We start from the raw sequence: 60,948 nt of genomic DNA, 5'->3' as shown, positions 1-60,948 counted from the left end.
TTAAACACAGTAAAGAACGAAGACGATTGGCAGAATGCCTGCAAATCTACAAATGTGAACTTAACCTTCAGACTATCCTTAACCCAAACCACACCTGAGAGCACAAATATTCTCCTTACTAAAAGAATACATCAAATCGACGGGTTACGAAAGCCAAATCTGATAAAACATAATTGACCAACAACGGCGATACCTTGATTCTGAGGGCCGTTTCTGCTCTAGTCAACAACACGTCACCTTCTCTGGTTAAAAACGGTGCATTTTCCGTAATTACCAAACACATATACTAACAACGGCGATACCTTGATTTTGAGGGCCGTTTATTCCACAGATACATAATTCCTCCCTACAACTTTATCCCCAACTATGTCGGAGATACCTTGATCTTGAGGGCCGATAAAACGTCCATGAAACCAATCTGCAAAAATATAGCACACGAAAACAATGTAACCACAAAAGTTGATAACTGTAGTAATTAATAATATTTCTCCATTAACTAATCTGCCCTCTTATTTGTTGTTATTTATCTATTCTTATTAGTTGATATTTATTTTCTATTTATTTACAAATGTGTATATATCATACGAGGGCAGACCCTCTATCAATTTCTGATTGGTAGTTATACCACTAATTTGCTCCTAAGTATCTGTTTTATCAAATATCTTCTTGCTTAAGATATACATTATCTCATAAACAAAACCCCTTCGCAAATCAAAAATACAACTATCTTGTATATTTGTTTTCTCTATTTGTTTTCACAGGGAAAAAAAAAGAGATGAAAATCTTTATTATCGGCAGCAGTTACGTTCATAGGCTGGAGAATGGTATCCTTCGAAATTCGATCCCAAACTCTAGAATCGACTTTGGAACAGGCCAGGACATTCGGTTTTTTTGGCATTGGGAGAGCTAGAGTTGGGACACTTAGATGCTCTGGAAGATTGGAAAGTCTCCTTCAGGAGACAAAACCTGACCTAGTTATCCTCCACATTGGGGGAAACGATGCGGACTCTCACAAATCAGCAGCAGCAATTTGCGCTGATATTTTAGACTATGTTGGTGCACTTAAATCGAAATTCCAAATTCCAAGGATCTACATCAGCCAACTTCTTTACCGTCAGGTAACTCGGCGAATTTCGGTCCACATTTATAATACAAAAATCCATGAAATTAACAAGAAGCTGACAAACAACCAATTGGCCACCTTCTGGAGACACCGGGGACTGATCCGACCACAAAAGCAAATTCTAACCAACGACGGAGTGCACCTAAACACTCTAGGCCAGGAACTGTTCTACCGGTCTATGAAACGTGCTGTCTGCGCCGCCATGCGAGGCCACAAATAAAAATTGGAAATAGAGAAGGAAATCAATTAAAGAAGAAGACAGGGAAAACAATAAGAAGACCCATGGGACCAAAGAAACTTAACAACCAGGAAACGAAGACCAGAAACATGAAAGACATCATGACAATAGGACTATCTCTTGCTTCAACTAAGTGGATGAGGCCTGACATCCTTGCTCCTCATTTATACTTGTCGTACCTGTTACAGGCACAGGTTTCCAGTACGCTGGTTTTTCCTGGACGGCGTCCGGTATAAGTGGCGGGAGCTCCTTAACTCCACGCCACAGAGGAGGAAGCAAGAGAACAAACTGTTAACCAATAAATAAAGGCACTACTGTTGTTTTCTCTCTGTGTAAATTTCTGTATAGGCAACTCATTGTAATTCTTTAATGCAGATCTATGTATTTCTAATGTAAAGATAACGTTAATCTCTGTAAATAGCTTACTATTTATCCCCTTTCTGTTAAATGACCATGGCAGCATTTGAACCTATACAATAAGCTGTAACATGCTACCACAAAGAGGTTAATCCCACTAATTGACTCATGTACATATGTAAATAGTATACCAACGCACACCTGTTGTGTAACCAAAATATTCATGTGTTTAAAAAAAAAATAAAACACTGATTTGATGGGCCACGATATCCGCCAGGAAAGTGGCCCTAAAACCAGTAAATAAAAAAAAAAAGACCAGCAGCCTCAGATTTACCTGACGCCCTACCTGCCTGCCAGCCTGCTGACGACCCGACCTACCGACCTACCGAGAGAGAAGAGAGAGAGAGAAGAGAGAGGCTGCTACACTACCTACCTGCCTGCCGAGATGAAACGCTCTACGACCGTGAACCCCCTGCATGCTGCCATCAGGATGAAACGCTCAGCTTCTGTATCACCTACAGACCCGAACGCTCCACCCAAACGCGTCAGGCTTGACGGGGAGGGGTGGACTCGGCTCAAGACCCTGGATCTACCTGAGGCGGGTTTACCAGTGCGGGAGCCGTTATCCAACGGGTACTTTCTGTCCACGCTGACGACCTCGGAGGGTGTCCTGTATGTTCATGTGAAGAAATGGCGAGCCTACCGTCCACTCTACCCGACGAGTGAGGGTATCACGCTCAAGTACCGGACTTACTGGCAAAAACTGGTCCAGGCCATCCCCGACATCGACGCCTTGTTGCTGGTGGTGGTAGAGGCTGGAGATAACGACGACATCCAAGAGCCGGGGATGGAGATGGAGGAGGAGGAGGGGAAGAATGGAGAGGTGAGTGTTGCTGTGAGTGCCGCTTTGACTGCTGCTGTGACTGCTGCTGTGACTGCTGATGATGAGACTGCTGCTGCTACTACTGCCCCCATCATCCCCGACGTCCCAGTGGAAAAGGTGGAAAAGGCGGAGCCGTTAAAGCCAGAGCTTGAGACGGCGCTAACAGCCTTGCTATGGCAAGCTTACGATGCGGCTCTCCAACCCCACCTCCTCAAGTTACAGCGCGATGTGTACGGTCAACAACCCACCAACACCACGAATGATCCATCTCCTCCCCGACCTCCCTTGCTGGAGAACCGAGAGCTGGCCCTGAGTATCGTGGACGAGGCTCGTATGCGTTACCTGAAAGAGGGAGCTGTGTTGGTCAAGTTCATGCGCCAGGCCCGTAAGGCAGCCTCCCTCCCGTGTGCTGAGGAGAAGTGTGTGAAAGACTAACTGCGGCAGTTTTTAAATGAGACGCCGATCAACAAATCGAACCCGGCATTCGCCCAGATGTACGTGGAATATTTGATGACAGCCAACAACCTCCCTGTACCTTACGATCGGCCTACAATCCTACCTAACAACCAAGCCACGCAGGCCGCCCAGGCCGCCCAGGCCACCCTGGCCACCCAGGCCACAGAGACGATGACTGAGTGAGTGTTTTTTTTAACCGCACCACCCTTACCCACTTTTACCCACTTTTTGTTTTGTTTCTTTTTTTCCCCTCTCCCTTCATTCATACTCGTTTTTTTTGCCTATGTGTTTTTACAGGGAGGTGACTAGGGTGGTGTGCGTTATAAACATTGACCAGTGTCGGGACTATCATTTTGGTGATTCAACCGTCATGACGAGACATATCTCACCGTGAAAAAAATAATGGACACATACAGCATGCATTTATTCATTCGTTGATTCGTTCATGCCTTCACTGTTCGAGTTCGAAAAAAAGTTTTCAGGTTGAAATTTCACCCTGGTCTTTTGTGTTGGTTATGTCTTACCTGTTGTTAAGTGATATCTATTTATCTATCTATCTATCTATCTATAGTTTGATTGATGTGGATAGGGTTCGGTCGGTGACGGCATTAGAATGACGACGGTGTCTTCTTTATGTCTTTTCTAGCCTGGCGAAGCTCCGTACAACGCCTCAATGGAAAGACTGGGTAGCTGTCGTCACCGACCTACAAAGCTACACGGGTGTACTTCGTAGTATGTTTGCGGATGGTAGGGTCAATGAGGGGCAACTGCAGGTGCTGCGAGCGTACACTGAAGACGTCTGTCAACATGTCAAGGATTCCCGACCCATTCGAGCGTATTACGTAGAGATTGTTCGTCCCACGTTACTGTACGAAGTCCGACTCCCTCCCAACCACACAGAGGTATATCAACGCTCCGTGTTACATACCTGTACATTGCTGTAAATAATAATACCGTTTTTTTTTACTATGGAGTCAACCCCGGCTTTTGTGTTTCTTTTTTTTATGGACTGGGTCAGTGTGTCAGTGTGTCATGCTAGGGCTGATATCTATCCAGATAGCTCCTATGTATTATGTATTAAAAAAAATTTAGGTTCGCCCATCGGCTCCTCATTGAGGGGATAGGGTCTACTCCATGTAGGTGGTATGTAGATGTGTTTTCTATCACATGTAGATGGTGTGTAGATATGGTTTCCACTCCATGTAGGTGACATGTATAAGGGTCTACTTCCCAGCTGGCTGGCTGGCTGGTGCACCGGCTGGCTGGCTGGCTGGCTGGCAACAATGTATACAAGGCGCAGCCGATCAAAACAAAAACCACTTGTCAAAACAAAGTACAGCTGACAACATTCTTGGCCTGACTGCGGGCCAACTGGTGGGTAGGATCGCTCAGCGTGTCTTTGCAACACTGTTCGCCCAGGAAGGCTCACTGCTGCAGGCAGAGGGTCGGTGTTATGAACCGTAGAGCCTGTCGGTGGGAGCGTTATGATGGAATTTTTAGGGAGGGTAAAGACTAAGCGGCCCGTGGCTTCATTCAATCCCAAAGAAAACCCCTTGCGGGCGGAATATGTCCTTGTCCAGCGTACAGACATTGTAGTAGTCCATCGGCACTTCCACACGTTTGCCCTCAAGCAAGAAGCCCACTCCGGTGGGGATATTCACCCAGGCCTGGTAGAAGGTTATCTCGCGAAGGGCGGTTTTAAGACGGCCGTCGAGGTTGTTAAGGGCATGAGGCAGCGTGTGCTGTGCCCCGTTTAGAATGTCAGACAATGTGATGAACATTTTAGCCACGATGAACAGCGACGCTTATAGGTTCAATAGAGAGGCCACTTACAAGGCCGAGGCTTCATAGTATCCAAACCCACGCAGAGCAGCTCAAGCGATTTGACATCTACATCGATGAAAAGAAGGCCTTTCCAGTCCAGTTCACAGATATGTTGGCCAAGTACCGGCTGCCACAGATAACCAGCAATGACATTGTTCGGACCTGGAACACCAATCCTATGCAATTCTAGCAGAACCAAGTGAACTTCGCGGTCTGGTGCGCAACCACGGGCTGCGGCGTCTGTGTAAAAGACCATCTTCTCGCCCCCGACAAACAAATAAGGGCTCTGTACACGTTCCATGTGTATTACCAAGTTAGGCGGATCTTGGAAGAGATCCAGGCCCCACTGCCGCAAGACAGAGCGTGGGCGGCATTCAAAAACCCCCACGACGAGAGGGCCTATGAGAGGATTTGTAGGGAATTCCGCGTAGATAAGCACACAGACTGGAGGCGCAGGGGGGTGAATCACGGCCTCGGAGTGGCATATTACTATATCACGAGAACGGGTTACAGCCCCGTTGGCGATGGGACCTTCGATCCGAGCAGGATGTCGTTCTCTAGAAAGCCTACAGCGCTCCACGTCGATAACATCCAGCAGGACGCCGAGGAGGCTTGGGCGTCGCTCATTGCCGACAAATCCCAAGGATTCACGCAGCCGGCGTAGAGCGCCTAAACGATTCCATCTGGACATACGTGCGGGCTTTTCTAGGCGCCAAAGCTCAAACAAGGGCGCGTATTCTAGGCACGGGCACAGCCTTCGACGCGCAAAAAACAGTTTGCCGCGAACGTTGAAGACGCTATTTCCTCTTCGATCGACCTTCCGTCTGCTATCAAACGCTACCAGAACGTGCCACAGTATGCCGGGAGCGCTGTAGACTTTGTGTATGGCATAGGCCTATATATGGCCCCAAGCGACATGCTTCTGCAAGATCGGCCATGTGGCGAACTACAACAACAAAATCGTCGTGGCCACAGAGGACCAGAAGCTAGGCGCCAATGAGGGTGTGAACGCTAAAGTACCGCCCACTTTGCACAAAGCGCGCACCTTTCCACGGGATCGTTAAGCCACAAGAAAAGCATCCCACAAACCTTCCCACGTTAAGCTGCAAAGAAAGCGTCCCACCACCTTCCCCTCGTTGAGCCACAAGAAAGCGTCCCACCACCCACCGCCGCCGAACCCCTAAAGAATCACGATGCGGAGAAGACAGCCATCGTCGTCGCTAGGGTTGGTATCGGCTTACTGCTCTGCGGACTATGCGTTAAATAATTGCGAACAGCCACGAGCATTAGGCCACCTACTGCGATGACTAGAGCCCAGACAATATCGGCCAGCCACCCAGCTGCTTTCCGAGAAGGTTCAGTAGCCAGGACACGATACTTGCCAATTAATACCCGGAATCGCAGCGGCAGCCTTCCCAGCCAGCTTGCCAAGGGCGCGCACCAGGGACCGGAGATGCTTTTTCACCCATTCTTTAAGACCACGCCGTCGGGTGGAGGTGGTGTTCGCTGGATGCCCCCGCCGGACCCGCCAGTCAGCGCCAACTTTATCGCTAGCCCCAGTGTCGAGATCGCCATCCCAAATGCCGTGAGAATGGAGACCACTGTTATTCCCTGCTCCCGGAAGGAGGGTGCGGACGCGCTCGGCCAGAGTGGTGTCCTTGTGTAGGATGCGATCGATCGTCTGCTTGATGCGTGTATTTGCGTGCGCAGGGCTTCAGCCGTTTAAAGAGGTTGCTTCGAGCCGGTTCACCCTATCGTCCTCGAGATTTTTTATCCGGGCTTCGATCCGTCTCCGCAAGTCTTTATTATTATCATCATTAGGGGCCTCTCCCAACTTCTGTTTTTCTTCTGCGATTTCCATATCTAATTTTGACAGCCTGGCGTTGTTATACGCGTGTTCGCCTTCCAAGGTCTGCAGTGCCTTGTTAAGCACCAGAAGTTCTCCCATGGGAAGAGGAGGGTCGTTCATCTCTTGTATGGGAAGAGGAGTGTTGTTCATCGTTTCAATAACCCGCCCGACCTCACTATCCGTCAAGCTTGTTTCCAGTGTGTGGACTGCATCAGCGACCTTTTTCGCTGTTTGGTTTAAATCCTTTAGCCGCGGCACCGAGTTCTGAACTCGCTGTCTCCAGAGCTGCAACTGCTGCTGGATGCAACGATAGCTGTTTTCTGTTTTTTACTCTGCTTTCTCCATTCCAGTCTACAAAGCCCAGCCCATCCACACTCGTAACAGTCCTTCTCCCTCCTCCTCTCGGGGCGATTGTTGTGAGGGCTAGCGGTTCGCCATTCTTTTCGTTGGTGAGTTCCAGTTCTGGGTAATTCACGAGTCGCAGACGCCCATTGACAAGTATAAACTTATTTTCTTCGCTAAAACGGAGTGGGGGGAAGTCGGGATACCAAGAATCCTTCGCCATGATTTTGTAATAAGACATCAAGGCGTTCTGGACCAACCTTGGTTTTTGGGCTTCGTAGATCGTACCCAATATTGGTGCCTTGGGAACAACATCACCTGTAAAGAGAGAGGTCTGTTCGACGACGTCGTCTTTGGCGTAGTCCTCTTGGGCTTCGAACGGATCATCAACGTCAAAGTCTGCCATAATCCTCGTATTGAACATTGCAAGGTATACCTTCAGTACACACAATGGATGCATACGGACGCAAGCTAAACCCCTTCAGAACACTCCGTAAGCCTAGGGGGGTACAAGGTGTACGGCAGTCCTTAGTCGTCACCAACAACCCGAGTACGATCGACAAGAATCAACAACTCTTGGTCCGCTTCCCCAACCTCGGCCCAAATGACGTCATTGTGCCCGGCACCGTGCGCTTGGCCTTCTCGATCACGATCAATTCATCCGACCCGAACGCCACAGTGGTCGGGAATCTCGGACGCGCAGTAGTCAAGAAAACCACGATCAGAATAAGCGGGAATGAGGTAATGTCCATCGAAGACTCTGATGTGTTTCATTGCTACGGCGACTTATGGCTGACCAAAAACGAACGGAGGAATGCGGCCTACAAAGGCATCGGCAGCGAAAACATTCTTAAACTTAGAGTCGGAGCGGAGGACGCAAGTGACGACAATGCTGGAGAAAAAGCCATCGCTCGCGCCTTTGGCAGCCGGTTCCACATCCCGCTAGACTTTGAGCTTCTAGATGGCCACATGCCATTCTACCACGACTTACACCATCGACAACATCAGCCTGGAGTTCGATATGGTCACCGATGAGGAGCTCGCTAGACAGATCCGCACCCAGTTTGCAGAGGGCGTCTCCATTCTGTATGATCGCTTCCTCCGCCACCGAAAGTTTGTTAAGGACAAGTCTGATACTCTCTGGAACATAAACCTGAACACTCCAGCGAGAGCAATGAAGGGTATCCTCATGCTGTTCGAGGCTAAAAGAACCCCGTGGGGGAGGAGGTCGGAATCCTTCTACAACCCGAAGATCACCAAAGTAGAAGTCACAATAGAAGGGATCCCCAATCAGCTGTACAGCCAGGGCATGCGGGCGTACCAGCAATGGGGCGAGGTCCAGAGGTTCTTCGCCAGCTCACCCCTTAAGAAGCGGGACCCTGACGTGGCCAGGGTCGTAAAAGACTTAGACCTGGCAGATGTCTCCCATGAAGAGTTCTTGACCCACAAGCACGCTTTCTGGCTTGACCTTCGGCCAAGCGACGATGACGAGCTGCATGGCAGTGGGAGGCGCGTTCAGAACGCCAGCGATACAAGTGACAAAAGAGAGAGAAGATCCCGGCGTGTTGAACGTATATCTCTATGTGATTATGGACGCAATGCTGCACATCCAGAATGGTAGATTCGTTAACGCGTTTTATTGATGACGCCCACTGCGCGATTATCTGTGGGCAGACTATATCTCAATGTGATTATGGACGCAATGCTACACATCCAGAATGGAGCACATCTTGGGGCGCAGACCAATGTATTCGGTGATCTGCCGCCCCGCGCACTCGTCCTTCATTTTCCCCAAGACCTTCATATTTGCTACGCTGTGCAGGGGGTGGTCTTGTGGGTAATCTGAGGTGTCGTACAGGTTTGCATTCTCAGCCATATCCCTATAAACATCCTCAGTCTGAATCTCGAGTAGCAGACTATCCGTGTAAGTGTAGAGGAGCTGGAATCGCTCTCCGTACTGGGCCTTCATGTGGTTGTAGTAGAAGTCGTACATCAGGTGCTTGGAGAGATCTAGAATGCTCATGCCCACCTAGATAGGTCGGTTTAGGACTAGACGGGTCTTGAGCATCTGAATCGCTGCGAGGTCATCATCAAATATGTTCGCCCGTGCGAAGCTCGGGCTGGCTATCAAGCGCCGGATCTTATAGTCTTCTCCAGAGCGTACCAGCTTGACGTCCACCCGCTTTCGAAGGTTCTCCATGGTTTTTCCGAAGACCGAGTTGTTCATTAGCTTGTACAGGTTCTCGAATTTACTCGCGGCCGTTTTTCGGAGCTCGGTGTTCATCCTGATATAGGGTTCCATCCAAGGGCTCTGGGCGAATCTCAGGGCCCGGTGAACCTTGGTCAGGCGTATTCCCAGAGATAGATACAGCTGTAGGTTCCGGTAGTGCAGGACGTACCGTTCCTTGTTGCGGAGGTTGGGGACCAGCTTTTCGACCTCGGTAGACCTACCGAGAAGGCCGTGCTGATAGTCTGACATCCACTCCTTCTGGACCACCAGACGCTCCGGGGCTAATGGGTAGCTGTTATGTGCGTTATGTAGGCCGGCCGGATACTCTAGGTCGACCTCGAGGATGTAACCGGAAGGACTGTCGTGAGGGTGGGTAGCAATCGTTTCGCCGAGACGCCGCGCGTCATCTACCCACTGGAAGCCGCCCGTTGGAAGGAACTGACTCATAGCCCAGCCATATACATTATTGGCGTCTAGGTATTGGATGTAGCTGTTTGGACTTTCTGGGTTGTATCCCTCCACCTGCGGATTATTGGCTTTGGCGTATCGCTTACTTACCATGGAGATACCTCCGCGCAACCCCTTCTCAATGAAGAGATGTTGGTCGTAGTCTGTCAACAGCTCCAGCTCTACCCCGGTCTTCTTGAACAGCGCATCCCACGAGAGACCTGGGCTCGTAAAGTAGTGTGCAGGGTCCAATCCATACTGCCGTAAACAAGTCTTCCGGAAGGCCTCAAACACATAGGCCAACAGGAGCACGTCTGTGCGGCAGTAAAGGTCTGTGTAGTCTCCCAGATTGGTGCAGTCAAATACCTTCCATACCTGTTGAGTGTGGATGTAGTCCTCATCGCTAATGCCTCCGACTTTGAGCTTACTGTAGAAAGCCTCTTTGGGTGGGAGGCTTGACTCGTCGAAGCGCTCCCAGGAGTCCATATACTCACAGGGGTAGACACCCTTGCGCATGAGTAGCTTTCGTTTTTCTTCGGCGGGCTCATACCGGAAAGCCTCAGGTTTGTTGGCCTCTACCAGATTGTCAAGGGAAGTCGGTAAGAATTGAACGCTGTCGATGAAGCGGAGCTGCCCCAGCGAGAAGGAGATGTACTTTTCCGTGTTGTTGGGGATGCAGGAGATGCGGCCCTCCGCCTTACTTATGGCTTGCATCAGGAGGTGCCCGTCGTAGCCCCGTAGGTTGTGGAAGACTACTGGCATGGCTGTCTTGGGACCGAGCCGCAACTTTAGGTTGCATGCGTTATGGGCCGCGCCTCTGTACTTGCCGGTGATATGGCAGTGATCGCGCACAGAATCGGCGCCTAGAGGCTTCTCACACACGTGGCAGGTTGCGGCGTTGTTGTGGGCCTGCCAGTCCTGGGGAGTCATATTCATGGCTATAGGGTTGGCTAGAACATTTTTGATTTCCCGCTCCTCCTGTTGGAGAGCTCTGAGGAAGTGTTCCGTCGCGTTAGGGCCTCTGTATTCCACGGGGCGTTTTGTGCGGCCGTCGCAACGCACCACAACATAGCAGTAACTGCAGGGCTCGTGGTGCTGAGTCTTTTGAGTGCTGCTCTCTGTAGGTGACGACGGCGGGCCTTCAACCTTTCTGTTCACAGCCTCGAAGTCGGCATATATGATGAACGGAGCCGGTAGCTGTTTGTGGTGGTTCTGAAAGGTGAACTTATTTTCCCCCTCCTGGGGGATTTCCACCCTCACCGCCGTCTGGCCAATCCCTCAGCATTCCGGCTTATGCGCCTTGAGAAGATCCTCCCTTGTGTAACCGTGTAGGCAGCGCTCGCAGAAGTGTTTGCAATGGTGTGCCTTACTTTCTTGGAACAGGAGACGGTTGAGGTCTTTTATCCACGTATAATAGAAATTGCCTGCTTTCCCAATCAGCAGCAGATTGATTCGCGGCATGTCGCCGGGCTTCTTGCTGAGGCGGTGCACGATCACGCCCTTGTCCCACCCGAACACGTTGATGGCGAGGTCGTTCTTTTCCTCCACTTTAGGGATCTGAGAGATGGGCGTGGGGGTGTCGATCCCCCCAAAGTCAAGACCATCATTGGTGGGGTACTTTGTTGGTCTCTGAGGGTGCCCGGCGGCTGGAAATAAGGCAGGCCGGAGTGCCCATCGGAGGCAGTTGTCGTCTTTGTTCTTCACATTGATGACTGCTTTCTTATCACTCACAGCTGCGGGTAGGGGGATGTAGGACCCGCCTCTCAGTGGCTGATACCTTGCAATGTCAAGCCAGAGTGTTTGCACGCTATTGACAACCCACCCTGACTCTCGCTGTGTCCATTTTTCTAGCACCTCCTGGATGGTGGGGAAGGCCTTTTCTAGAGCCCCGTCAATGTCACCGGCCTCTAAGAGGACCTCCTGTTTGTTGTGAAGTACTGGGCTGGTAAACTCTTCATTGCCATCGGCGTTGTCCTTTCGCAACTGAACCCTGAGAGCCTAGTTGGAATTGAACCCCGTTGAGTGCTAGGATCTCTTCTTCTAGCTTCTGGCGAATAATAGCTCGAATTTCTTCTAAGAAGGCTACTGGGTCCGTCCAAATGCCTTCGGGTACGCCCATCTGCCAGGCCCGGAGGAGATTCCTTATAGCCCGGCCGGTGTTAATGAATTCTAATTTCTTTTCACCTACCAATTCATCCAACTCCTCGTTACTGAGGAGGTTCTTGACGTCTTGCTTGAACTCCTCGTTACTGAGGGGGTTCTTGACGTCTTGCTTCAACTCCTCGTTACTTCGGGAGTTCTTGCTGTCTTGCAGCCGCTTCAACTCAGCCACAGCCGTTTTATACCTGTAGAAGATTCCCTGCAGTTCTTCCAAGGCAATGCGGGACCGTGGGTACTTGGGCCGCACACCTAGGAGCGTCTCAAACTCCTCCCGTAGTGCTTGCGCTTTTTGATGTTTCATTGTATGCCTAGTGGCGGTGCCTATCCAATATGAAATTTCGATAGCCGTTTGTATTCGTCGTTGTGCAATATCATCACATGCCTTGTGGTGGTGTCTCTCTAATATGAAATTTCGATAGCCACCAGCTGTTTGAACTCGTCCAAGAAAGCCTTGTGCCTCTGCTGCCTTTCACGCGTCTGGACATTATTATATCCGCAGGTCCCGCAAAGCTGAAATCGGTTTTTAACGCCCCGACCACAGCCAATACATGGCTGGGTGCCAGGACCCTTCCGCAGACGGTATAGGTGGAAGCCGTAGTACTCCCCCAGACAACTCTTACCACAGAGCTCTGTAGAGCCGATGAGAAGCCACCGGCAATTATTGAGACTCTTTGACATGTTGTCTTCCTTCCCTGTCGTTCTATACCTGTCGAGGAACCCCTGCAATTCTTCCAAGGCAATGCGTGACCGTGGGTACCTAGGCCGCACGCCTAAGAGCGCCTCATACTCCTCCCGTAGTGCTCGTGCTTTTTTTGGTGATTGGTCATTGTACGCGCCGTTGTGCAATATTACCGTATGCCTAGTGGCGGTGTCTCTCTAATAAGAAATTTCGATAGCCATCAGACCCTCCGCTAGGGGCTGGGGCCTCTATTTTGTTCTGGGGAGGGCCCCAGGGGGAGGGTGGTCCAGAACTCCTATTCTGTATACTACTACACCCAAACATGGATACTATACTATACTCTACTATACTATACTATATGTAGGCGGTCTGGGGCGGGTTCACTCATTACTCACAGACACCAAGCAGCAAGGACGACGTGTCGGACTATGCCTCGCGTCACTCGCACCACTTGCGTCAATCGCATCAACCGACGGCGAAAAAAAAACTCAGTCACGCCGGGCCGTGGTTCAAACCCGATCGATACTGCTCTCCATGCTTTGTATTATAACCCGGACAGTCCAGCGGCTTACAGCGGGGTTCAACCCTTGCTCAAGGCAGCTCAACAACGGGGACTCAAAGTGAGTCGAACCCGTGTGTCGGCTTGGCTGGCTCAGCAGGACACGTACACTCCACCGACCTGCACGCCGCCATTACCCGCGTACCGAGTGGTGGTTGGGGATATTGACAGTCAGTGGCAGGCGGACCCGGTCGACATGACAGCGTTCGCCAAAGAGAATGACAACAACCGTTACCTACTGACCTGCATCGATGTCCTCTCCAAGTACGCCTGGGTGATGCCACTCCGTGCCAAAACCGGGGCTCGTTTGATCGAGGCGTTTCAACAGATTTTCAAGACGTGTCGCCGACCGTTGTACCTGCAAACGGACGAGGGGAAAGAGTTTCTGAACAGACCGTTTCAAGCCTTTTTAAAGGACAACGGGGTGTTCTTCTTTCACACGTGTAACGAAACCAAAGCCTCCGTGGTAGAACGGTTCAACCGCACTTTGAAAGGTCGCATGTACAAATATTTCACCGCTCACAACACTCGGCGATGCCTGGACGCCTCACCGGCGCTGGTCCGCGGTTACAATCAAGCCTACCACCGAAGCATACGACGAGCCCCTATCGACGTCACCTCCCAGAACCAGAAGGAAGTCCGGCAAGTCTTGTACGGTTCACCCACAACCAAACGCTCGGTCCACTGTTATCGGGCCGGTGATCTCGTGCGTATCAGTAAAGTGAAAGGGAAATTCGAAAAATCATACCTCCCGAATTGGAGCACGGAAATGTTCCGCATTGTTCGTTCCCACCCTCGACAGCCTGCTGTGTACACAGTGGAGGATTTGAACGGGGAACAATTGCTAGACCGAAATTTGTTTATTTTACTTTGTCAGAAAATCGAAAATCTTACTATGGCCGGAAGCTGATTCCCCGAATTGTTAAGCAGATAAAGCACCTGGTACAGTAAGGCGAAGAATCGGTCCCAGAAAGGTACGATAAGAAAGTGCAAATTTCAGCCCAGCACAATTCTGTGAATTTCCAGATCAGAAGTATAAATCTCGGTTGAAGCACAAATAGAACTTATATGGCCATAAAAGAAATGGTTTTTAGTAACAGCCCGCCAAAAGTGCACTCTCGATCAAAAACCCCAGTAATATAGAGCGTTGCGAACTTGTCGTTTTGAGGAGCCGAGTCTGGGGTGTCGTTGAGTCCGCGCTGTCTCCGTTCGCGTCAACACTGAGTAGAACAGAGCAGAGTAGGGCATTGCCTTGTGTACTGTAGTATGTGGTTTGTCAGGCTGGCTGACCGGCTACGTCAAAAGGTTGGATAATAGGCTGGAATGAACTCAAGGGTCCACTGACGACCCAGTTTACTCTTGGATCAGAAAATCTCGAAGCTTATAAGAAACTTGGAGGAGATCAATGTGATGGTATTTCGCACATATTTTCAGCATCTGTATTTTCACCAATATCCACATATTTAAGCAAGATATGTAACAGCCATTTCTTAAACGGTTAAATCCAATTATTCTTTATCAACTAATCTTAACACATATATACAAGACAACCAAATGACCATGAAGGAGAAAACAACTACCAGGTTACATTAAAGATTTCTTTTTTTTTTTTTTCAATGTTTTATTCTTTTCTATCAAAAATCTGAAATACGAAAGGATATACCGAAACATACTAATATCTTCAACAGAAACTTGCAGTACTTGCTATGGGGAGCAAGTCTATCTTTTCTATCAAAAATCTGAAATACGAAAGGATATACCGAAACATACTAATATCTTCAACAGAAACTTGCAGTACTTGCTATGGGGAGCAAGTCTATCTTTTCTATCAAAAATCTGAAATACGAAAGGATATACCGAAACATACTAATATCTTCAACAGAAACTTGCAGTACTTGCTATGGGGAGCAAGTCTATCTTTTCTATCAAAAATCTGAAATACGAAAGGATATACCGAAACATACTAATATCTTCAACAGAAACTTGCAGTACTTGCTATGGGGAGCAAGTCTATCTTTTCTATCAAAAATCTGAAATACGAAAGGATATACCGAAACATACTAATATCTTCAACAGAAACTTGCAGTACTTGCTATGGGGAGCAAGTCTATCTTTTCTATCAAAAATCTGAAATACGAAAGGATATACCGAAACATACTACTATCTTCAACAGAAACTTGCAGTACTTGCTATGGGGAGCAAGTCTATCTTTTCTATCAAAAATCTGAAATACGAAAGGATATACCGAAACATACTAATATCTTCAACAGAAACTTGCAGTACTTGCTATGAGGAACCTAACAGAACCCATACGTGTAAATGATAAATACATGATATTGAAAATAAATGATAAATAGTTGCACTGAACAGCTAATTAGACTTTGAAAAGACAGGTCAAAGCAGGTGTCAAAATGTCTGGCTCTATTAGTACAGATGTGGTTTCCTACACATCTGTAATCAGAGGCCAGTAATGGTGATAAATGCACAGATAAGCAGGCAGCGAAATTTGGCCTGCCGGCGAAACCCAGAAATCGGTTACGTCTTTTCCGCCTCGCCTAACCGATCATTCGGTTACGCCACGTATGTTTATCAACCCGATCAGTTACGCTAATTGTTTACGTGGTTTATGTTTCAGGCATCATTCTGGATCATTAATAAAAGTATTCAGCTCAATGTTATGTTTGTTTTTCTTTTCTATATCTAGCAGCTCATACCATAAGGTTGGTGAACAAAAGAAAGAGAAATTTTACATTCACACGGTGTTTCAACGTTGTGTGTTGCCTGGTTGGTACTTGACTCCTGTGGCACATTTTTACGTGAAATTCCGTTATACAGGCTTATATGTTTGCAATATGCCCAGTCCAACATTAAGTACTTCCAGTAAGTGTCATTACGGTATTGGGGAGCGAGTTTGGTATCCCTGATTACTGATAATTAACGCAGTTTCCAACGCACGTGGTGTGAGTCTTACCACAGTAATATATATATATATATATATATATATATATATATATATATACTCGCTACAGGGCCAGGAGAGACCTTGACGTCACAGGCCTATGCGTCACAGGCCTGTGCTCTAAATCAGAACGCAGCCGGTGAGGTCCCGTAAGGGTTCCATCAATCTGTACGGTAGACTCGACTAATTTGGGCTGGAGTAGCAGTTAAACTACATGTACATGAAAAGGTAACCTTGTTTTATTTACTTGCGTGATCGTGAAAAGATAAGTCAAAATAAATAATTTGAGTATTATCTCAAAGCCTGTAAAGCATATATGAATGATTACATCTCCATGTGACCAGCACAGGCAGCTGGCTGTGGCTGAAATCGATGTTTCTATTTTTAGACGCGTTGCCATACTGGCCGCGTTGTGATTATGAAAGCTGTTCAGTCCAGTTTATCTGTAGTTACCTAATGCACACTGACTCTAAGGACGTTCTCGTTGGACAGTTGGCCTAACCGATTTTCCGGTTAGCCAAATTGAACCGCACGTAACCGTTGCGCGACCGACGGTTTCGTTCGCGCCAAATTTCGCTGCCTGGATATGTACACTCACAGGGACAGACCCTCAACATGAGACAAAAATGGAATGAAATGCTCACAGCAAGCCATTTAAAATACAACAATGGTTTTCCAACACAAACGTCAACTGTACACAGTACATGGGTCTCGCACTCAAAAAAAGTCACAGCCACTGTTTGTCGTAAGAAAAAAAATAAAATGCTACACAAAAACTAGTCTTCTTGCAAAATGAAAACGTCAAGCAAGCTGTTTTCTTAAATGGATTAAATATAGTAAAAAAAAAGACGAATCTTTTAACAGCAAGAAAATGGAAACAAACAAAAACAACAACTTTCAAATGCTTGATGATAAAGAGTTCCAGTTAAATCAATGCGAGCAGCGAAGTCCCATACAGTTAATGTTAGCACTAATACCCAAGTAGGGCATGTATGAAATTGCACCATAAAGAACAACTTCTCTTCAATAATGGAAATATATACCTCTGCAAAATGAAAATCAAAACGAGTTCACAACATAATGAAACAATCAGTCAGTCCTGTTAGTGGTAAAACCCCTACCACTTGTGGTAAGCTGGGTAGCAAGGCATGGTAATAATGGTAACCAAGTATCACACTGTGATCGCTTCACGCCTCTCCGTCTTGCAATGACAATCACATGAACACAAGGGCACGACGACAGGTAATGTACAAGCTTTCAACACTGTAGTAACCGCAGCTTTCCAATAAGCTGCTAATTCGCTCTCTCTGTATTTGCAGTTCTGTCAACATAACATTTTGCTTCGTAGTTAATTCATGAATGTGGTCTGTGGCTTTTTTCAATATAACCACTCTTGGTACCCTTTCCTGTTGTATGAGCGCTGGAACTGCGTCTTTTAATTCCCAGAAGCTTTGTTTCAAGTAATTCCTTAGTTGCCTTTCTCGGTTCACGTTGTTGGGACAGTATTTGACGGTGTGTGCGTTATCCCTGACTGCCCCACATATAGGACAGGTGTAACGCCAAAGGATTGGACATGTCACACGACCGGAGTCATCCTGCAAAACGTGCATACCATACACCGACAGCATCTCGCCATTATTCTTGCATAACACACAAAAGGTGTGTTTTGTAGGATTGACCTTTCTCTTGATTCTTTTATTTTTCATTGTCCTCACAGGTTCCGCCTCCTGCTCCAAGGAACACGGCTAGGAAGTCAATTTCTTCTGGCGGATCGAACAAGTGATATCTTGAAGTTGCCATGTTTAAACTGAAATAAGAAAGAACATAAATTGAAGCTGGTTAAGTAACCAAAGCAATGTCCAGATGTTCAACATTTTACATTGATATAGTAACGCCTGATTGAATTAAAGCTCTGACATTCCTATTCCTATGTATAGTATCCTACCATGATACTACACCCCCAGATTTATTCCCCTTGTTAAAACTGTCCTAAGTGTTTCACTCCATACTAAACATGTTTGAGCCTTATCATCAGTGCTTTAAGATTCAAACCACATAGCAAAACAACTGCGGACCAAGAGAATGGCTAGAACATTATATCCAAACCATTCTGAGATTTATTTATTTATTTATTTGATTGGTGTTTTACGCTGTACTCAAGAATATTTCACTTATACGACGGTGGCCATTTTGAGACTTCAGGAGATAGAAGCAATCTGGTGAAACATGACTCTCCGTGCCGGGTGAATTAAACCCTTGTGAAAAGTCATGTTTGCCTGTCAAGCCCATGTACACGGCTGTCAGTTACACACAGTAGTTCAGATGATCAGGGATCACAAGATGTAATCGACCAAACAAAACTATTCGGTACATACTTGGACAAAATGATAACTTTTCTGTGTGTGAAGAAACAACAGCTTCGCTCCGAATTAGCTTCTTAAACCCCAAGTTTGGCGACTCACTGATATCGCTCCGGCGCTTTGACTTTCCTGCAAGGCCGCTTTTACGCACCTTGGTTTTGAAAACTTTTGGCGATCAATAACAATATTATAAGACGCAAATACTTCAGCCATTCAATTAATAGCACAAAACATGACCGGTCAATATGCGGTCTTTATTATGGCACATTATAATACAAACCTTTCTCACGCGAGCCGTGTTTAGGCAGGTGTTTAGTGTCCAGGCCCTAATCAAGTACAAGTTATACATGTATATCCATTGTCTTAGAGATTGAAGTGCCGGATCAATATACATGTACCTTAGGTCCATCCATGGCTTTTCACATGATCTGTTGGAAGGTGGGTCGGGGTGGGTGACATAGCTGGGCTGGGTGTAAGGATATGGTGGGCCAATGTACTCTAGGGCTGCAGCACAAAACAATAAACTCTGACAATTCTAGTTATGCAAATAGTTACTTTCCTGGCTAATATTCATTCAAAATATACTTGGGTAACCACATGCATGTATGTATGTGAGTATTTAACCATTCATTCTTCAAACGAGTTGCTAAGACACAGAATACCTGATGCATGTCACAAGTGCTTACATAACGGCAAACAGCTCAGCTATGAATAGTAATTTTCAGCAATTAAGTTTTTGCAGCATGTCTTATTACATATTATCCAGTAAAGAAGTTTTTTTATACTTTTCATATACTGTTACAAACATGTAAAATGAGATAGCTCTTACTTTCTTAAATTAACTTTCAAGAAGCAAAGCTGGTTCAGGAAAGAAAGAAGAAATCAAAGCATACAATGGCCACTTATAAAATGATGTATCATAAGTGAAAAAGGGTAGAGCTTGGGCTGTGAAGCATTTGTTTGTCTTTCCTTTTTTCTCTGGACACTAACTTTACCTTCAAGAGGCACACCTAACTGCATCAAAGTGTACTCTGCTGCAAAAACCTTTGCCTCCTCAACAGTAGAACACAGTTTAATTGGGGTAAATGGGTTAGGATTTGGAAACCGAGTACCGAGAGCTGGTATGGTGATCTGAAAGACAAATGTACTTTACCATAGATTACCAATGTAAATGTCTAACATCAACTTCTACATGACACTTATACATGACACTTATACATGTATAAATCACAACCACGAAATTCTTTTTTTTCGATTTACGTCAGATCAATTATTTTTATTTATTTTTATAAGATAATTTACTTCTTATTCTTTCTGGTACACATGGACATGATTAATTGTATAAAAAAAGTTACATTCCAGCAAAAAAACTTGATTCTTATCTCTTCAAACAAGTTTCTTATCAACATTTTGTTGAAACCTATGGTAGTACCTTGTACAAAAAGAGCTGTTGGGCACCACTTCCATCCCTTACCATGGGAGGCTGAAGCTCGTATACAGGACTTCCCCATCCATTCTTCTGGCAAAGGTCATCGAGCACCTATAGTGAACATCGTTACATGCATACAGTTTTTGACACTCTTGATTTACTGAAGCCTCACTCGGGCAATCAGGCTATAAATTAAAGGTAATTAGTAAAACAAAAATTCTTCCACAAAACAAAATCATGGTCAAAGGTTAAACACAGAGCCTTGCATTATGACAACTTTCAATGATAACAAGACAGCCAATTTTTTTTTGGCTATTAACACACCTGATTAACGAAATTTAATTCAAAACTCATTACATGTATAGGAAATATTAGATAAGAATTAGTTTCTAAGTATGTTACCTGTTACTTCAAAGTTTAAACAAACACCCATCTTCAACGAAACTGAACTAACTCACCTTCTGGTTAATTGCACAATCGGTTCATGTCTTTTAGTACGGCGTAGGCAGATTGTAGATTTTATGACTGCATAGTCCTTTTAAGCATGCTTCAGAATATGTTGCAATGCGCAACTTTTTAATGGGATATGGGACCAGAAACCTTCTGCATTGACAACGATACACACCTCTGCTGGATGTTTCCTAAAGCCCCACCCACTCATCATCCCTTGGCCTCCCACAGGGCTTCTGATGCCCATGGGACCTTGCTCTGCCAACCCCCTGCTAACAGTACAAAAAGCACAAATATTCAAGCTATTTCATGGTAAAAATTATGTGACTGAGCCTTCTTAAAGTTTCTTCTTCCTGCTTTTCCTACTGAGATGTTCACATAAAATCAAATATATTGAGCTATTAAGGTTCGGTTGATGAAACCTAATGCTTCTTTGTATACTTACATGTAAGAAGTTCATAGAACGTTTTTTTTTTTGAGGACATCGCATGGATAACACATAAATGCAACTTCTTTCACGTCAAATGACTCTATCAGCCACAATGGCAAAACCACTAAATATGGTAGTGTACCTTTCCTACATGTATGCTGATGAATGGAAAGCTACAGAGTGACAATTAAAGAATATAGGTCACAGGTGGTACGAAGTTCATATTAATTCTTGGCAAAAAGCAAGCCCCTACCATTCAATAAAATCGCCTGTTTTCAATAAAGCTATGCCTTGCACAGTCTTGCAAATATTTCTGCTCCCTGTGAAGCACCTTCCAACTGAAATCCGTCATTACCTCATTTTGGATTTCAGTTTCCAAAGTAGACTTGCCCATGTCATTTTTCTAGTTCTCACTCTGTACTCTGTATCCATTAACATATCAGCAGGAGAGCTACAATACTGTACTTTGTAAAACCCACTTACCTATGCTTATTTACAGTTACAGTTATTACAGACAAATCATAAGGTAAAATATAATCTTAGGTTATCTAAGATTTCATCTTAGATGATCATAACTGAAATGATTTAAAACCAAAGACAAATATCCTGTCCCTGGTCTGAAGCACACAAATGACGGAGCATCTGACAGTTCTGAGAACCCTGATATTAAAAAGACAAACTGGACACACACGGTGGAATATGACAACCTATGCTCCTAATTCTTCAAAAATTGTTCTAAGCTAACCGATTTTTTATAAAAATTCCAAGAATACAACTCTTTTCTGACTGCAAGATCATCTGCTGTGCTGGATTCTCATCTGTATTCTTATATTGGGTGAACAGAGTTGTGGATTTCAGGCCAAAATAGTTCTTACCTTGCGGGTGGTGGAGACATCGGGTTGTAAAACGATGGTGGAGAGTAACTAGGATCAAAATCATAGCCATAGCCCTGAAAAATTTGTCACAGTATCAAGTACACTTGTCATACAACCAAAGCATGCATAAAAGCAGATTCGCTCAAACGGTTGAACAGCTGACTTGCTTCCACTTGACCTATAAATTCATGTACAAATCCAGGTCTTACTCCAATTTCCTCCATCCATAAACCTGATTGTGGTGGAATAATGTGACAATTCTTGAATATAGTATTATACACCGATTAAAAAAGTTATTATAAAAGATTTTTAGCATGTAGTTCTAATAATTTTTTTAATCCACTGCCCGAAAGGCTAAGGCACTATACTACACATATGAGCCTTCAATATTACTACACACTGGAAAATTTCAACATCATAAGCCATCAGTGGCATTCCCTACCCTTGCATACCGGATCTGAAACCCCTATGCTTACATACCAGAAACTCTTATGCTGACATATGAGAACCCCTTACCCTAACATATGAGGAACTCTTACCCTGACATATGGGAACCCCCTACCCAGGTATACGAGAACCCCCTACCTTAACATACGAGGAACTCTTACCCTGACATAACAGAGCCCACTACCCTGACATACGAGGAACTCTTACCCTGATATAACAGAGCCCACTACCCTGACATATGAGGAACTCTTACCCTGACATATGAGAACCTCCTACCCAGATATATGAGAACCCCCTACCTTAACATATGAGGAACTCTTACCCTGACATAACAGAGCCCACTACCCTGACATATGAGGAACTCTTACCCTGACATATGAGAACCTCCTACCCAGATATATGAGAACCCCCTACCTTAACATATGAGGAACTCTTACCCTGACATAACAGAGCCAACTACCCTGACATACGAGGAACTCTTACCCTGATATAACAGAGCCCACTACCCTGACATATGAGGAACTCTTACCCTGACATATGAGAACCTCCTACCCACATATGTGAGAACCCGCTACAGATATATGAGAACCCCCTACCTTAACATAGGAGGAACTCTTACCCTGACATAACAGAACCCCCTGTCCTACCATATGAGGAACTCTTACCCTGACATATGATACTCTCTGCTTCCAAGATTCCAATGCTTCCTGGCCTCTGTTGTATGCTCTATCAACCTCATCCAAGTGACAGTCCTGATTAGCCTGCAATAAAGAATTTTCATCAGTAGTAAAATTCAATTATTTACCAGATATAAATATATATAAATAATTTGGTGTTTATATGCAAAGCTTACTTCACACATACACGACAGATGAGTTTACAATGGTGAAAGAAAGCTGATGGGGGAAAAATGTGGACAGGTCCCGGTTCCCGACCAAATACCTTCCACAAACTCTCAATATGAAAACATTTGAACCCTTCCAACTTAACACAGTTTACTTCACATACTATGTTACAGACAAACTTAACCTATGGGAGAGGATGATCGCTGGGCTGTCCTGAATTACACATTTGAGATGACTTTCACGATGTGGCAGTAACATTGACCAAATCATTTCTTACCTGATTTCTTCCTTTTGCCCATACAACCTCAATGCAAGTGCCTTCAACATTCATTCCTAGAGAGAAATATATATGACTTATTATATAATGCCTTCTCACCTTGATCTTCCTTTAGTTTTATTTCTTGAAAGAATGAGGACGTAGTACAAATGCTACACATCAGTTAAAAAGTGTTCCAGATACAGTCTACCTAGAGTTTTTCCCAAGAAAACTTCTTATTTTCTCAAAAAATTCCTGGCAAAATGGTCCTGGGAGCTTGGGTTCAATATTCAGCCTATTACATGTAACTGTTGAAACAACTCCCCTCTTTTAAACATTTGATCATTTAATGTTCAACAGCTTTTTTTCATGCTGAATGATTTATTGATTGGCGTTTTTACGCTGTACTCAAGAATATTTCACTTATACGACGGTGACCAGCATTATAGCATGAGGAAACCAGGCAGAGCCTGGTGGAAACCCACAACCATTCACAGGTTGCTGTCAGACCTTCCCATCCATGTTGAATGAGGGATGATATTAAGTTAATAATAAGCTAACATAAAATCCAATTTATACAGAAATTTATCCAAACAAATATTCTAGAGAATGCCCACACCTTATGCTTTGAAGTGTGAATTTATACTGTATGTGCTCTTCTGTAAATATATATAAGTCTGTCCCATAATTGTGAGCCACTTCCTGTACGTAGTTGGAGTATTAAACATCCTATAGGCAAGCGATGTGTCAGTTATTCACTGTTTCATCTTAATTACTCGAGTTAGCATGTTTTCCAAATACTCTCCCTTAGATGTTGGTGGATATTCTATCATGTAATTTTCTGTAAACATCAATCAAGTGAAAAACTAGTTAAAAAATAATAATGTGCCACATGCGACTGACAAACGAAAATGAACTTTTACTTATCAGAAACAGAACTATCAGAATGGAAATATATCACACTCTATAAATGCACACAAAAACTACATTTGCCTACCGATAGAAGAAATATACTTCCATTAATGCATTTTGTATTTATCCAAAACCAATCAACACAACTCCAAAATAAATAATTTTTCTCACCATTAAGTTTAGTCATGGCCATAATAGCATCATCTCTGTCTCTAAAATGAATGAATGCAAAACCTCTTATCTTCTTTACTCTTTCCACAACATTGTCTCTTCCCACAACTTGACTGCACAGCTCTCTAATTTTGTCTTCTGTAATTCTCGACGTAAGGTTCCCCACGTGCAAAACTCTCCTCTGTAATACAAATATGCACAACATAAATATTATTCCAGTCATACAAATATGCACAATATTAATGGACAAGATGACGATGCATCAGTGCTTTTAAGCCATAAGTGACCATATTAATTATTACCGCAGCCTCCCGTACAAAAGAAATCACTTGTTGTAAGAAATGTTGCGCGCGCGCGCGCACACACCACCTTCTCGTGACAGAAAATGAAAGAGCAGACGATAAGAAATTTCAAGAAGTTACGCAACATTTTACACATATCCACCCTCACAAAATACCCCTTTCATACAAAAAACTTTAGTTCAATTATAACTTTTCAAATAACGGCTTACATAAATTCAAATTTGGTCAAATTTGTTTGGACTGTGATACCTACTCGTGAATTTTACAACTAACCAACCAATATTTCCGACGTCTGGTGCTGTCTACATTGGCAATTAAATGTGTTTTAATTTGCAACGAAGAGACAACCAATAAAGCTTCTATAGTGGAAATTACATGACTTACGGCAGATTTGCAAACACCCAAGAGCTGGCCTTTACGAATTTCGTAGTTGTTAAGCTCCTTTACCGCTTGATTCGCGTGTTCTTCGTTAGTGTATATAACAAATCCATATCCTCTATGGGATCCAGAGAGGTAGCTCATTATGAGTTTCAGTTCATAAATCTTCCCTATCTTCTCAAATACTGGAACAAGCTCGTCTTCATAACAGTCTCTTGGAATACCTCCGATGTAAAGTTCGCAACCCTTTAAAGGAGGCGGGCTTTCCCAGTCGGGAGGTGGACCGCCGTACTTTCTTTGCCCTTTTTTATGCCGTATGGTGTATCCTGTTCTTTCCATAAGTTTCAGCAAGGCTTCGTTTGGCGCCCAGGTCACACGATACGGCAAAGCCTTCTCCGCGGATGCCATACTTACACCTTGTTGCTGGTCTCACTGCTGCAAAATAAAAGTAGGAAAACTGGACTTTACCACACACGTGAGTGGGCTTAGAAGAGCAATACAGTGCCATCTATGATGTCCAATAATTATTGTTTTATTCCAATTTACATAGAAAAGGCACCAAATCCAGAGAATATGACCGCAGAATCGTGTAAGGCAACATATAGGTAAAAAAATAAGCTAATAACTTGGAGGCATACGGTTATGTAGCACTCGCTGTGCCACTGCGAAAGCGGTTCACCTAGGGGTCTCATGTATCGAAAATTGAACCATTCATAGTAAGAAATATGGCATGTGTTTATACTTCAGTGAGTGTTCGGTTATACAAACTTAAACAGGTGGGCTTCGATTAGCCATTCAGTGCCAAAGGCTGTTCCCCGTCTATAGTCGTGTCAACAAGCGGCCCAGAGTTATTCCCCCTGAAATTCGCTGAACGAGTAGTATACAGAATAGGAGTTCTGGCACACCCTCCCCCTGGGCCCTCCCCAGAACAAAATAGAGGCCCCCAGCCCCCCCAGCGGAGGGTCTGGCCGCTATCGAAATTTCTTATTAGGTATACAGCGAATACAATGAATAATCATGGGATCTCCCGCGATGGAAACGACCAGCCAGCCTATTTGGGCGAAGTTAGTCGGCACAGTGCAAGACTTGCGAGGCTCCAAAGAAGTCACCCACAGCATGTTTGAAGACAGACGCGTCAATGCGGGCCGGCTGCTCATGCTGAAGCTCTTCACCAACGACGTGTGCGCTTCGGTGGATCACCCCGAGCCAATCCGGCAGTATTATGAAAACCGGCTGTTCCCCGAGCTAATGAGGCAACAACCCTAACGCCCAGAACATCATTCGGAAAGAGCGTTTTTCAGCTCTTGCCGAGCTAGTTTTCGGCCGAGATCTATAAGCTGTTTTTCGTGCTTTCATCGATCTCTACGGCGGTGAATGTCTTACGAGACTTAGCACTGTCTCCTGCTTTGGATCAGAGTAGTTCTGGTGTTCCTGAACGACTTGCGTGTACTCTACGTCCGAAATAACACCATCAGATAATGCCGTAGATACCTGCGCACAGATGCTGTTAAGTTTAGCCTCAGCCGTATATCGTTATGTTTCTTGGCCTTTGCGTGAAGTCGGCGGCTAACGAATTTTACGGCGGTATTTAAGACACCGCAAGCTATGGCCGCAGCTTCCATATCCAAGACAGCAGGGGCTGCAATTATTGTTGTGAGTAGTCCCACACCTGCAACCCCTAGTCCCAAACCGGCCGTAAGCATGGCCGAATCAAGGGCCTTGGCGGCTAAGACACCGCGCTGGTACTTAATGAGCGGAAGATCCCTGAGGGTGTTGGCGCTCGTTATCTCTATCAGCCTGGAGAGTTGGAGGGCGACCGCCGTCGCGCGACTGACCCTGTCTGGTCTCTAGAGATATATCGGCTTGGGCGCTCTGTCACAAAGCCTAATGAACCCGTGCTGTACTATGTAGACGATACGTCGGATGGTTCGCGATGGGGATTCGTTCATGAGGAGTTGCTTATAGTGCCTCCTGATACTCAACTTCCCCCGGATGGGCTTCTACGGTAGTTCCTCAAAGTCCCATCCTGCCGTCAAGGAGGCGCATGGCCATGAGCCAAAGTGTGGACACAATCTTCGGCTATCCAGCGCTTACTATCGAAGGGGGACAGTGAGACCTTATTCAGGTGCTGCCCATAGATATGGTGGCGCTCTGATCGCAGCACGTCCATACTGCGTCGGAAGATCTTTTTCTCGAAGAGGGCCTCTTTGTACTGCTTATGGCGGGTGCGCTTTTCCACAACTCCGTTTTTCACGCCCTTGGCCTTCTTAATGTTGGCTCCACCTGCCTCCAGAATGGAGTACATCTTGGGGCGCAGACGATTCATGCATTCGGCGATCTGCCGCCCCGCGCACTTGTCCTTCATATTTGCTACGCTGTGCAGGGGGTGGTCTTGTGGGTAATCTGAGGTGTCGTACAGGTTTGCATTCTCAGCTATATCCTCATAAACATCCTCAGTCTTAATCTCGAGTAGCAGACTATTCGTGTCAGCGTAGAGGAACTGGCAGCGCTCTCCGTACTGGGCCTTCATGTGGTTGTAGTAGAAGTCGTACATCAGGTGCTTGGAGAGATCTAGAATGCTCATGCCCACGCAGATAGGTCGGTTTAGGACTAGACGGGTCTTGTGCATCTGAAACGCTGCGAGGTCATCATCAAATATGTTCGCCCGTGCGAAGCTCAGGCTGGCTATCAAGCGCCGGATCTTATCGTCTTCTCCAGAGCATACCAGCTTGGCGTCCACACGCTTCCGAAGGTTCTCCATGATTTTTCCGAAGACCGAGTTGTACAGGTCCTTCTCGAATTTACTCGTGGCCGTTTTTCGGAGCTTGGTGTTCATCCTGATATAGGGTTCCATCCAAGGGCTCTGGGCGAATCTCAGGGCCCGGTGAACCTTGGTCAGGCGCATTCCTAGAGATAGATACAGCTGTAGGTTCCGGTAGTGCAGGACGTACCGTTCCTTGTTGCGGAGGTTGGGGACCAGCTTTTCGACCTCGGTAGACCTACCGAGAAGGCCGTGCTGATAGCCTGACATCCACTCCTTCTGGACCACCAGTTATGTGCGTTATGTAGGCCGGCCGGATACTCTAGGTCAACCTCGAGGATGTAACCTGAAGGACTGTCGTGGGGGTGGGTAGCAATCGTTTCGCCGAGACGCCGTGCGTCATCTACCCACTGGAAGCCGCCCATTGGAAGGTATTGGCGTCTAGGTATTGGATGTAGCTGTTTGGACTTTCTGGGTTGTATCCCTCCACCTGCGGATTATTGGCTTTGGCGTATCGCTTACTTACCATGAAGATACCTCCGCGCAACCCCTTCTCAATGAAGAGATGTTGGTTGTAGTCTGTCAACAGCTCCAGCTCTACCCCGGTCTTCTTGAACAGTGCATCCCACGAGAGACCTGGGCTCGTAAAGTAGTGTGCAGGGTCCAATCCATACTGCCGTAAACAAGTCTTCCGGAAGGCCTCAAACACATCGGCCAACAGGAGCACGTCTGTGCGGCAGTAAAGGTCTGTGTAGTCTCCCAGATTGGTGCAGTCAAATACCTTCCATACCTGTTGAGCGTGGATGTAGTCTTCATCGCTAATGCCTCTGACTTTGAGATTACTGTAGAAAGCCTCTTTGGGTGGGAGGCTTGACTCGTCGAAGCGCTCCCAGGAGTCCATATACTCACAGGGGTAGACACCCTTACGCATGAGCAGCTTTCATTTTTCTTCGGCGGGCTCATACCGGGCTGTGATGTGGAAAGCCTCCGGTTTGTTGGCCTCTACCAGGTTGTCAAGGGAAGTCGGTAAGAATTGAATGCTGTCGATGAAGCGGAGCTGCCCCAGTGAGAAGGAGATGTACTTTTCCGTGCTGTTGGGGATGCAGGAGATGCGGCCCTCCGCCTTACTTATGGCCTGCATCAGGAGGTGCCCGTCGTAGCCCCGTAGGTTGTGGAAGACTACTGGTATGGCTGTCTTGGGACCCAGCCGCAACTTTAGGTTGCATGCGTTATGGGCCGCGCCTCTGTACTTGCCGGTGATATGGCAGTGATCGCGCACAGAATCGGCGCCTAGAGGCTTCTCACACACGTTGTTGTGGGCCTGCCAGTCCTGGGGAGTCATATTCATGGGTATAAGGTTGGCTAGAACATTTTTGATTTCCCGCTCCTCCTGTTGGAGAGCTCTGAGGAAGTGTTCTGTCGCGTTAGGGCCTCTGTATTCCACGGGGCGTTCCAGGGTCAGAATTTCGTGCGGAGACGCGAGAGTCCAGGTGGACTCCCACTACTGCCATTTGCGAGAGCCCAAAGAGTCAAAACGAAAATTCTCAAAATAAATGTATATACATGTAAGAAACAACTAAAATTCAGTTTAACTCTTTTAATATTTAGATTTATCAAAACTTTAAACACAAACGGTTTGGTGACAAATTAACCTAAATCGACTTTTATTGATGGCGAGCCCTTGTCACAAGTGCCAACTAACAATCAGGCAACAGGACACAATAAATGAATACCATAATTCAGCATATGATAAACATATGAGAAAACCTTATTAACTGATGATACAAAGTTGCGTTTTTAGTTTGATGTTAAAACCAGTGTTGAAAATTTCAACAGATTTATTCATCAGGAACAGAAGCACTCAAATAACATCATAAATGTAAGCAGACTGCATGTTACAGCCACTACTTTCTCTCCTCCATCATCCAACGTAAATTCAAAATTTGATTTTAAATCGTCCTCCCAAAAAGCAATGGACCTTTTTGATATGCATTTCCCACGGGACGCCATTTTTGTAAACAGTCATTCGGCCCTCGTGTGAGTGTCCCGACAGAAAACAAACTATTCCTCTGCCATACAAAGATACATTTTTTCTGCACAAACAGGGCGAAGTTTTGTTAACCAGTAGTTTCTTCACAGTTATATCTTTAAAGACACTAAATTCAGTATAACTGCCTTCAATGTTAAGACTGAACAAAATACTTATAGTCAATATTCTCCTGCAGATGCTTAGCCGATATCATGCTGTCAAAAAACGAGGTGAGGAGTTTGGCAGCGGCCGTCAACCTCAACAGAGTTAAAACGGCATTGACTGGTTGATCAACATTTCTGCATGATCAATCAGCAGCAGATTGATTCGCGGCATGTCGCCGGGCTTCTTGCTGAGGCGGTGCACGATCACGCCCTTGTCCCACCCGAACACGTTGATGGCGAGGTCGTTCTTTTACTCCACTTTAGGGATCTGAGAGATGGGCGTGGGGGTGTCGATCCCCCCAAAGTCAAGACCATCATTGGTGGGGTACTTTGTTGGTCTCTGAGGGTGCCCGGCGGCTGGAAATAAGGTAGACCGGAGTGCCCATCGGAGGCAGTCGTCGTCTTTGTTCTTCACACCGATGACTGCTTTCTTGTTACTCACAGCTGCGGGTAGGGGGATGTAGGACCCGCCTCTCAGTGGCTGATACCTTGCAATGTCAAGCCAGAGTGTTTGCACGCTATTGACAACCCACCCTGACCCTCGCTGTGTCCATTTTTCTAGCACCTCCTGGATGGTGGGGAAGGCCTTTTCTAGAGCCCCGTCAATGTCACCGGCTTCTAAGAGGGCCTCCTGTTTGTTGTGTAGTACTGGGCTGGTATACTCTTCACTGCCATCGGCGTTGCTCTTTCGCAACTGAACCCTGAGGCCTAGTTGGAATTGAACCCCGTTGAGTGCCAGGATCTCTTCTTCTAGCTTCTGGCGAATAACAGCTCGAACTTCTTCTAAGACGGCTACTGAGTCCGTCCAAACGCCTTCGGGTACATTCATCTGCCAGACCCGGAGGAGATTCCTTATAACCCTGCCGGTGTTAATGAATTCTAGTTTCTTTTCGCCTAGCAATTCATCCAATTCCTCGTTACTGAGGAGGTTCTTAACGTCTTGCTTTAACTCCTCGTTACTGACGTCTTGCTTCAACTCCTCGTTACTTCGGGAGTTCTTGCTGTCTTGCAGCCGCTTCAACTCAGCCACAGCCGTTTTATACCTGTCGAGGATCCCCTGCAGTTCTTCCAAGGCAATGTGGGACCGTGGGTACTTGGGCCGCACACCTAGGAGCGTCTCAAACTCCTCCCGTAGTGCTTGTGCTTTTTGATGATGTTTCATTGTACGCACTGTTATACCAACATCATCGTTATACCTATTGACAGTGATTCTCTAATACAGGGTTCATACACCTTAGGTATTATGAAAATTAAAGACTTTTTAAAGACTTTTAAGGCTGTCATTCTCCAAAATTAAAGACCAATTTCATCAAGTTGTTTGTAAAGATCTATTCATTTAATCTTTGTCTTACACCACACAAAGAATTTTTCACTTCTATGATGGCGACTAGTGCATTGCGGCTGGAGGAAGGCAGAGTACCCGTGGTAAACCAGCGACCTTTGGTGAGTTATACCAGCTGAACTTGTATGACTGACTCGACATATTGATGAACTGCATGCGATCTGTAATGAACTTAATGCGAACGGAAGTCACAACATCCATGTAAAGCCATATAAATAGCAACACCGACTGCATATTGCGATCAAGGCCTCACACAGTGAAAGCATGAGGATCATGAAAATCCCTTGACACAGGTATTGAAACCACGCTCGTGCAGCCTCAGGTTGATGGACAAGCACCTATATTCGAGATAGCTACACCATCAGCGACCATACTGAATACGAAGCAAGCCAGAGAGTTAAATTGTAACACTTTTAATTGGGACAAATTCCAGCAGACACAGATTTTAATGTTGAATGAGTCAGTTAAGATAACTGAACACATTTCAAATCTCAAATGCCAATTCAGGCAAACACACATTAAGGTAACAGGCAATAAAACAAGAAGTTCAATCACACAGTACGTGTTCAGATAATGGTTTAGAGCACAGTTTTAATGAGGTCCATTAGGTCTCACTCAGTTTAGATAACTCACTAAAGTCTCTAAAATTTCAGATGCCTGTAGCCTAATTCTTAAGATTTTTCAGGATTTCCTCTATTTCTCTGTCAATATCTGTAATACTGTTGGATTTCTCCTTAGCATTTCTCCTGAGGCTGTTGGCTCTTGCCACATAGGTAATGTCCCCTGTTGCCTCTGCCCTCTCTGAAAACTCTTCTGATGACTTGTATAAACCTGCTATGTTCTGTTCGATTCTCCTTTTCTTCATTTTCAATTCCTCTAACTGGTCCATTGTTGACTTTCTTTTCTGTGCTTGTTTATGTGATTCTTTCTGTCTTTTCACATCATCTAGGTGGGCCATATACTTCTGCCTTGCACTACCTACAGCAAGCACTAGAGGCTTTGTAAGGTTTACACCTGAAATACCACCAACTGCTGAGAGGTGATCAAGGACTATTCTCTGAGCCACGAAAGATCTTTCTTGCAAGTTGTCTGTTGCAACTTCTTTATTCACAGAGAATCCCTGCTCCACACTTGCCTGGCCATGTGACAAAATAAGAAGGCTTTTGACAACTCGCCATAACTTTTTGGCTTTGTGGGCAAGATGGTCATGCAAAAAAACATCACCTCTCTGGGTATCAAGCTTTGGATTAAATTCACTAAAGCTTGCCTCTGCCATTGGAACTTCTTGATCCAAGAACTCTTGGTACTCTCTAATCACATCATCACAATTTGACTCAATGATTTTCTTACTGTCCACCAGACACTTTAACAGTCTCTTCATCTTTGCTACACAGCCAGATTTGTCCAGAACCATCTGTCTCGGATCTAAACACTTCATGTTACGAACAAGAGTGTAACTCAATAGTGATTTGTTTTGAAGTTTCTCGACAACGCGAAGTAATGCTTCACGGTGACCCTGTCGCAGCTCAATGAGTTGACGATCTGAAATTTTCTTCTTTGAATGCAACCGCTTTACTTCATTTTCTGCTGAAAACCCAAGATCTACTGCTGATACTTCTTTCCACAGCTTTTTGTCTCTTACATCAAGCTTAATTAGTTTAAGTGGGGTATCAATTTCTTTTAGAACATCTGCTTTGATCACTGACTGAAGCAGGCTTTTTAGCAAGTAGGAGAGGTCATCTGACATGAAGGGCAGCAGTGGTCTTTCTGCTTGATACATGGTCTGGAATGGTGTCAGCAGTTTGCTTACTGTCAGGAACATATGGATATTTGCATAAAGCAAAACATTCTGACATCCTTCCTGCACAGTTTGAAATGACTTTGTCCCAGGGTCTTTCACTTTTTTGTCTTGATCTGCCTTAACAAACATTTTCACATTGTCGAACATCTCCAATGCTCTTTCAGCAACAGGGACATTTTCCACCCACCTGTGCTTACAAAACATCAACGGAAATGTGTTGGAACCTGTCAGTTTTGAGAAGTCTTCTCGTCGTGCAGGGGAATCTTTAAACAGCCAGTACAAAGATGAAAGGAAATTGTGAACACCATTGTCAGATTTAAAGAACCCATCTTTCAGGGCACCGTGGATAACATGAAGTCCACAACTGCCAATGTTCAGAAATTTGTTTCCAGTGTCTTTTTCAACCTTGTCTTGGAGCATATCAAAAAGTTTCCAATTTACGGATGGCCCATCCATTGATACCTGTTGTAAATTTGAAAGATTCATCCTCTCAAGATCTTCACACACACTCTCAAGTAGGGCTTCAGCATTTGTATGGCCCAAGAACTGTGATCCCAGATATCTAGTGGAAACACAATTTGTGTCCCAAAATCTTACATGTAGGTCAAGCTGCTCATTCTTTGTTACCTTATTGAGGCTTTCATCGAAGCAGAGCACAAATTGTTCTTGTTTTACACGACTTTCCAACAAGGATTTGAAATGTGGAGCAAGTCCAAAACAACACAAATATGCTGTTTTCTTCTCACCACATGTAAATCGTTTCGCAATTTCACTATCTGGAAACACGGTTTTGAAAACAGCTTGAATCCCTTCGTTGGATTTGTAGGAATGGTGATGTTGTACAGTGTGAAGCGTCCATATCAGGGATTTACCGGACGCAAAAAACACGCGTCTCTGACGCGTGTTTTTTGACTTGGACGCAAAAAATGCATCGGCAGGGGTCCCATGGGACGCAACAAAAAAACCCCCCAAAATTTACAACCACATCCAAGTGCCCATGGAAGCTGATTTAGTCACTAAAATAATTCATGTATCCAGTTATTTTCATAAACCAGCATCCACGTGTTCTACGGTAGCAACATGGCACATCCAGCGCTAAAAATAGCATGCGTGGCCTACAATTGTGACGTATGCTGCTAGAGGGGGATCAATGAATTGACGCACTGCTTCAATGCACACGGCACGCGCTGCAAAGTGTAAGCGGTCCGCTGAGCAAATGGGCTATCATTCAAAGCAAATCATGAGCAAACAGTCCAAGTTGTCAAAGTTTTTCGGCGGTGGATCCGAGTCTAGCCACACTGTTGTCATGCGTGATTCTGAATCACCTGAGCCGGCTGAAGCTGAAAAAACTTCACACACTGAAACAGACGCGGTATCGGCACCTAAACGGGCTCGCACTCGATCGTTTCAAACCGAATGGCAAATGAAATTTCCATGGTTGAGTAGGGCCAACTCCGAATCCCAGGCCTCGGGTATGATATGTAACACTTGTAAAAGTGCAAATTTTGACTATTCCTTCGCAACAAACCAGGGCTGTTGTAACTATCAACTCAGCGCATTGTCCCGCCATCAAGATTCTAAACAACACATCGAGGCTGTAAAGATTTTACATATGCGCTCTCACACAGATGCGGCCATGAAAAAAGTTCGCGAAGTCAGCCAAAATACGTACGACGAAAAAATGAACAGCGAAATGATTCAGCTAAGAACTGTTTTTGTGATGGCCAAAAATAACATTGCCGCTGATAATTTTCGAGACCTAATGGACTTGCAAGTTTTGAATGGTGTAAAAGTGAAGCAGTACTACAAACGGCCGCAAATTGTCTCCGATATGGAGGAGTGTATAGAACAAGTCGTGGAGGAAAGCATTCTTGACAAATTACAGGCAAGTGACTTCACTGGCATAATGTTGGACGAGACCTGTGATGTATCAGTGGAAAAAAAAATGCCATTTATGTTAGATACATTGACAATGGAGAAGTGCATGTGTCGTTTATAGGCAATGAACGTATAACAGACGGTACCGCTGCTGGTATTGAAACTGCCATTATCTTAGTTTTGGAAAGGAAAAACATTTGCCAGGATGACATGCAGAAAGTCCTTGGTCTGGGAACTGACGGAGCGGCTGTAATGACTGGTCGTCACAATGGACTCGGCGCAAAACTGGGCCGTCGAAATAAGAATATTGTCCATATCCACTGCGTGGCTCACCGTTTGAATTTAGCTGTATCCCAGGCAGGAAAGTCGATTGAGTATTGCAAGAACTATCACGCCATGATCCACTCACTCTATCAGTTTTACAGGGATTCTTCTGTCAGATACGATAAGCTAAGACAGCTACAAACTGTTCTTAACGGCAAGGCAAAACAAATCGTGCAACCCACATCTGTTCGTTGGCTTTCTATTGAGTCTGCTGTGAAAATGATTCTAGACAGTTATTGTGCCATTATGCTCTCCCTTGATGCGGAAAAATCACCGAAAGCAGTAGGACTATCGAAATTTATTGGCAATTCATTGTTCCTGTTGTTCACAGCCCTCCTCATTGACATTTTAACAGCCATTGGAATTCTAAGTCTTACGTTCCAGAAAGATGCCGTCAACCTTTCTCATATCAAACACAGTGTTACTTCTGCCAAGAACACATTGACTGACATGAGAAAAGGGTCCAGCAAGGTTACGGAAGTCCTCAATGCTTTGGGTGAGATGCCAACAACAGGAGAGGCCGCCAAGTACCATGATGTGAATGTTACAGATAATAACATTCTCAGGCAAAGGTTTAATGATATCAGAAATACCTACCTGGATAAGCTCAGCAGTAACCTTGATGACAGGTTTCCCAGTGACATGTTAGACAAGCTTGAATGTTTTGATGTCCTGTTCAACCCAGGGCGATACCCTAGTGACCTTAACCTCTTAGATTATGGCGGTTTGGTGTGTTAGTAGAGTTTTACCAAGAGCTTGTTAACAAAGAGAGAATGGAAGCTAGCTTTCTACAGTTCAAACACTTAGTTAAGTCATACCAAGTGCTTTCATTTGAAGCTTTTGTGAAAGTGTTGATCAGAGAGTTCAATGAAGAGTTTCCTGACTTTGTGTTACATGGCAAAATTGCATTGGTGCTTCCAGTTTCCTCTGCCCCATGTGAGAGGGGATTTTCCATCCAAAATGCAATCAAGAACAAATCCAGGAACCGGATAACCCCAGAACGTCTAAACAGGCTGATGTTTATCAAACTGAATGGTGGCAGTGTGGAGCACTTTGACTTTGCCAGAGCAGCCAAAATTTTCACTGACATGAAAAAAAGACTTCCTCATTAATAAGTTCTCTCAGTGTACAGTTAGTCAGACTGTCACTCAAGGCCACTCAGTGACTATATAAGTGATAATCATAACATAAATTGAGAGTTTGACTTTCATGATAGAGAAAAAGTCTTTGTAACATTGAAAAAAATAAACAGAGCACAAAGGTCATTAATATATATATATATGTGTTTTTATAGGTCATTTATATATTAAAAATTCATTGGACCCCCATTATGGTATGTGGGACCCCACTTTTTTTCTGAATGGGGTCCATTGGACCCCACAAAAATTACAGCCAGGTAAAACCCTGCATATGATCTCTGCTTTGACAGTCTCCTCTCTCTCCACAAATGATGTTAATGTTGAGCTGATTGGTCGATTTGAAAAACATGAATTTAAAAATAATTACAACCTGTTAATGATTTTCTTTCTCTTCCATTAAAATCTGAAATATTAGATAGATACTGAAAAACAAAAAAGAGGAAGGGAACAACTATTGACAAACTTAATTCGATGGTGCCTTCCCTGAATAATACAAATTTGCTACTGTGCACAAATACAGGGCATGCAGAACCCAGAACTGTTTATAATATTAACGTATAGTTGTTATGTGAAACTGTATTATTAAGGGGGGACTACTCATGTATTTACATCAAGTTTGTCATAAGTTGTCCCCCCTGATTCGAAATATAACCAGCATGGACCACACATTACCTTGTTGTTGTTGTTGTTGTGGCATCGGCCGTGACGGACCAGCAGCTGCAGAAGGTTGACTGCTACCTGCCTCATCTGTTGGCCTCTGGGAACTAATAAAATCCGTTATGGATGGGGTCCGCAAGGACATTTTACTGCGCATCAGAGCAATGTGCTTTTTGCCAGACATGTGGACTCGTAATGCTGCTTCCCCCATTGTGCCCAGGCCAAATGATTTGACACAAACTTTACATCTCGCCTTGTGTTTATCTGGATCTTTTTCCAACCACCCGACATATTCACTGTTTTCCAGCCATATTTCGTGGAACAAACAATAGCCAGGCATGTTTAACATTGTTAGCAAGTTCACATACTACGGCTTCCTCGATTCAAACCAATCCCGTCAGAAAACTTTCCTGAGAACCCGCGCAATTTCCGGTTTCGGAAACCAGCTTTTTCAATGACTACTTATGATGTGGTTCTGTTTCCGATATTACAATCTGCAACACTCGGCAATTTTCGTGTGAAGGGGCTCAAATGGGGTTTCTGAAATATGGTGTCTAACCGTATGATTTTCGTGGATGATTCTTAATTGTTAGCTTGTAATATTAATTACTCAGCAATAATTTTTTTCACTGGTTGCAGTTTATAATTTTTAAAGACTTTTAAAGACCCTGATCTCACTTTTATCAAATTTTAAGGTTTTTAAGGTCCTTAATTAAACACAACGAATATTAAAGACTTTTAAGGAAATTAAGGCAGCGTACGAACCCTGCTAATAGGGAATTTTGATAGCCGCCAGCCGTTTGAACTCGTCCAAGAAAGCCTTGCGCCTCCGCTGCCTTTCACACGTCTGGACATTATTGTATCCGCAGTCCCCGCAAAGCCGAAATCGGTTTTTAACACCCCGGCTACAGCTAATACATGGCTGGGTGCCAGGACTCTTCCGCAGACGGGCTAGGTGAACCCCGCAGTACTCCCACAGACAACTTTTACCACGGAGCCCCGTGGAACCGATGAGAAGCCACTGGCAATTATTGCTACCCTTTGGCATGTTGTTGTTGAATTTATCGACGTATACCTGGTGCAATTGGTATGTCTAATAGAACATGAGAAGGGGCTGGGGGCCTCTATTTTGTTCTGGGGAGGGCCCAGGGGGAGGGTGTGCCAGAACTCCTATTCTGTATACTACTGAACGAAATACGGCATGTCTTTATACTGCATGCTCGTATGATAAATGTCAGTTTTAGTCGACGGCCTGCATGTCTAGCGTTATGTTGTACAAAAAAAAACATCACATGAGTTCTGCAAAAAACACTAAGGCTATCTGGGTGGTTGAAAATGACCCAAATCCAATCTACTATCGCTGACATCGATTTGACAACAGGCATTGTCCTGTGTAATATTCAAAAATAGAAAAAACAAATTTTGTTTTCGCGTGGTTCTAGCTTCTGCATTGTCTTCTAGAACAGCTTATCATGTTCCAGGCAAACCTTCGCACTGCGACGTCCAATGAGCGAGGGACATGACAGACCAATGAGCGCGACAAGGAGCAAAACGTCGGCTTGTAAAGTCGAGTGGAGCAGCTCCAACAGCTCCATGCTATGCCAACCACTCCGACCCACCTGTGGAACTCTTCCAACAGATCATGTGATCAGCCATGGATGACCTACGGTACAAGTATATTGATCCGGCACTTCAATCTTTCAGACATGGATGTACATGTATAACTTAGATTAGGGCCTGTAAACTAAACACCTGCCTAAACATGCCTCGTATGAGAAAGGTTTGTATTATAATGTGTTATAATAAAGACGGCATATTTTAACAAATAGAGTGAATTTTTTTTTTCTTTTTTCATTTTGAAATTTCGTTTAATTTTCTTTCACCTGTATCTGCTGGTTTAATATACAGAACCTGTTAAGTATACATGACACGCCTAAGAAAAAGTCAGACTTACCTGGTGACCACACCCGCCTTGATTACTACAGGCTTGATTCTGGGATCGACCATGGCTGTAAGGAATCAGTGACCTGAAGACGCCGCGTTTGGGCTTACTCTTCAGTAGATGCACTTACAATTTCTGCTTTTCTGGCTGCTATGTATATGTATTTGCTCACGTGTGGATGCAGTGGGCCTCTGCGATCAGTATAATATGGAATACGGGACGTAACTGCTCCGTCTGTTGTTGATGTACATCCGGCCTTATGAATGTCTGCTGTTCGGTACTGTTTACTGACTTCTCTGAGACACGCGTCCATTTTTTCTTCCATACCCTCTTCTCGCGCGGTGATTGGTCCGTTTTGGGGGCCATCCATTGGTCCGTTTTGGGGCAAATCCCGCTCACCCATTGGTCCGTTTTTGGCGACAAAGAGCTGTCCCACTCAACTTTACAAGCCGACGTTTTGCCTCTTTTTTCCACTCCCACTACCACCACTACTATACTGTACTCTATTATACTACACTCAACTCTAGTATACACACCCCGTCGTGGAAAAAACCCACCATCACCACTATCTGACACACACCTGACACACACAAAAAACACCCTCCTCAAAACCACAAAAACTCACTCCTCAATGCGACACCAAACGCGCATACTCTACTACTGAGGTAGAGCTCTTGCTCTAGAGCAGGTCGGTTTTGAAGCATAATTGTTGTCAGCTTGGGGGAATCTGGCTGATTTGATGAACTTCTGTTTCTCCTACCCACTGCTACAAACAAAGAGGGAGAAAGCGTATGCATCGAAGATGTAGAGTGTATATGAGGTAAAAGTCAATCTTTTAATTTTGGACGGCCCTACCTTATGAACTTATTATTAGAGCTCCACAATGTTTGCAGAGAACAACATAAAATTCTTTCCTGTTTAATTCTTTCAGCTTCATACAGGCAATGGGTTCCAACTCACGTTCTTTCAGTCACGTGACCTCCAAAAACGCGAAAAAAGAAGAACCGCACAGTTTCCCCTTTGGGGTTTCTGTGCCCATTAGGGAGCGGCACATCATTATAACTGTTGATGTATGCATCTGGTGCAAAATGATTTCCTGTGTCGACTGCATATCTAGTGAAATAAAAAAATGAAATGAAAATTTAAAATTAACAAGAAAACTAAATCGCGGTCACAAAAATAAAAACCAGATTCGTATTCAATATGCCAAACCACGCCCCGCTGCATAGTTTTATTTAAAGATTCAAATGTATAGGTCGTTTTTGAGCCGAAGCTTCAACAGTTTTCAGACCATTTGATTAGGTTTGCACTTGCGCATTATATTTAAGACGACCAGATAAGCGGTTTTTGAGAAGAATTTCTCCAAGGATTTCTATGTAGGCCTATATGTCTTTAATATGGCGGTCAACGGTACTTAAAACTTCCATATACCATGGCCTATAGCGCAAGATATTTGGTAATGAACAGTGTAAATGAATACCAGGTCTGGTCTACAGTTTTCCACAAAGAAGACAAAAATCAAATTTTGAAAAGAATAATAATCCGACCAAAAACAAAAGGCTCCAGCTTTCAGTTTGGCTGCCTGAAATTCAGTTGTACGATGGCGTTCAAATTTAATGGTGCAGGAAAACGGAGTGCTCGTGCTAAACCACCTACCTTTTGTAAGTTACTGACGAACTTTCCGACCTTTGACGAGCTGACTTGTTTCAGTATTTATGGAAGATAAGTGGTATCAGCGATGGTTAGATTGTCTAAAGGGGGGAGAGAGGGGGAGTGTGTAAATTGCCTGTCTGAGGGTATCATTGAACACGCGTTTAGTACTTGATTAATTTTACAAACAATACATTGCAGCCAAATCAGCCAGGGATAGATTTGATCTCACGCCTCACTGATCACGAGTTTACAGTCACGACAGCAGATAGCACTTTAAACCTCTCTACCTTTCAGCAAAAGTTTATTTCAATAGATGACAAAACTAACAAAAGCACCTTGTACAAAAGTAAACATTATGTAATCAAATAAAAGTTATGCTACCTAAATTTATCGTACAGAAGTTGCACTCATGTAAAGACGTTTAAGGCTATATATGCACAAATAGTTTTGTAATATTTTCAGAAGGTCACAAAACCAACAAAAATACATTATAAACAAAGACAACACTAAAATGATGTATAGATATAGAAAATGTTGGATTTATTTTGTTTGAATTTGTTCAAGATGGTAAAATGCTTATTAAACATTAGATTCTATGGTGACCTTCATCATTTAAAATGCATATATAACATATAGATCTATGAATACATGTCCGGAACATTCCTTGAAACGAGTTTTTTCACACTACCATACAATCTAATCTTATTACATAATTTTAATCTGTAATCTTTAAAGAAAGAAAAATAACTATTTTCCTGGAAAGTTTTAAATGGTTTTTCATCTGATATACACTTTATTTTAGTGTTTTTTGTTTCTCTTGCCTTAAAAATATGAGTGATGATTAAAAAAAACACATTCTACATCAATACATAACACAGTCGCTGCATCAGTCTACCGCTAATGTTATTCTCAAGTAGATAGTATTCATGACATGATGTAAAAACATATAGCATTTAGAGCTAATGGAAGTCGACTCGGATTTTTTAAAAGAGCATCAGATGGAAAATTATTGAAATATGAACGCTACATAACACTTCAGTGAAAAGTAGACTGTATATTCTTTTGGAAGCAATCTTTCCGTCTTAGTAGATTAGATTTGCCTTCCAAACGTTTGTTTTAAGCCATTCATATTGTGTCACTTAATCTTCGTTGTCCGCAAGTCGGTTGTTTCCTGGTCACGATGTTTACCTCACGGTGTATATATATATATATATATATATATATATATATATATATATATATATATATATATATATATATATATATATATATATATATATATATACGTAGGTCTTAATTAAGTAATTATGACCTGAGCTGGGCAAGAAATTTACTAGATTTCAGACAACACACAACGAATGAGATATGCTCACATTTTCCCGTACATTGCTGTAAACACCTTCAGTTTCTTGAAGTCAACCCTATGTCTCATTGGAATTCGGAGCCCCTGATTAATTCTGACTTTTGACAGCTCATATTATTTCCGTGCATCAACATTTGAACCCAAAACGCAGGATACTTTGAAGACTTTCCACTTGTATGAAACAATTTACCTAGGATGGAACGATATTTTTTTTATAGTGCGATTTTTGACGTAATGCAAGTAGCAACAGCAACCAATGCGACCCGAAGAATGGAAGAACCAGGAGTAGCCCCCTTGTTTGGGTCATCCGTGACGTAGCGTGACGTCAGATCGTATAACTGGCGGCAATAGGGTGTCAGCAGAGCCACCTGGTAGTCTTTGAAGTAAAAATAATAGTCCCGACAGTTGGCGTATATGACGTTTTCTGTACATACTTGGAAGGAGCGCTGAACACTGGAGACGAAAAAAGACAAAAATTTATGCATTACTGAGATCGATACATCGATTAACATTGTAGGGTTTACATTGTAGTACATGCAAATACAATATCATTTTCACTGAATATTTCATATTAGGAAAGAACAATTCAAAAGTACTTAGAAAACGGAGAAACATTTATTGTCACCGTTTATGTAAATCGTCGGTGATTTATGTCGAATATTTCACTTATACGACGACGGCCAGCATTGTAAGGGAAAAAAAAACTGCAGATGAAAATAGGAGAATGGTTCCTTTCTAGTATATCTCAAATCGTCTCCCTCGGACGTCAGTTGACCCATTTTAAGAAGTCCTTGCTATAACACTGTTAGGGAATGAGCCCAAGACGACCGACGTAATGATAGCTAACTAGTCTGACCTATGTGTCATCCTCACCTAGTACATAGGTCTTAAATAAAGATACAACTCGTAAGTCTAATTAAGGAAAGTTCCCTCACTATGGTGACTCGGTTCCAAGCTGCAAAGCATGAGTACTGCATGTATAAACGTTATCAGTTTGCCGACAAATCATCGCCAAGGCATGAATAAATAACATGACTACACAACTTGGACCCGAATGCACTTTAAGTGGGAAAGCTTTAATCATTCCAGTTAGTCTGAAACTCGTGTAACATGCAACGGGCCTTCCTCCGGGGATACCTAATTACCCACAGGGCACGTTACTCCAGGAATAACTAATTACCCGCAAAGAGCGTTTTTCTGGGGAAACCTAAGTAACTGCAGGGGTAGTTCCTGGGATACTTAATTACCCGCAGGGAGCGTTCCTCCAGGGATACGTAATTACCCACAGGGAACATTCCTCTGGAGAAACCTAAGTACCCTCAGGGGACCTCCTTCCTGGGATACTTAATTGCCCCAGGGAGCATTCCTCCAGGGATACGTAATTACCCACAGGGAACGTTCCTCTGGAGAAACCTAAGTACCTGCACAGGACCTCCTTCCTGGGACACTTAATTACCTGCAGGAAGCGTCCCGCCCAGGATACTTAATTATATGTACCACTGGGAAGTTTTTCTAAGAGAATACTTAATTACCCGCATCGCGCATTCCTCCTGTCAAATTCCGATTTGTACATTCCGGAAAACTCCGTTCCAGTGAAATTCTGTTTGTTGAGATAATGCTCCCGTTGGCAAACAGCGATGGCGTCCAGCAGCTGAGCCTGCAAACAGCCTTTGTATTTCTGCCACACTGAAGGTGCCAATAATAATACAATGTAATATAATTATAATGATAATAAACATGATGGTCATGATAATTATAACAGTGATGAAAAATAATACAAATGGGAAAGGTAACTACAATAATGACGCAAATATCCACCACCCAATAATAAATGTAAAAAAGGTAAACAAAAAGGTAAACAGAGAAGCCAGCTAATGCATTGGTGAGACGCTCCTGGTTATTGCGGCGTGCTGAGGTGCTAACCACCTAGGCCACAGTGGTCATGGTAACCACAAATGTTGTAAGTAACACAAAAGGCATTAATTTCCAACGTACCTAAAAATCTGCATAATGCATGTCAAAATGTGCTCTGTTTAAGCTGAGTATTTACAGTGAAAAAATAACGATGAAATGTGAAAAATGTGGCAAAACTACAATAAAAAGTTACTATAAAACTACATGCATACCGTCTATTTCACGACAGAACCCCCTGAGGGCGTTCACACGTGCATGGTGCATCTCTTCTTTAACATCGACTCCCTCACATTGGTGATCCGTTCCGCTCTGGACGGCTTTTACGCACTGCTCAAACCTATTCCTAAGGACAAAAATGGATTCGTGATTCTACATGACATATAACTTATCCTACAGTTCAAACTTTTTCACGAATGGAGAAATGCGATAATGTATTGTGAATCTCAAATGATCTTCTAGAAAGACAAGAACGTTCGAACTGACTGTAATGATCTAATGCGCTCTACAAAGACAAAATGGCTTAAATAATTCCAAAAGTCTAATGTGTTCTACAAAGACACAATTGCATAACTAATTGAAATCGCCTAATGTTTTCAACAAAGACAAAATGGCATAATTTATTACAAAGGTAAAATGACGTAACTAATTAGAATGGTCCAGTGTGGTGTACAAAGACAAAAAGGCGAAAATAATTAGAATGGCCCAATGTGGTCTACAAAGACAAAAAGGCGAAAATAATTAGAATGGTCCAGTGTGGTCTACAGACAAAAAGGCGAAAATAATTAGAATGGTCCAATGTGGTCTACAAAGACAAAAAGGCGCAAATAATTAGAATGGTCCAGTGTGGTCTACAAAGACAAAATGGTATAAATAATTAGAATGGCCCAATGTGGTCTACAGACAAAAAGGCGAAAATAATTAGAATGGCCCAATGTGGTCTACAAAGACAAAAAGCGAAAATAATTAGAATGGTCCAGTGTAGTCTACAAAGGCAAAATAGTGTAAATAATTAGAATGGCCCAATGTGGTCTACAAAGACAAAAAGGCGAAAATAATTAGAATGGTCCAGTGTGGTCTACAAAGGCAAAATGGTGTAAATAATTAGAATGGCCCAATGTGGTCTACAAAGACAAAAAGGCGAAAATAATTAGAATGGCCCAATGTGGTATACAAAGACAAAAAGGCGAAAATAATTAGAATGGTCCAGTGTGGTCTACAAAGGCAAAATGGTGTAAATAATTAGAATGGCCCAATGTGGTCTACAAAGACAAAAAGGCGAAAATGATTAGAATGGTCCAATGTGGTCTACAAAGACAAAAAGCGAAAATAATTAGAATGGTCCAGTGTGGTCTACAAAGGCAAAATGGTGTAGATAATTAGAATGGCCCAATGTGGTCTACAAAGACAAAAAGGCGAAAATAATTAGAATGGCCCAATGTGGTCTACAAAGACAAAAAGGTGAAAATGATTCGAATGGCCCGATGTGGTCTACAAAGACAAAAAGGCGAAAATGATTAGAATGGCCCAATGTGGTCTACAAAGACAAAAAGGCGAAAATGATTAGAATGGCCCAATGTGGTCTACAAAGACAAAAAGGCGAAAATAATTAGAATGGCCCAATGTGGTCTACAAAGACAAAAAGCGAAAATAATTAGAATGGTCCAGTGTGGTCTACAAAGGCAAAATGGTGTAGATAATTAGAATGGCCCAATGTGGTCTACAAAGACAAAAAGGCGAAAATAATTAGAATGGCCCAATGTGGTCTACAAAGACAAAAAGGTGAAAATGATTCGAATGGCCCGATGTGGTCTACAAAGACAAAAAGGCGAAAATGATTAGAATGGCCCAATGTGGTCTACAAAGACAAAAAGGCGAAAATGATTAGAATGGCCCAATGTGGTCTACAAAGACAAAAAGGCGAAAATAATTAGAATGGCCCAATGTGGTCTACAAAGACAAAAAGGCGAAAATAATTAGAATGGTCCAGTGTGGTCTACAAAGGCAAAATAGTGTAAATAATTAGAATGGCCCAATGTGGTCTACAAAGACAAAAAGGCGAAAATGATTAGAATGGCCCAATGTGGTCTACAAAGGCAAAAAGCGAAAATAATTAGAATGGTCCAGTGTGGTCTACAAAGGCAAAATGGTGTAAATAATTAGAATGGCCCAATGTGGTCTACAAAGACAAAAAGGCGAAAATAATTAGAATGGCCCAATGTGGTCTACAAAGACAAAAAGGTGAAAATGATTCGAATAGCCCAATGTGGTCTACAAAGACAAAAAGGCGAAAATGATTAGAATGGCCCAATGTGGTCTACAAAGGCAAAATGACGTAAATAATTAGAATGGTCCAATGTGGTCTACAAAGACAAGAAGGCAAAAATAATTAGAATGGCCCAATGTGGTCTACAAAGACAAAAAGGCGAAAATAATTAGAATGGCCCAATGTGGTCTACAAAGGCAAAATGGTGTAAATAATTAGAATGGCCCAATGTGGTCTACAAAGACAAAATGGTGTAAAAAATTAGAATGGCCCAATGTGGTCTACAAAGACAAAATTGTGTAAATAATTAGGATGGTCCAATGTGGTCTCAAAAGACAAAAAGGCGAAAATGATTAGAATGGCCCAATGTGGTCTACATTGAGGGAACAAACTCGTCCTGGTACAAGCAGACAGAGTATTTGTACACACACCTATAGTCTGTTTCTTTTAGAGAGTTGCCTGTATTCAGCTGTCTGTAAAATCAGTCATACACCAAAAAAACCATTGTCTCGGGTGACGTCATAAAAATTCAAAAGCAAATTACATGCAGGACAACGGGCGTGGAGAGTAATTTGTTTTACAATGGCTGAACCAACAAGCGGTTAGAACAAACCCCACGCAGTAACACAGCCTACACCACTGTCTCTGTGAATTGACTACATGGCTTTAATTTCCTAGCTTCCATCTCCAAAAAAAACCCGCCGTGAGATCATATACTACACGAGATAAAATAAAATTCATCTGTTACGGTTATATTATCCTAAAACGTGTAAACATTTTCAAATATGGCTATATCAGTGACAGGGTTTACGGTTAAGTCCATAGCAGTTTAGGTAAGTGGTGTCGCCCTCCGTCAAAACACGTTGAACTCCGACCAATATCCAGCATGCCATTGTTTTTCTTTTAAATAATTATGACGTCACCCGAGGCAATGGGTTCTTGCAGTCAAACCCGAGCTTATGGACTTATGGATTAGAAAAAATGTTCTAGCTTCACTTTTCTTTGCAATAATATAGATTTCCAACATAACCATGTGTAGAGCTTGTGTTGTTACGTGTTACTGACTAAAGGCAATTTTGGCAGCGAGTATAACTGAATTTACAGAGAGCTGAATATAGGCCACTCTCCAAAAGAAATAAACTTTACTCCCCATCGTCATATGACTGAAAAAATGTTAAGTACCACATAAAGTCTACCCTTCTGTTGTTAATAAACATACTCATTTACTTCCGTTGACTTGTTATGTTTTTCGTTAGCATTTAATTGCAAATCGTACAATAGGCTTTCTGAGGATATGTTCTATTAGGTATTATAAGAGATTATGCGTGGCCAATACTTCATACAGTTATAAATATTGGCAGAGACTAAGGGTTACCTTCCACATTCTGTGAGGGCTATTAGGTTTAGTCCTAGATTTCTCTGATATTAGGTTTGGCAAAATTTTGTTCCGCCCAGGATGGCTGCAAACCAACCCCAGAACGCGCTCCATTTCAAAACCTGATGCTGTTGCCTGATGCTGTTACCTGATGGGTCTGAGATTCCTTGGTGATGTTAAAAGCGAACGACTGTACTGACAGCCTCGACGTATTTGACAAAGGACGGGTAACTGCATCAGGATTTTAAATGCAGCGCGCTCTGAAGTTGGTTTGGGGCCATCCTTGGCCCAGCAAAAGTTTGCCAAACTTAACGTCAGAGAAATCTCGAACCTGGGAGGACCACTTCGAACTAAATTAGGTTGGGAGTTGATCTGTCAGAACGAAGATACAGTTTCCTGCAGAACGAAGATATAGATATAGAACGAAGACATAGTTTCCTGCAGAACGAAGATATAGTTTCCTGCAGAACGAAGATATAGATATAGAACGAAGACATAGTTTCCTGCAGAACGAAGATATAGATATAGAACGAAGACATAGTTTCCTGCAGAACGACGATATAGTTTCCTGCAGAATGAAGATATAGTTTCCTGCAGAACAAAGATATAGTTTCCTGCAGAACGAAGATATAGATATAGAACGAAAACATAGTTTCCTGCAGAACGAAGATATAGATATAGAACGAAGACATAGTTTCCTGCAGAACGAAGATATAGATATAGGACGAAGACATAGTTTCCTGCAGAACAACGATATAGTTTCCTGCAGAACGAAGACATAATCTGCTGCAGAACGAAGATATAGTTTCCTGCAGAACGAAGACATAGTTTCCTGCAGAACGAAGACATAGTTTCCTGCAGAACGAAGATATAGTTTCCTGCAGAACGAAGACATAGTTTCCTGCAGAACGAAGATATAGTTTCCTGCAGAACGAAGATATAGTTTCCTGCAGAACGAAGATATAGTTTCCTGCAGAACGAAGACATAATCTCCTGCAGAACGAAGATATAGTTTCCTGCAGAACGAAGATATAGTTTCCTGCAGAACGAAGACATAGTTTCCTGCAGAACGAAGATATAGTTTACATGCCAAATAATGAACATGTTCAAGCTTATTATGTGTTTTTTTTTAAAACGCCCATACATCTGAGTAATAGGTGAAGTACTTGTGTTATAAATGAAGAAATCCTACCTGCAAAAGTCTTCTCTATTCGTCTGTCCGTCCAAAGGGTCCTTCAGTATATCAGACATTATAAGTATGTCGAGCTGGCATCCCTGGGCCGCTTGATTAATGTCGTACGTACACACTGGTTTACTATCTAACTGACCGTCACAGAGACAGATCAGTATGGCTGTGAAGAAATAAGACGAAATTGGGAATTGGATGAATTCATGAGAGATTAGACCGTGAAGAGATTGCTGCCGTAGCTACACACGTTTCTAACTAGCTCTGTAATGCTGTGATTAGGTATACTTGATTATATCTTGAACACCTCTGTGCTTCCCTTGCTGGCTTTAGTATACTGGCTTTAGTTGGAGTTAGAATTTATCGAGATTCCAGTAGTTTCATGCTTGAGTGCATTTACTAGAGATCACACTTGGGAACATGTACTTGGAATTGATAGCTAAGACGACTGTGCCTTCGGACAGACAAGCTATTTGGTACCCAGCAGTAGTATACTAAAGCCAAACTAAGCTTATGGAATAAGACAGAGCTGTGGGGGGGGGGGGCGTCGGGGGGGGAGGTTCATGAGAGACTAGACCTAAATGAAAATTGATCGTGGTAAAATCATAGGCGTCGGATTGACGGATTGTCTCACTGACCGTACTGATTGACGGATTATCTCACAGATCGTACTGATTGACGGATTGTCTAACGGATGATACTGATTGATAGATTGCCTAACTGATCGCATTGATTTGCAGATTGTCTCATTCATCGCACTGATTGGCGGATTGTTTCATTTATTGCATTGATTGGCGGATTGTCTAACTGATCGCACTGGTTGACGGATTGTCTCATTCATCGCACTGATTGGCGGATTGTCTCATTCATTGCACTGATTGGCGGATTGTCTAACTGATCGCACTGGTTGACAGATTGTCTGACTGATTGCAGTGGTTGAGTGATTGTCTAACGGATGATACTGATTGATAGATTGCCTAACTGATCGCATTGATTGGCGGATTGTCTCTTTCATTGCATTGATTGGCGGATTGTCTCATTCGTGGCACTGATTGACGGATTGTCTCATTCATTGCATTGATTGGCGGATTGTTTAACTGATCGCACTGGTCGACAGATTGTCTGACTGATCGCAGTGGTTGAGGGATTGTCTAACGGATGATACTGATTAATAGATTGCCTAACTGATCGCATTGATTGGCGGATTGTCTCTTTCATTGCATTGATTGGCGGATTGTCTCATTCGTGGCACTGATTGGCGGATTGTCTCATTCATCGCACTGATTGGCGGATTGTCTCATTCATTGCATTGATTGGCGGAATGTCTAACTGATCGCACTGGTCGACAGATTGTCTGACTGATCGCAGTGGTTGAGGGATTGTTTAACGGATGATACTGATTGATAGATTGCCTAACTGATAGCATTGATTGGCGGATTGTCTGACTCATTGCACTGATTGACGGATTGTCTCATTCATTGCATTGATTGGCGGATTGTTTAACTGATCGCACTGGTCGACAGATTGTCTAACTGATCGCGGTGGTTGAGGGCTTTGTCTAACGCATGATACTGATTGATAGATTGCCTAACTGATCGCATTGATTGGCGGATTGTCTCATTTGTGGCACTGACTGACGGATTGTCTAACTGATCGCACAGGTCGATAGATTGTCTGATTGATCGCATTGATTGGCGGATTGTCTGAATGATTGCAATGACTGACAAACAGTGTGACTGATTACACTGATTGGCGGATTGTCTGACTCATTGCACTGATTGACGGATTGTCTGACTGATCGCACTGGTTGAGGCATTGTCTCACTGATCCTACCGATTGACGAATTGTCTGATTGATCCTATTGATTGACAATTGTCTGGATGATCGCACTGATTGACGGATTGTCTAATAAATCGCACTGATTGACGGATTTTCTAGTTGTTCGAGCTGAATAAAAGATTGTCTAACTGCTCGCACTGATTGACGGATTGTCTGACTGATCCTATCCATTGACGGATTGTTCGACTGATCGCACTGATTGAGACATTGTCCCACTGATCCCACTGATTGTCCCACTGAATGCACTGATTGACGGATTTTCTGGCTGATCGCGCTGATTAACGGATTGTCTGACTGCTCGCAATGACGGATTGTCTGACTGATTGTTCGACTGATCGCACTGATTGAGAGAGTGTCTGACTGGTCGCACTGATTGACGGATTGTCCCACTGATCGCACTGATTGTCTGACTGATTGCACTGATTGACGGATTTTCTGAGTGTTCGCACTGATTGACGGATTGTCTGGCTGATCGCTCTGAGTGACGGATTGTTTCATTGATCGCGCTGACTGACGGATTGTCTCACGAATCGCACTGACTGACGGATTGTCTCACTGATCACACTGATTGACGGATTGTCTCCCTGATCGGTGGATTGTTTGGCTTATCGCACTGATTGATTAATTGTCTAACTAAGTCTGCGTCGATTGACAGACTGTCTCATTGATATTGCACTCATTAACGCCGCCGTGTCTTACTTACTGCTTGTTTGATTGACTGATTGAATGCTTGATAGGGTGATTGAGTGTTTCAAAACCTAGGTGACTACATGAACCATCATTTGTCATGTTGTCATTCATTTATAACCTATTTAGTGCCGATAGGTAAATAGCAAGCTGCGGATGGTCGTGGGTTTCCTCTCACCATAATGCTAGCGGCCGTCATATTAGGGAGCTTTTCTTGAGTATTTCGTAAAACGCCAATCAAATAAATAAATAAATAAATCAAAACGTATTACACTGATGTCAGCTCCACTTCAACCTAACCCACGAGACCTTCATACCTGGACTGAGAACACTGACGCCCCATCGTTAAATTGTGTCTCACCCGAAACGTAAACCAGTAATAAAGAGGGGCTAATGATTTTCAGTTTTTTCAGTATAATTAATAAGAATAATAATAATCCTTGACATAGAGTCGCAGCTAGTGAGAAAGAGCTGTGGATTGTTCGTCTATAACTATCATTGCTAAAACAGTTGATGTGCCGAGCACTCCATCGATATTCGTTCGGTTTAGGTGCATGCGCTGTGAGGAGTATGTGTTTTCCCGTCATTTTGTGAGTCAGCCCGCCCAGGTGCGAGCTAAAAACCTGTATGTGATATTTATGACAGCACACCGCACATGAAACATAAAACAGATAATATAATCTGCGCGAGACAAGCTTGTATATAGGCCATGCTGATATGACGGTATTTAGTCAATGCTAAACGTATCATGTTTGCAGCGCACAGGACAGTGCGTAAACTGTCCTATTTTCCGTTAATACACAGCATAGGTGTGCTTTGTGAGAACTGAGCAGGCTAACTGTAGTTTGAAGGAGAAGGAAGGTGCGTTAGTTGTATTACACTTCCTAGAGAAGACATCGAATGTTACACCACATTTAACCACCGCATATCCATATCGGGGGTTTCATCCTTCGGAAACCATCAGTTTCCTCTAAAGGTCCCCTACCAATTGATGGGCATCGCGATAAAAAAGGGCATACCGATATATGCCTTTCTCAATCTCACTATTTCAGTAGTGACCCCCCCCCCCCAAACAACAAGAAGAAGGGAATTCGGGGTTATAGAAAAAAGGTACAGTATCGATTTCATCCTAGATGATGTCTTTATGTGAGGAGCTGACCAATCAAATGCAGGATTGTCCAGTTCAATTTTTCGGTAGATCTTGTCATATCAGGAAAGAGGATGGTCGTGCAAATGGAATGAGTCGTGCGAGTTGGAACACCTGTGCATTGTACCACTAGTGGTATACGGTCTTCGGATTTAGTGCTTAGATTAATTGTGAAGTCTTGGCATTACTAAGACAGCCTAAGGACATCTTCAGCAATATTGCTATCCAAACAACTAGTAGACTGAAGTCAATATCGATGCTTTGCTGGAGATGTCGATATTTCTAAAGCGAGTATCTTCCAAACATTGATAGCCACTTATACGTTCGACGGTGTTACTCGTGGTTCAGTCATACGATGGCTATCAGATAAATGGGTGTTGATAAACCGGAGGGTGTGTGGGAGGGGGGGGGGGGGGGAAGAGGGGCAGTGTAGGGGATGAAGGCTGCACGCCGCAGGGTACCCTGCAAACCCCATGATGTAAGTCTGCAGCCATACTTTAGCGAGAAGAAATGCGACTCTTCTGCGCCAGATTCTGATCGCTCTTTCTTCATATTTTGGACTAAACGGGATAATCGAGTTTTAAATAGGGCAATAGCTGGAGAACTTCATTGATATCTTTCATATTTGAACTGTGCCTACATCTACCTATCCAAATCCCATATCTTTTTGACCTATACGACATACAATATTAAAGGGATGTGCGTTATAGTTAAGTGCGGGTCATAATGAAGAATATGGACTTATACTATATATACTCATATTACATTTACCTGTGATACCGACAAACAGTTGTATATTTCCGACTCTCACAGCCATGGTTCTCGCACCCACAGGCCTACATATATACACGTATATATCATACGTAATCCCTGTGTTGTAGTCCGCCTCGGATCACGAAACTCTCTCTGTTCACTCTACAGACTTGACGACCTACATATATCCGTACCTCTCACCTGTGCTGTGGCGGGCTTGGTGTTTTGCTCAGGTTAAAAAAAAATCGATTTAACACGGTCGCTGTGGGATACCGGTACTGATATCATATCCGCGTCATATTTTGGTTGTTAGCAAATAGTATGATCTCACCGCCTATCTTTTCGTGTGGAAGGCCCCATGTGACTTTCTTACACTCAAAATATTCATCTGCTAATTTTAACAGGAAGCCTGTTGTCTTGAGTGATGTTAGAATTTATTCTGTTATTATAACACAATATACTGTCATATTCTACATAATATTGTGTTAGATTAATAGCATCTTTTTGTTGAATTACTAAAATATTTGTATTATACTGAGCAGAGCAATCCCCTGTAATAACAAATACATTTTAGCATCACTGACAAACTTAACAGATGAAGCTTTTGAGTGTATGTCGTTTTTTGTCTATATTTCTGTGAGAAAGGATAGACTTAATCCGCGAGAAGGATAAAGGATTAGCACAAAGTGTAGGAAATTAGCGTCCGTGTTATAAAGACAAAGAAAACACTATCATGAAGTACATGTCAGGTTAAAGACCATAAAGTACTGTTAAGGGAAAGTCCGCTTCATTTTCTTTTATAGAATTTTTCAACCGAGTAAAGTGGATTTACTCATTATGTATGATCATATCAGATATCCTGATAATCATGTTTTCAGGATAAAAACATTCAGCTGTGTACATACTGCTTGTTTCCTTTACAACTTTCTTCTTTCTGCATGAGAATCTACGCATGTTAGTGCTATTGTCTTCTTTGATTTATCGGAAGCCTTTGATACAGTGAATCACACCTTGTTCCTACAGAAAAGAAGTAAAAATGGCTTCATTGTGGCGTCTAATGTTTATTGTTTTACTTGTTTGGTGTTTTACGACGTACTCAAGAGCATTTATTTCACTTACACGACAGCGGCCAGCATCATGGTGGGAGGTGGCTGATAGACCTTCCCGGGAACACCCGGAGAGGAAGCCAGAATTAACTGGATCTGAACTTACAGCGACCGCATTGGTGAAAGGCTCCTGGGTCATTGTGCAGAGCTGGCGTGTCAACTGCCTCGGCCTCGGAGGCCCCTGCATTTTATGATTTGCTGCCGGGTTACTTAGCTGGCAGACAATAAACTGTCAAATTTGAAGGATTTCTGTCTCCATTTACACCAACACACTAAAAAAATTTTACCTGTTACTTTTAACGGAAAGTCTGTTGACTGAGTGATGCTACAATGTAATCTGCTATTGCAGCAGATTGTTCTGTTAGATACAGCACACACATTCCATTAATTCAACATAAAGATTCTACAAGACTAACAGAATGTTATGTGGAATACGACAGTATATTGTGTTATAATAACAGAATACATTTTAGCATCACTCAGACAAGACTTTCCATTAAACTTAAGACAATTTTTATAGGGTATTATATGGTGTCTCAAAGGGCTCAATATTGGGTTTTCTTCATTTTTTTTAATGCACCAATGACATGCGCTCATCCAGTATTTTGAAATTAGCCTATTCGCTCACCAGTGCCTGTTCGTCCGCTCCATCTGATGACGTCAGAGTTTGCCAAGATCTCACAATTGCTGTGTAGCATCCATCTTCCTCTTATTAATAAAACTATTTGCACAGAATTAGCCGAAAGTCTTGATTGTTAGGACTGTCCTCAAACTTCCTCCAGGACAATCAATCAGCCTGGACGGGGCGTCCGTGGCTGAGGGAGGTTAGCAGGCACACCCCTCATCCATGTGGTCGCCGTGAGTTCAAGTCCAGCTCATGCTGACTTTCTTTCCGGCCATACGTGAGGTCTTTCACATGGTCGTGAGTTTCCCCCGTGCTCTGTCTGCTTTCCTCCCACCACAATCAGTGCTGGCCGCCGTCGCACAAGTGAAATATTCTGGAGTATGGCGTAAAACAAATAAGTAAATAAATAAATAAATATATCATGTGGGACTGAGCTCTTCTGACCGTGGTGAGCGAGCACAAATTCCTTGGCCTTATTTTCAACAACAAACTTTCGTGGCTCTTTTAAATTTCACGTGCATGAAAGCATCTCAAAATATTGGGATGATAAAGCCTTCACATGAGAAAGCCTTTTAACAAGAAGATCAATACTTTACTCTTTTCTTGATCTTTTCCTGCTTGAACGACGACAGCGCACTTTGGGGAAGTATAGATACCAAACTCACCTACTGCCACTTACTCAGCCTCAAAAACGTAAGGTGCGAGTCGTTCCCTTTTTGCACAGGCTGGAACACACTTCTCATTTTTAAAGCCTCTGAAGGTCCTTCCTTTGCCTAAATTAAATATTTATTCTTCTTTTCTTACTGCCCATAAAGCTATGCGCCACCCATATCTCCTACCCTATCACTTCTTTTTTTTACATCTTTTTAAGCCACAATCTGCTATTCATAACTATAATATAGACCTTTCTGACTTTTTACACTATCTCAAGTTCAATACAATATGGCTGACAGTAGTAATGCAGAACTACGAAAATTAGGGTTGGCCTCGAAGTCCGGAGGCCCGGGATCAAACCAAGGTCGGGTCATGCCAAAGATTTCAAAAAATGGGACTTGTTGCTGTCATGTCTGGTGTCTTCGGTATGATACTTCACCGACGGCAGCACTTTGGCAGCATGGACTCGCCCTGCCACAAGAAGACACAGTATATATAAACACATCGGATGCCTCATTGTTGTCACATGACAGCAAAATTGTCAAGCACGATCGAAAAATCCCCAGCATACATGCACATGTGGTTATATACTCAACGCCATTCACAACACCTGTCAACACCTCAATGTAAAAAAAAAAAAGAAAAAAAAGTCGTTTTATTTGGCAAGCAATTACAACCTTGACGAAGCATAATAAACGATGACAGCTGTTTGTGTAAATGACACGGACATTTGTGTTGAAGGAACAACAACCAAATTTAATATGTGTCTAATCCAGTCAACTGGGTTCCACGTACACAAATGTACAGTACATGTGTATATATGCACAAAATACACAAGCGTTGGTGTACACGTACATGTATTTACAAACATGAGATTCAAAACGATGACAATAAAATAGGCCAAAATAAATGGGAGCTACGTTACATTATAAAGGCAAAGAAAACACTAAAATGAAGTATATCACATGACGGACCGTTAAACAGTGCCCAGGGAAATAGTTCGATTTATATTTTAAGAATTCTTCAAACCCAATAGGGTGTCTTTAAAACATTATATTCTACAGTGGTCTGTAATGACCCAGAGGGTATCATATGCAGATTTTTGCTGTTTCTTGAATATTGAAATTTACGCCTGCCATGCGTGTTATGTGGCAAACAACACTGGCCCCAATAAGGTCAGAAAATGTCCCTATAGAGCCCAATGTTTCAAATGCATATACCTAGGTTGAACATTTTTTTAAAAATATAAATCTAACTATTGTAATGGTCTTTCATCAGACATATGCTTCTGTCGTTGCCTTTAAAAATCTATGATATATTGAATAGATAAGTACAAGCAAATGGATCTTTGGTGATTATACATTGCGTACATGTAAAGGAGTTGGAATTCACTATCACACTACATCTTTGCTGACTAGAATATGTACAAGTTTTGGATGTTTAAAAGTGAGAATTTGTTTAGAAAGTACAATTACCACATTATTCAATGACCTGCAACAATCAACAACTTTTCACGGATGCCGTGAGTCTGACGGTCATCTATGAATTTGGAGGAAAACGGAGTGCCCACGTGGTAAACCACTTACCTATGGCAACTAACTGACGACACGTTTCCCACCTTGTATGCCTTCTATACTCTGGTGGAAGACAAGCGGTCTACAGCGAACAGAAGACCGGGCAAAAATGCCATCGTCGATCCTTTATTGTCACCAAGGCCTAAAGAACAATGAGGACTTGTCCAAGGCCGGGATTGAACCTTCCCCTCGTGTGCCTCGTCGTTACGGGAGTCCCATTCACAGAGCCACGTCCCGCTATCCATTTCGTAAGACAGGAAGCCTGAATTTCAAGCTCAAAATTCGTTTCTGGAGACACACCAAGGGACTAAGTGAAAAAAAACAAACAAACAAAAAACAAAAAACTAACGCAATTTAAAATTTAAAACAAGGTTTAGATGATTATTTCAAAATTTAAGACACAGGACAAAGAACGCAGTAGTCTAGATAACGCTTCATTTTAATTCTGTTTTAAATTTCAGTTCAAACCCCTCGTTTCTCTTGTCTCAATCGTTATGATTGTGTGATTGGCCTGTTACAGATGGACTTTTACAGAAAAAGCGGTATTGCTAGGCTACAGAAAGTTTCACCCAACAGAAGCCCTAGTTACATAATGCCTCACAGGAAAAATTATTATAGCGATGAATTTACAGTCTCTCAGATGTAACGTATAATGTAGACCAAAATAATACAAACAGGTCTCAAAAATTGGGATGTTACAGTCACAGAATCTGGTGAAATCCTCAGTGAAGTGTAATGCAAACTTCATGACTTGCGCAGCGGGCAAAAAAAATACATCCGGTTGACTTTGGGAGCTGTTCCAGCGGATATCGAGGTCATTATAATGTGCCGAGTCGTCTGTAAGCCAGAGGCTGAGTTTACGCACACTACCTCAGTGTAAAAGCTTATAAAATTTTAAGCACCACTCCAAATGAATGACGTTACATGATGCAGGATGATGTTACATGATGCAGGATGATGTTACATGATGCAGAATGACGTTACATGATGCAGGATGACGTTACATGATGCAGGATGATGTTACATGATGCAGGATGATGTTACATGATGCAGGATGACGTTACATGATGCAGGATGATGTATGTATGGTATGAAAACAGCACAGCATGTCAAGTACCGGTACCCAGTAGTACTAAATATCTCCCCCATCCCCCAAAGATATACCTCCAAAACTCCTCTAGGGCCTGTTACAGAGTTCTACTCAGGGGTTTTCTGCACAAGGCGACCAAAGGCCAAGTCGATTCTAGCTACCATGGCATCATCTATTTTTTTCTTAGCCCAGTTACAACATGCAGGAAACACAATATCATTGCACTGATTTGTTTTCCGCAAATACGAATTGGTCGGGTGCAAGACTTGAGGGAGTAGTATACTATCTGTATTGCCACATATCCCGTTCAAAGCATAACAACACAGCGACTGCAGTAAAATCCTGGATCTGTTCAAGTATCCAGCGACCTGACATACAGTACAGTATACATATGGTGGCCGGCTAAAGATCTCCTGAGAGCTTCATGCGTGCAAGACATGTAAAACATGTAAAAGCACCCCTGTGCTGGGGTTGTAGCAAAAGAAACTTACTAAGGAGCAGTTCGACTAAGATACGTTAAGTTGTATCAAAAAGCCAATTGTAGCAAACACGTTGTCGGACGATAGGCGTTGTAGCAAAAGTTGTGTTGTCGCAAAGGTGATCTTTGGCTATAAAGCGAGTTGTAGCAAACGCAACATTAGACTATAGGGGATATAGCAATGGGTGATCTTTTGCTAAGACAGCTGTAACACAAGTGACTCATGGCGTCCTTGTAAAGTTGACCTCACACAAGAAGATTGCAGCAGTCAAGTTAATATTTCGCTATAAAGAACGTAGTTCTGATCTTTGGATGGAATATTTTTATAGCAATGATGCCTGCATCCTTATGATGAAGGTGATCTTGGGTTAAAAGAGTTGCAAGAGGTGAAACACCTACTGGACATCATATGGTGTACTCTCGGAACTAGGTCAGAGGAGAAATTGCCAACACTACTCTAATTCCTCAACCTTTTCGCATATGAAAGAGCAACTTTCAGCACGATTTATGCACATTTTCAGTTCCACTTCACAGACAAAACTACATTTGTCTTGGTTGGTCAATTTCCAGTTTTATCAACCTATAGTAAATCTTCAATGTTTTCAACCAATGAACCACTTTTTTCAATACTAGTTATGCATACAATAATTATGAAAAAGGCACTAAAAATGATTTGTTTGTGTGATTAAAGATACAAGACTGATAAAAATTCTAAACTTTGCAAACTATCTCTCTATACAGCTCTCTCAGAATGTTTCAAAATGTTGTTTGCTAAGCAGGTTGAAAAAGTTGAAAAAAATAGGGTACATAGAATAATGCCCTTGGAATAAGCTTGAATAAACAGCAAGTTGCAAACATGTGAAAAGGTTAAAGAATTACAGTAAGTTACATACCACTCTGAAAAACATCCTCATAACAAGTGGATTCTCTTATAAGACATAAATGGAAAGATGCTAACTCAAAAGTATTCCCACACGGAATGAATGATAGGCGTTGTAGCAAAAGTTGAAAAGTTTGAAAAGCACCCCAGACACAAACAGCTTCTAAAAACACAATGTGACTAAAAATGACTATAAAAGTTTCGTGCAGGTACATCTCAGAACTTTCTGCTGAACTTCAAATGGTTGGCACAACTAATGTAGGAGAAGAGAAGTTTTCAAGATACAGGTAATCAACAACCATATACCTCTGTGTCCTGATGCATATCAGACCTAGTCTATGCTCACCAGAGCCATGTACCTCTGCTTGTGTCCTGATGCTTATCAGAGCTTGTCTATGCTCACCAGAGCCATGTACTTCTGCCTGTGTCCTGACGCTTATCAGAGCTCATCTCTGCTCACCAGAGCAATGTACCTCTGCTTGTGTCCTGACGCTTATCAGACCTAGTCTATGATCACCAGAGCCATGTACCTCTGCTGGTGTCCTGATGCTTATCAGAGCTCGTCTATGCTCACCAGAGCCATGTACCTCTGCTGGTGTCCTGATGCTTATCAGAGCTCATCTATGCTCACCAGAGCCATGTACCTCTGCTTGTGTCCTGACGCTTATCAGACCTAGTCTATGATCACCACAGCCATGTACCTCTGCTTGTGTCCTGATGCTCATCAGAGCTCGCCTATGCTCATCAGCGCTGCAGGCATAACATGAGAACATTAACATGTCTGTTCAATACAACTGATATTCCAGCTGACATTCAATCCATAATTATGGAATGTACCCTAGGCTAATATTAACAGAATTAATGAGCGATGCAATGGATTCCATGATCAACTTTTGTCAGTCATATTGGTGCACAACTGCTATACAAGTAATGGTAACATTCCTCCAAAATGGCTGCTGATTTAACCTTCTGCTACAGCAGACACAACAGGACTGATGCATGTACATTGCCAATGTGATATCAACATGGCAAACTTATTCACTCATCCTACTTAGATGTGCGTAGGTCGTGTGAGAGCCTACCTTACCTGTATATGAGACACCCACTGTTGCACAAGAGACAAGCAGCACTACCTCTGGTAGATTTAATTTGTTTGATTGGTGTTTTACGCTGTACTCAAGAATATCTCACTCATACGACGCCGGCCAGCATTATGGTTTGAGGAAACCCAAAACCATGCACAGATTGCTGCAGATCTTCCAATGCATGGGTGGAGAAGAAGCCAACCTCTGACAGATGTGAGACAGTTGTGTTCATGTACAGATTGACAGGTAGGGGAGACAAGCACATAGGGGAGATAACT

At 43.2% G+C, this 60,948-nt stretch overlaps 4 protein-coding genes across 7 annotated transcripts in view; 1 reads left to right on the top strand and 3 right to left on the bottom strand.

Moving 5' to 3' along the window:
• Positions 1–19,797: 19,797 nt before the first annotated feature.
• On the bottom strand, positions 19,798–39,205 carry LOC135464014 (APOBEC1 complementation factor-like). 2 transcript variants are annotated; one of them, XM_064741489.1, is made up of 9 exons: positions 39,166–39,205; positions 39,011–39,081; positions 24,968–25,396; positions 24,282–24,462; positions 23,220–23,275; positions 22,763–22,858; positions 21,651–21,724; positions 20,521–20,617; positions 19,798–20,006 (listed from the first exon to the last, which is right to left on the bottom strand). In XM_064741489.1, the coding sequence occupies exons 3-9, from the start codon at positions 25,367–25,369 to the stop codon at positions 19,887–19,889; spliced, it is 1,026 nt and encodes a 341-aa protein (XP_064597559.1). In that variant the 5' UTR covers positions 25,370–25,396; positions 39,011–39,081; positions 39,166–39,205; the 3' UTR covers positions 19,798–19,886. The 2 variants fall into 2 exon arrangements, with proteins under 2 accessions (XP_064597559.1, XP_064597560.1); XM_064741490.1 differs by lacking the exons at positions 39,011–39,081; positions 39,166–39,205 and adding an exon at positions 35,858–35,960.
• Positions 35,147–35,998, top strand: LOC135463528 (zinc finger protein 862-like). Its single transcript, XM_064740787.1, has one exon. The coding sequence runs from the start codon at positions 35,147–35,149 to the stop codon at positions 35,996–35,998; it is 852 nt and encodes a 283-aa protein (XP_064596857.1).
• A 396-nt stretch (positions 39,206–39,601) lies between the features above and the next one.
• On the bottom strand, positions 39,602–48,918 carry LOC135464166 (uncharacterized). 3 transcript variants are annotated; one of them, XR_010443637.1, is made up of 6 exons: positions 48,759–48,918; positions 44,141–44,271; positions 43,547–43,700; positions 42,025–42,467; positions 40,655–40,749; positions 39,602–40,111 (listed from the first exon to the last, which is right to left on the bottom strand). XR_010443637.1 is itself a non-coding variant. In XM_064741665.1 (4 exons), exons 1-4 carry the CDS (start codon positions 48,815–48,817, stop codon positions 42,227–42,229), a joined length of 585 nt encoding a protein of 194 aa, XP_064597735.1. In that variant the 5' UTR covers positions 48,818–48,918; the 3' UTR covers positions 41,949–42,226. The 3 variants fall into 3 exon arrangements, 1 of the variants encoding a protein (XP_064597735.1); XR_010443638.1 differs by lacking the exon at positions 40,655–40,749; XM_064741665.1 differs by lacking the exons at positions 39,602–40,111; positions 40,655–40,749 and having other exon boundaries at positions 41,949–42,467.
• Positions 48,919–59,013: 10,095 nt separating this feature from the next.
• LOC135463576 (exostosin-3-like) overlaps positions 59,014–60,948 on the bottom strand; it is a 19,788-nt gene continuing 17,853 nt past the window's right edge. The window contains 1 exon segment of the mRNA XM_064740879.1: positions 59,014–60,948. This exon segment is cut by the window's right edge and continues 1,085 nt beyond it. The gene's annotated coding sequence lies outside the window, so the exon portion shown is untranslated.

Source organism: Liolophura sinensis, chromosome 3, assembly GCF_032854445.1.
Source record: "Liolophura sinensis isolate JHLJ2023 chromosome 3, CUHK_Ljap_v2, whole genome shotgun sequence".
In the NCBI taxonomy this organism is placed as follows: domain Eukaryota; kingdom Metazoa; phylum Mollusca; class Polyplacophora; order Chitonida; family Chitonidae; genus Liolophura; species Liolophura sinensis.
The sequence above is the reverse complement of the archived record's forward strand: the minus strand, read 5'-3'. Positions and strand labels throughout refer to the sequence as shown.

What these genes read in the sequence shown, in the direction of transcription:
- LOC135464014 (XM_064741489.1), bottom strand. Translation starts at nt 25,369, where the DNA reads ATGGCATCCGCGGAGAAGGCTTTGCCGTATCGTGTGACCTGGGCGCCA. An exon ending in AGAGAGTATCATATGTCAGG is followed by an intron (nt 21,725 to 22,762) that starts GTAAGAGTTCCT and finishes CAAATTTTTCAG; the next exon opens with GGCTATGGCTATGATTTTGA. An exon ending in TTAGGAAACATCCAGCAGAG is followed by an intron (nt 20,007 to 20,520) that starts GTGTGTATCGTT and finishes TGTTCACTATAG; the next exon opens with GTGCTCGATGACCTTTGCCA.
- LOC135463528 (XM_064740787.1), top strand. Translation starts at nt 35,147, where the DNA reads ATGCAGAAAGTCCTTGGTCTGGGAACTGACGGAGCGGCTGTAATGACT.
- LOC135464166 (XM_064741665.1), bottom strand. Translation starts at nt 48,817, where the DNA reads ATGTCTGATATACTGAAGGACCCTTTGGACGGACAGACGAATAGAGAA. An exon ending in AATAGAGAAGACTTTTGCAG is followed by an intron (nt 44,272 to 48,758) that starts GTAGGATTTCTT and finishes TTTTGTCCTTAG; the next exon opens with GAATAGGTTTGAGCAGTGCG. An exon ending in GTTCTGTCGTGAAATAGACG is followed by an intron (nt 43,701 to 44,140) that starts GTATGCATGTAG and finishes TGGCACCTTCAG; the next exon opens with TGTGGCAGAAATACAAAGGC.